General features: G+C 36.0%; 3 protein-coding genes across 6 annotated transcripts; 1 reads left to right on the top strand and 2 right to left on the bottom strand.

The window, feature by feature from the left end:
- Nucleotides 1-8,053: 8,053 nt before the first annotated feature.
- Nucleotides 8,054-18,366, bottom strand: MS3_00008266 (uncharacterized protein). 4 transcript variants are annotated; one of them, XM_051216624.1, is made up of 8 exons: nucleotides 18,251-18,366; nucleotides 18,173-18,214; nucleotides 17,178-17,226; nucleotides 17,063-17,140; nucleotides 16,201-16,454; nucleotides 15,000-15,092; nucleotides 9,696-9,869; nucleotides 8,054-8,396 (listed from the first exon to the last, which is right to left on the bottom strand). In XM_051216624.1, exons 1-8 carry the CDS (start codon nucleotides 18,260-18,262, stop codon nucleotides 8,226-8,228), a joined length of 873 nt encoding a protein of 290 aa, XP_051065211.1. In that variant the 5' UTR covers nucleotides 18,263-18,366; the 3' UTR covers nucleotides 8,054-8,225. The 4 variants fall into 4 exon arrangements, with proteins under 4 accessions (XP_051065211.1, XP_051065212.1, XP_051065213.1 ...); XM_051216621.1 differs by lacking the exon at nucleotides 18,173-18,214 and having other exon boundaries at nucleotides 18,251-18,357; XM_051216622.1 differs by lacking the exon at nucleotides 18,173-18,214 and having other exon boundaries at nucleotides 17,063-17,136; nucleotides 18,251-18,357.
- Nucleotides 18,367-27,128: 8,762 nt separating this feature from the next.
- MS3_00008265 (uncharacterized protein) lies at nucleotides 27,129-50,709 on the top strand. Its single transcript, XM_012940355.3, has 11 exons — nucleotides 27,129-27,357; nucleotides 28,917-29,127; nucleotides 30,448-30,602; nucleotides 32,253-32,371; nucleotides 34,905-35,066; nucleotides 37,942-38,176; nucleotides 38,489-38,631; nucleotides 40,980-41,111; nucleotides 43,123-43,459; nucleotides 46,193-48,106; nucleotides 49,334-50,709. Exons 2-10 carry the CDS (start codon nucleotides 29,014-29,016, stop codon nucleotides 46,521-46,523), a joined length of 1,728 nt encoding a protein of 575 aa, XP_012795809.1. The 5' UTR covers nucleotides 27,129-27,357; nucleotides 28,917-29,013; the 3' UTR covers nucleotides 46,524-48,106; nucleotides 49,334-50,709.
- A 1,207-nt stretch (nucleotides 50,710-51,916) lies between these two features.
- Nucleotides 51,917-53,627, bottom strand: MS3_00008264 (uncharacterized protein). Its single transcript, XM_051216620.1, has one exon. The coding sequence runs from the start codon at nucleotides 52,732-52,734 to the stop codon at nucleotides 52,390-52,392; it is 345 nt and encodes a 114-aa protein (XP_051065210.1). The 5' UTR covers nucleotides 52,735-53,627; the 3' UTR covers nucleotides 51,917-52,389.
- Nucleotides 53,628-55,070: the final 1,443 nt, after the last annotated feature.

Genomic DNA, 55,070 nt, shown 5'->3' with positions numbered 1-55,070 from the left:
GACTATAATCCAAAAAAAACAAAGAAAATGTCCTAGTAGATGACAGGAAGAAAACGACAACAATATTTTCAAAGGAGTCAAATCCATTTCAATTCTAATTATCTGCAATTTAAAGGAGTCTAGAGAAAGGCATGTACACGACTTCGATTCAGTGTTGACTTTACCATCCAAAATATACTGCTAGAAGAGGTTTGAGGGATGCATAACACTGAAGTAATAAGACTCAGTAAGTGGGTTGGATGTGAGACACGACCGAGAAGAATCCTGAAGTTCTGACTGGGAAATTACGAAGAAAGAGACGTTATAATGAATAACGCAAAAAATCTCTAAATTTGAATATTCTTATTCTATCACATTAGGAACCGAATCAAATAGAAAAATGTCTTTACTGACTTAAAAACTCGGGAGCGAAAAGGCAAAACAAACATTACCATTGAGGGTTTTTGGGGTAAAAAGTCTCTGAAGTCGGTGTTCCCGAGACTTGTGTGGGAAAAATAAGTGATTCTCACGACACCTTCAGTGGATGCTACACAAGCGCTGGTATTATTAGAAATGAAACGTCCGAGTAAATTTTGATGGTGGATGAATTAAGTGCCGATATAACTGTTATCACAAAAACGTGGATTTGGGCAAAAATAGACTGCTTCCCACTTATTTTAAGCTACATCTGTAATAGACGTGATAGAATTACAAATCACGTGGGAGGTGACAGAATATTGTGTTACAGTCTATCTACGCGTACAGTCGAGCACGTTAGACGCGCATGATAGTGGTACGTATGAGGTAGCTTGTTGTACAATAAAATCTAGACACGGGTTAGCGGTTATAGGAGGGATACAACGTAGTTCACCATGGTTAGAGTCGTACCACTCATGAAAGACACATAATAGCCGTACATGCCCAAAAAGATTGTTTTCGTACGTTAAATGAAGGACAAATAGTAGTGATGGTATTCCTCCATTACTATTGGGCGAAAATCCAAATATACCAGCTCAGTCAAACCTGGTCGGCAGAGTTTACTCTACGGGTATTGTAAACAATACTTATCATAACGACACTACTGACATACTAGCTATAGGGCCTGTACATTTAAATGAGGAAGCTATTCGTCAATTGATCACCAACCTTAGACCCATTTAGACCTGGGGTACTGAAAGGTGACATCCGTAATTGCTGTCATATTGCACAAACATTATTTCACGACCACTCACCACACTATTCAACATGTCCCATTCCTACAGTCAACAGCCAAGAGATTGTTCTTATGTTTAAATGTGGAAAGAGACAAATTGTGTCTAACTACTGACCTATCAATTTGACCGGCATGAAAATTAAGTTAAATGAAAAAAAATATTCGTGTTGAGTTAGTGAGTCGCATAGAATCATACGATCATGTAACTTCCGAGCAACGTAAGATTCAAAATAAGTGTTATTTCCCAACGAAGAATAAATGGACGTTAGCTGCTTACTTACTTACTTACTTACTTACGCCTGTTACTCCTCGTGAAGGAGCATAGGCCGCTCACCAGCATTCTCCATCCAACCCTGTCCTGGGCAATCCTTTCTAGCTCCGTCCAGTTGTAATTCATCGTTTTCATATCTGCTTCTATTATCCGACGCAATGTGTTCTTTGGCCTTCCTCTTTTTCGCTTCCCTTCAGGATTCCAAGTTAGGGCTTGCCTCGTGATGCAGTTTGACGATTTGTGTAATGTATGTCCTATCCATTTCCATCGTCTTTTCCTAATTTCTTCTTCAGCTGGAAGTTGGTTTGTTCTCTCCCACAGAAGGCTGTTGCTGATGGTATCCGGCCAATGGATGTTGAGTATCTTGCGTAGACAGTTATTTATAAATACTTGTACTTTCTTGATTGTGGTTGTTGTAGTTCTCCAAGTTTCAGCTCCATACAGTAGAACTGCCTTGACGTTCGTATTGAAGATTCTCACTTTGATATTGGTTGAAAGTTGTTTTGAGTTCCATATGTTCTTCAATTGTAGGAAAGCGCCCTTGCTTTGTCGATCCTCGCCTTTACGTCTGCATCGGATCCTCCATGTTCATCGATGATGCTTCCCAGGTATGTGAAGGACTCTACATCTTCCAGAGTTTCGCCATCAAGTGTGATTGGATTGCTGTTCTCCGCTTTGAATTTGAGGACCTTAGTTTTCCCTTTGTGTATGCTGAGGCCTACTGATGCAGAGACTGCTGATACACTGGCTGTCTTTATCTGCATCTGTTCGTGTGTACGTGATAGGAGGGCTAGGTCATCTGCAAAGTCCAAACCGTCTAATTGATTCTGAGCTGTCCATTGTATTCCGTGTTTTCCTTCAGATGTTGAGGTCTTCATAATCCAGTCGACCACCAGAAGAAAGAGGAAGGGAGAGAGTAAACAGCCTTGTCTGACTCCGGTCCTTACTTGGAATGCATCTGTCAGCTGTCCTCCATGCACTACTTTGCACTGTAGTCCGTCGTATGAGTTTCGGATAATATTGACAATCTTCTCAGGAACTCAGTAGTGTCGAAGAAGTCGGGCGTCTACTGCATCTTTCATCCGGTTCAGTAACAATCTGTTGAAGACTTTCCCTGGTAGTGTTATGCCTCTGTAGTTTTCACATTTGCTCAGATCTCCTTTCTTTGGAATCTTGACGAGGTGTCCTTCTTTCCAGTCCATCTGCACTTGTTCCTCCTCCCAAATCTTTTTGAATAGAAGATAACTCCGCCTGTAGCTCTTATAGGGTTGCTGCCGGTCCCAAGCCCGGGTAAAGGAGGAGAGTTGGGCATGGGGTTAGCGTCCCCATCCCGTAGAAAACTAACTCGCTAAAAAACGCTTACCAGAAAAAATAATCCAAACGTTATCTGCTAGGAGCTATTTATAGGGTGTTGTTTCTGGCATATACCTAATAGATAACTGTTAAGTAACTATAATATATACATTTATATTACCTTTATCATTATATTCCATTTTACCTAATAACTATTATTATACGATTTGCCGTTCTTAAGTTTTCCCCACTTTATTAAACACAGACCCCGACAGTTACAGCTACATTTTATCCTAGGCTTGTATGATTGCTTTTTTATTTTATGGTTTATTGAGGTCTGATTTGTTTGTATATAAACTCATACAGTGTAAGCTGAGTTTGTTTTTGCAATACTCTGGGTGGATTGGTTAAGAGTTGACCGTAAACGTTTACGTAGGCATCATAACACTATAGCTTAAGCATTCACTCACTTCCTTACTTTGTATAGGAATTGTATTTCCTGATATTTAATGTTGAAAATCTCTGTGTGTTTGAAATGGTAACCTCGATTTCAACTAAGTCTTCCAACGTTTAAAAGTGAATAACAACTCAATAAAACATTTGTTACATGTTCTAGACTCAAACAGATAGATCTGGGCGGGAAGAACTGATAAGGACTAAGAGTTGACACTAGGTTCCTCGTAGTGGTTGACGCGTCGTTGGTTTGGCACAGTGCAAAGGTTACACAGGTCATATTTTGATTGGCGATCTGTTCACACGATAATTCACAGGGCGAAACTCATAACAATAAACATCCATGCTTAACGAACTAACTTATTTCGAGAGAGAATTAAACAATATCACAAACAGTTGTCTGTCTCTTTATGTGATATTCATAGATTTTAGCGGAGCATTTTATAAGGTTTTTCATTTGGGTTATATACAGAAGCTCCCAAGCTCCGGAATAACAGGTGCTGTATAGGAATTGATACGACACTTCCTCTGCGGCCGACAACTTAGAGTGGAAGTAAGTGGAACACTATCTGCATGAGGGCCGGTCGGAAACGGCGAACCCAAGGCACCATCTCAGGTCCCCTAACATTCCTTCCCTACTCCAATGACTTATCGCGACCACTTAAGTCATCAACATTATGGTTTGTATATGTCAAAATCTGTAGAACAACAAGTGGTGAGGCTGATAGTTGTCTCCAAACTGACCTGGACGACTTAGTTATACGGTCGCAAACTTGGGACTTAGAAATTAACTCTAGGAAGAGCGTGCTCATGCACATAGAGCACAGTAATGGTTATAAATATACCATCAATGGCATCTCGCTTCTGTGTGTGCAGATACATGAAGACTTGGGGGTAGTAGTTATTCACGACTTGGAAACAACTGCGCATTGGGACGCAGCAGCCGCAAAAGGCTTTCGAAAGTTATGGTCACTGCTGCAAGCATTCAAATACCCTGAAAAGGAGACGTTTGGAATTTTATATCTCACCTATGTAAGACCACACCTAGAGAACTGTATCCCAGCAGCCAATTTATGTCATATTAAACAAAACAGCACACTGCAAAAATTAGTAAAGAACCTTTCGAAAGTTCCTAATGATGAGCACTTAAAACACACGAACCTTTCCACCTTATCATATCGTAAAACGCGGGATGAACTTATATTTGCAATGCGAATCTTTAATAACGATTTGGGTCTAATCCCTTTGCTCTGTCCAGCAGTAATCATCTCCAAAAACATAGCAAGAAGGTTTGAAACCCGTGATCAATGAGATTATAACTTACGGACGTACCAACTAGATTCACGATGACACGTTTCAAATTTTGGGGCGAAATTTATCTTAACGTATGTCTGACTAGCGTTTGGGTATTTTAGCTCATGTCGGTTAGTGGTGAGAACCGCGAATGTAGCACTTAACACTTACTATCAACTGTGAATCATAATTCTAATTCCTCACAGCGATTTATAACCCTAGGAGGTAGGTTAACATTCTCTAGATCACTTTAGCATCGCTCAAAGGTCGTCCGTAAACTATGCTCTCATCCACGTACTATCAGCCCCACCAGTGAACATTTTGAAGGAGAAGCTGGACCTCACTTGAAAAAGCTTCGAGGATTAATAAAGGACAGCCGGCCTGTCAATTTCTCTACTCGGTTTCATTTCCAATACAGAAGCTTTGAATGTCTGATTTCCTCCTAACACAGTGCTAGAAGAATAATGGTATTCTAAAAGGTGTACAGGAACTAGCTTGAAGTAAAAAATATTAAGACACACTAAAACCGTACGAGAGACATACATCACAAAAGAGGAAGTGTAGTCTTTGATCATCAAACGCGAAGATGGCAAAATAACCTCAATCTGCCTGCAAGTAGCTAACCGATCGTACTAGTGTTGTTTTCTCATGACTCTGGCTTACGTTTTTTTTACCTAAAGCGGACATTACTTCATAATTGGAAATTCTGTTGAAAACTACACGGACTCGCACAACTAAAAGAAGTGGTTGGCTCATTACTTTGAAAGTTGAACGCACATGATCACAAAAACTAGAAGCACTGTACTCATTTTATGGTATTTAGATCCACATAATCTTCAACTGCTTCCGGTTATTTAATCTCTTTCGTTTTTAGGATCGTTTATTTAACACTTGCCACACTTAGGGCTTTAATTCATCTGAATATACTCGAATTGCAGTACTCCTAACTAAAGGGATTAACTAGTCATAATTCAGTTTGTTCATCACAGTTGACCTAACTTCACTAACCAATTTTTCAGCATCATCATAATACACCATTGGATAGCAAAATACGGTATACCACTAGTCACTATCACAGACTGCTTTACAATTATCCATTATATTCCACGAATTTACCAGACTGTCAGGAGCGATTCAAATTAATTAATTAATAGATACATATCACCCGACACTGAATAGCTTGGCCAAATAATCCCACAGCCAAATAAAATGCTCACCTGTCTCAATATGATATAATGGAGTGCCATCCCAACATTTGCCCTTCATTGGATCCCCCCAACCATTAAAAATGATGTGCGCCACATATCAGATGTACAAGTTTACCACGATTATGGTTCTAGGACAGTTGGTCAGCTCTGAAAATAAAACACAAGTCAATCCAAACTTTGCAAATTAACTGTTACAGACTATGTAGCAGATTAAACCGGGATTTTTACGAGAGCATAACCGAGATGCAAGGCTAGCGAAACATTTGAGTACGTGCGGACCCATTTTTGTTCATGTCAACCCAGTGCGAAAACCACAAGTCAAACGTTGAAGTACCTTATCAGATTACCAAACGGACAACTAAACACGTCAATATTAACAATAATGGAAAGGAGACTATCTCGATACCTACATTCTTGGACGACCAAGAAAATGTCATATTAGACAAACCCAACTCCCAGTTACAACTAAAAACATCCAACGAATGTCAAACACTCCCAACTAAACCCCGATAAGTAATTACAAAACACAGATAAACATCTAATAATAAAAGTCAACCGGGTCCCGGAATCCGGGTGATATATATATGAGCAATCCAATACCCAAAAATGCCTATCAACAGCGAACAAATCATCAATTGCTTATAAATGAATGGAAAAGCGTTCATCCCCGTTCTGAATCTTAGAACGTTGAACGCGGAATAAAACAAAGCCTATCAAAACCAGACAACCAACTTATCGCTAACAGACAATGTACATGAAGTGACAAATCTGCACGAATAAATGATCGAGGCCCAGCCAACAAGGTATGTCTATTTTCAAGAGTTTGGTCATCGGTAACGGTAGACTCCCGACAGTTCAAACAGAAAGATGCCTATTTTCTCGAGCCTTTGTCCATAATGTTGAAAAGTAACATTCAACATAACCCGCGATAAAAGTTCTGCACATAAATTGTACTTCCAGAATACAGGAGGATGTCTTAACAAGTTCTGATTATCTTCGGCTGTCTTACTAAAACCATGAATCCTCATATTATGTAAACAGCAATCTTGGGAAACCATACCATTCTTTTCCAACATTTTTTTTCAAGAAACACGTCTTGGTACTTTATGTTCGCAACGAACACAAGTTTCATCATGATTTGAACCAATTAATCCCGCCGCTTTAGTAAACATGTTACAGATACTGAGTTTATCCCTAATTTAATCCTATATGAAAATGCACCAAGGAAAACATCTGTGGACCACTGGACGCCTAAGGTGCTTTTTCATGAACCACTGCAAACTTCCTATAATCTAATGTTATCAATCAAACTTACTATAGGCCCTTTGGAAAACACTTTGTATTAGAACTTCAGGAGATCAATCAAAAAATCAGTCACCAATAAGTAAAACATTTCCAGCCACTTAAAGATGGTTAATCTAAAAATAAATTTCACAAGCAAATATCATGTTCCAAATAGAGCTGGTGCACAAAATATAAATAAGGTCAATGGGAATTCTGTTTAGGTTTGATTTTCGGCCTTTATTTTACAAATTGTACCATATGCCTCGGGAATCAGTTTGAAGTCATACAAAAGCACATATTGTCGACACAAATTTTAAAGTAAGGGGAAAATATGGACATTGTTCTGCAATAGAAATCCATGCGTATAGTTATTTTTGTACAATACGTGGTATTTTATTGCTTACAAGGTGAACGACTGTCTGTAATCGCATTACTGTTTCCACCTTTACATAACCTGGGCAGTATCACTGATGAACACAATGGATCTCATACACACGTAAGGGAGCGGATCGGCAATGAAAGAGCAGCATATTTACAACTGAAAAACATCTGGAACTCAAAACATCTGTATGTCAACCAAAACCAAAGTCAGAATTTTCAATACAAATGTCAAGACAGTTCTACTGTATGGGGAGGAAACCTGGAGAACAACGAAAGCCATCATCCAGAAGATACAAGTGTTTATTAACAGTTGTCTACGCAAAATACTTCGGATCCGTTGGCCAGACACTATCAGCAACAACCTACTATGGGAGAGAACAAACCAGATCGCAGTGGAGGACGAAATCAGGAAGAAGTGCTGGAAGTAAATAGGACGCATACTGAGGAAAACACCGAACTGCGTCAAAAGGCAAACCCTTAATTGGAATCCTCAAGGCCAAGGAGGAGAGGAAGACGAAAAAACACATTACGCCATGAAATGGAGACAGACATGAGAAGAATGAACAAAAATTGGATAGAACTAGAAAGGAAGGCCCAGAACAGAGTGAGTTAGAGAGCGCTGGTCGGCAGCCGATGCTCCCCTGGGAGTAACAGGTGTTAGTAAGTTAATAAGAATCATTTAGTCACAGCGGTTTTAAAGGTTTTATTTTCATACCAAATCAAGATTTACAAGGATATTTATGTTATAAATAATCTAACGTAGAAGTGATGTTGAATAGTTTTAGCTAAAACTAAGTACAATTTATAGATGTTCATAAAAAAGTAATCAGAATAAAAGAAATTCATTCATCTAAATTAACTGAGATGGACATGATTGAGAGTTGTAAGTATGCATGATTTCAAATATATCTTCTTCTGTGCATGTAGATTTACCAAAGAACTGTTGACGTATAATTAAAGCCAGAAGTGTGTTAAATCGTAATAATATCACATCATTATACACCCATTCATTTGATCCAACCTAAAGATAAGAATATACAATTATTGCTGTTAACATTCAATGAAAGAACAATAAAAATAACTTATGCTCGAATATTTGATATAATAGAAAGGTACTAACATGAAAACTGTGAACTTTGTTGAGATCAAGCACGGAATATTTGAGCTCTACAAATACAATATAAATTAGAAAATACAGAAGTTGATAAATGAAATTTCAATCAACTTTTAATATACTACTCATGGGTGGCTAACCTAAAAACAACTCCACTAGATCTTATTGAACTCAACCAATTGGTTAAACAAAGGCATTAAATTCTAAGCTGCATCATGATGAGTATACTAATGACTAAAACATCAATTACTGGAAGCTTGATAAGCAGCCTTAAGGTTAGCATGCTCACTAAAAAGCATAAAGTTTGAAGGTATATGTATTTAGGGAACTCTGAAGTATCCCTGAAGATGAGGAATTTACGATCTAGAACAATAAAGTTTTTAGTGGTTTTTTCTTATAAGAACGAAATTATAGGATAAGTAGATAAGTAAAAAGAAGTCACAGATTTATTCACGGAAAAATTAAGTAGAAAAGTAATGATTCACCAAATACAATAGCCTGTAACATAATTATGACGGCCATGAAATCAATGTAACTGAAATGCACTAAGGATTCACAATATAAAAATATAGCTGTTCAAGATCTTTAATTTGAAGTTGGTCTTTATTAGCGGGACATAGATTGGATTAAAGCATGTTTCATGCACGATTGCATTAGTGCACGCTGATTGTTTAATTCTTATTCAATCAACGCTAGTCGATACTCGGAGGACGCTAGAATCTTCTCATATAAAAACTATAAATATATTATCACTTTTCTTGTTGTGCTTCTTACTTCCATCTACCTTTGTTATTTGGAATATAATCTCTTTCCCTGTACAACCATATTCTGATTTGGGGGAACTTGTCGAGTGAATCGGTATCCAAGAATACTAAGTGATAGGAATAGCTGGGTGGTAACAAGAGAAATTTATAATAATTTTAATCTGCCTTAATACTTCTAAAATATCCTACAAACTTTTAAGATTGTAAACTCTATTTTCAATATATTTGAGCAATAACGTTATCTTAAATCTATTATATTGAAAGACAATTACGTCAATATATGTATATCGACATGTAAAGTAGTGTATATAACAAGGTGACAACATTATGAGATCTTACTAACTGAAAGAATTGAATACTATAATAATGCATTTCTTGTTTATCACTAATTACCAACCTATTTCGCTATCCACTATATAAAACTTAAAAGTGTATAACTTACTTTGTCCAATAATACTTCAGGCAATTGTTCAACAATATCAAATGCCAAATATTGTAATTCTTTAAGAATATCCGATTTAGCAATAAACCATTTTTCATTTAAATAACGATTAATTTTACAACCAGATGCTAACAGTTTCAAAAACCGTAATCGAAAATCTTGTATTTTATCAGTCTTAAGAATAATGTAGAAAATTTATCATAACCAATATGAAAAGTACAAGTAAGTGCTAAAAATGACTAAATATCAAATTGTTAAAATTTAATAAAAACAGAACACAATGATTCAAATAAACAATAGGTGATAATCAATGGGAACAAATTCGACTGATTGTTTGATAGTTATTCGTGAACATAAGACCATTTTTGTTGTAACGGGTGTGACTGCAGGTTTTGATAAGCAGCGTTTTATTGATCGATTCGGTGACAGTGTAAAACACGTAGAGTAGGTTACTAGTATTCGATCATAGGTGTCTTCGAAACATTGCTCGTATATCATAGGACCATCGAGTAAGTAACACAGTTGTTAGGAAACGGGTACTAGGTAAGGATGGCAAATCAATTGATGAAGTAGTGAAATTTCATCAGTTGAGATGGCTTGGACACGTGTTACGTATGCCCAACGACCGACTGCCTCGACGTGCGATGTTCAGTGGTATAGGAGTAGGTTGGAAGAAAGCTAGGGGCGGCCAAACCAAAACATGGCACAAGTCCATGAAGTCACTGACAAGTGGACTGAGTCATGTTGGTAGGTGTAGACTCCCTGGTTGGGGACCACGAGATGATAGCAACCGATGGTTAGAGACCCTGAATGATATGGCTCAAAATCGTTTGCAATGGCGCAGGTGCATCCACTCTCTGTGTTCTCCCAAATTCTAATCTTCTGAATTCTTCATGTCCCTTTTTTCCTCTTTCCAAATTTCTTTCACTGGATTATACTCTTTAAATAACATCTCCAAACCCTAATCTTCCCGATTACTGCTTATACTCTTATTACCTCTACCACTACGGGATTTGAATCGACCACTGCATCTCTGTGCTAATGTGGTGTGGCAACTCGAACTGATGTACGTACGTACGTACGAAGTTCTACGTTGTTACTGACTGACTGACTGACGTACGAACAACCTAGTGCCCTGATTGGCCCTGCTTCCCTGTCTATCCCAGCCAGTTGAGTCCAAAACACAAGTTACGGCCTCTGAGTTATGAATCATTTTTTTCAGACATACTCTATTTATATACCCAACAAACAAACCACATCGTACCATAAAATAGAAAACAACATTTACACAATATTTTACAAGTGAAACAAACATCGACCAATAGGGAGTGTACATTTAAGGTCCAAGGCCACCATAGACTTAACACGATAATTATTGGTATATTTTTCCGACTATACTAACACCTCCCTTTTTCGAAAGACCCGGAGTTAATATCTCGATTTTAAGATTTTCTGCGTCCGTCCTCCCCCGCGAAATAACGTTGGGTCTTCATATACCCAAGTAACAGTTAGTCTGATTCTATTTAAAGCATATTTCGCGCATTGAGTAGAGGGTTCACTAAAACTGACTAGATGATGAGGATTAGCGACACCAGACATGAGGTCATTAGGGTTTGATTCTTATGAAACATATTTATCAGACCTCTTCAAAATTCCATCAGTGGATAATAGGTCACTAAAATAAACAGCATCTTTGAATTGAGGGCATTTGTTAAGCAAATACATGGATCTTGTTTTATTTATTTTATTTATTTGGACACATGAATATTGGTACAAGAGAGCGCCAATATATATGCGCCACACAGAACAATGAAAATTCGAAGAGGAATACAAAGAAAGAAAAAAAAGCTAAGGAGCACAGAAAAAAGAGAACAATAACGAAAAGATTGGTGTAAGGTAGTGTGCTAGTAATCAGGGAACGCAAAGGTACAATCGGAAGAAATCTTTCAGGTAAGGGAGACAGAACCACTTTTTATGAAGAAAGTAAAAGAAGGTTACAGCAGGATCGCCACTGGCTTCTATTCTGAGCCATATCTGATAACGTCTCTAGCCACTGTGTTGCACCATCTCTCAGACCCCAACCAGGGAGTCGTGAATGACAGACACAAGCCAGTCCTTTGCAGCTTTCTTTCATGCCACGACACCATGTCATACACTGACCACCTATCCGCTTTTTCCAACCAGTCCCAGAGTCGGCAAATAATGCACGACGTGGAATTCTCTGGGACGACATTCGGAGAACATGTCCAAGCCACCGAAGTCGGTGTTTCAAGATGGTGACACCAATTGAATTATCATCTCTGTACCCGAACACACGATGCCGAACCTCTGCATTACTGACATGGTGTTGCCACTGAATGTCAGCAATCCTTCGGAGACAGAGACGATCGAACACAGAAAGTCGTCTAACGTCCTCAACTCGGAGAGGCCAGGTTTCACAAGCATAGAGCAGAACTGCTCTCACCGACGCGTTGTAGATCCGACCTTTTACAGTCAGACTAACATCACGAAGGCGCCAAAGATGGCCCAGATTGGCATAGGCCGCTCTGGTTTTCACTATACGTGCATTGATCTCATCACTCACGCCACCACCAGCACTTATGCAGCTACCTAGATACACGAACTTCTCAACTACGTCTATTTGCTCACCATCCAGGGTGAGTACAGGATTAGAATTCTGCCAGTCTTGTAGAAGTACTTTGCACTTCGAAGGTGCAAAGCACATACCATACCTACGGACACTGATTGCCAACTGATTAAGTGCGGATTGCATGCCTTGGGCATTATCGCACAGTAAGACAATATCGTCCGCATACTCAAGGTCGAGAAGTCTTTCTCCTTGTTTGAAAAGTCCCGACTATCGTAACAATTTTTAATGCATGAATTGATGACGAAGTGGGAGTTAATATTCTACTACAATCTCCAAAGAACTGATCAAAGTTTTAACATTCAAATTTAGCCACAGAGCATCAAAGGTATGTGAATGAATAGGGGATGCAATCGATTAACAGTGATGCAGAATGATATGAATTTATTATATTTCGCAGTTTCTCATCAGTTACTTACAACCATATATGTATTGAAAGGTAACATTGAGGTATGTGAAACAATCGACACTGTACAAGTTGTGACAGACTGGTTGAACAAAACCGATATAATACCTTTTATCAGCCTTATTTTGAAGTTAATAACTTTGAATAGGACAAGAACATTTGAAAAAAAGTAGATTCAGTACAACACATAATGGTTTTAATACTCAATAGCCATTTGGTATTGAAATAATAATTGTAACTGTATTTGCTCTAAGCGATATCGCCGTATTTTAACACACATTCATCTAATTATCCTTTAAATAAATAAATTTGTTAATACTTCCCCGTCCATACTTTGAGTATTCGACAATTAGGCTACCACTTAACCTAACCAACATCTTTTCAGAAAACCAATTTAAATATGATGATAACACTTTCTATACATTCCAACAACAACAACAACAAAACTGTTTCAGGTTATAACGAACTCATACTTCTCTTTTTCTATTATTCCTTTCCTTCCACTTGAATTTATGATGGAATAAATTGTATGTTATGCTGGAGAAAACAAGACTGTGATATGGAAATATACTATAAGTTTATTGTTGACAATCACAAAAACTTGTATTTTCAAAGAATTGTATAAGGCTTTGCAATAACTATATGGTTTCAGCAGGTATTTTAGTTTTATTAAGTTTCCCAATTAGATTCCATACTGCAACAATTGACCGCAAAAGGATTTCTAGTCAATATAATTCATTTTACTCCTACTAAATCATAACGACCTTAAATGCTTTTAAGTGTTTAATGGCACCGTTTTCAAACTACTTTCAGACATTTGGTAACAGCATCGGCTCAATTCAGACAAAAAAGGGTTAAAACTTTGATTAAGTCGATAGAACTAACAGTTTCTATTTCTTGATTATAGAGATTTACTAAAAAATATGTTCGATCATCGCTACAACATTGGTATAATATGCAACTTGGGAAAATAACTGTGATAAGACACTGAGCGCGAATTGGCAAAGACATATTATTGACTATTTAATTTGTGATTTCCTGCCTAATAATGATTTCTACCCTGGGCTCATTGAGTGTAGACTGCTTGTAATAGTGTCGAATAAAATACTGTTTGGTCTATCCTCTAGTTATCTATACTTGATTGGAAATCGTGGCTTGCTTCGGTTTGGGCACCCGGGCAGAATCCCAGCCCTTATATTAAATCGAATGATTTATATGGCGCATATCTATTCGGTGCCTCCTTGTACCAATGTTTATGTGTTTAAATAAATAAATGAAGTCTGTTAAAACGTGATCCAGTGTGTGCATAGCATATAGAACGATTATTCAGTGTAGTGGTAGCATGACCTCAGTCACACGTCGCATTACCGTATAATGGTAGTATATCGCTGAAAACAGGAAATATTCTTAATTCCCCCATTACATCATCAGTTAGATATGTCTTCGATCATTCGATGACTTTTCACAATTGCTTACACGATTTACAAACAGCTGGCCGTTTCGAATTGTTATTTAGCTATATTTCTAGAAGCAGTCTTATTGCTAAGCAATTCGTCGTCTGAATCTGAATAAATTCGGCTAAACCATGAGCATATATCCCACGTTTTACGTTGCGGATGACTGACTGAAGCGAAGCATTTATTCCTACCTAATACATGAGTTTTCAATATATATGAAGTGCAAAATACGCTGAAGTTAATACCATTTTCAGTATCCTATAATGATAATAACTGGCTGGCTGAACCAAAGTACAAGAAGAGGTACTTCGACCTCCAACTCGGTGATCGATAGTCAAGTAGTTTAGCCACCGGGGTTAGTGTACTTGCGACAGTCATTTTTTATGTCTGGACATGTAGATGTCTCGCCGGGAAGATAAGTGATTCACTTTTTCAAATGCCTAAGGATTTTTAATCACCCTCTGGAATAGCAGTATTGAGAGCAAAAAATCCCGCGGAACACTACTTACTAGCCTCAACCAACTAAGCAAACAACGAGGAATATCGTTGCTTAACATTTAAAAACATATTCATCAGATGTTGACATAATTTTACAAGACCAGAACTAAAGCTAATCACGAGTGTAACAAAAAACTGGGATATACGGAATGGATAACTGGACTAGTTGATTTTTTCATCAGAAAATAAAAAAAAACATTGTTTTGGGAAACACGTGCGTATACACTGCCAGAAAACAAAAACTGTATACAGACAGAATAAATCAGTAGAATACTGACATATTATAACTAACTCACTGGATCTGATGCAGGAAAATACTGATTCAATTTGGTAAAACACGGTGTATAGTCACTTGTTGATGAAAACGATTCCAAGTATAAATGCATAATCTAAATTGCAGCAAGATAAAAGAATTTCTTTGTCTGATTAATTAATCCGGGAGAACAGGATTTTAGAGCAATAAAAACTTAGTGCTAAATGATTTTTCTTAGTTTTGGGGTATAGCGATGGTTTAAGTCTAATCTACACTTCAAGCATCATCCCAGAAAGTATATTTGTTCATATAAATCTTTGTAACTCAAACTTAATCATTCATAATCCAATCTCCTCCCCACCTCAGTTACTACCGTGCTTTCTTTGATACATGACGGATAAACTGTCACTACTCATACAGGAAGTACTTAGTAGATCCAGCTTTTATCACCAAAGACTAGACTGCAATAAAATAATCACACTGTTTTAAAACTATTCACATGGAACTGAAAAACGGAAAAGACGGACAACAGTTAACTTTATTTAGTGAATCCTATAGCTAACCTTAAGGATGTTTAGAACATGATAAAAAAGCACCAAGTTCTCGATGAGTCCTACCCACTCGGGACCTTAAGGATGAGTAGTGAGATTATCCTCTTCACCAACCAACAAATTGTGTTAACTAGGTTATAACGGTTTAAGTGCTATGTAATTGCTCCACAAGCTTAAAAACGATTTTACCAGTGATGTGCTCGAGCGAACTCAGCTAACAGAGCTGAAAACTTTAGTGGAGATGCTCAAAGCTAGCTAACTAGTTACCAAATCGTAAATTGGATGAAACGTCAACAAATTATTAACAAACAACAGAGTATAATTAGATTTCAAAACATAATACGATCGCCAATATTTTAAAGCAAATGAAAACATCGCACTTCAATAATTCTAACTTCATCAAATGAGTTTGCGAACATGATATAAAAATAAAACTCCAAAACATATATCTATGCTTGTCAAGCGTTCTCAAGATCGGTTGGTCGACAATTGGGTCCGGAAACTCCTAACTAATAAAAAAACACTTTAACAACATTTGTACATACATCTGTTAATCTTCTACGCCGTTGTCTATAATTATTTTAATAACGAAAATAAGAATACCTGGAATTTCGGACAAAATATGTGCCCTTATGTAGCAACAATAAAAATCCCATTGATGCACAACAACATAGCACCCAAGTAGAAACTTACAACACGTCTGGCTTCATTCAAGTACTTGTGAAGATGTGGTTTATATCGAGACGAATCATCCAATCTTGAAAATAGATCATCCCCTACAGTAATCAAAATTTCTAACTGATTTTGCCAATCACTGGATAAACTTAAATTGTTGGAAGTATTCTCAACAAAATTCCCATCTGGAGTCTTGGGAAATAACATCGCTGCACAACACCACACACAAAAAGGAGGTGGTTCGTAGGACAAATGACTGTAAAGCTGAATGACTAAAAGAAGAGAAAGAATGTGTCAAGTACACAATTTATGCCCGTTTTATAAGAACCATTGCGAAAAAAATACTCATTTGCCAAATCTTGGAATTTTAAATTATCGATGGAATTTAATCAACTGATCGCTTTTAAATTAACTTGTATTTTCAGCAAAACTTTAACTCTATGATACGATGGTCTGACTAATAAAATAATTGAGTGAATTTGACTAAACGATGACTCCAATGGTGAGTAAATGGATAGATTTGTTCAAAGAACTAAGCTCCTATTCCCAATTGAGCAAATTTTAGAAGACAGAACTACTAACCAACTGGCTAAGTGTACCTAACTGAAATAAATCTCCAGCTTATATACATAATGTTAAAACAGAATTATAAGAATACAGGATAATTATCAAAGCAATCAATTGACGGTGCGTTTGAGGTTAAAACATCTAGAGGCTGAGATTCGCTCATTGCATCACTTTTCAGTTTAGACTTACTACTAACCCTTCACTAATGTCATCACAAGCGACAGATATTTTTAAAATGTCAATTTAACCTGAATCATATGCGGAATTTATGAAACTAGGAAGGATGTAATTGCAATAAAAACTATATTTTTACCTTCTTTTGTTACTGCTGTATACCCCTTTCGAAGAACGAATATTAGAATAGTATTAAGTAGGAATTTGTCACGACTTCCTGATTAGTAGGTGTTTAGACACTGGAACTAGCTTACCATGTAGTCCAATTAACTCTTCATTTATATGAAGACCGACTGTACCACTCTGTTTTATGAAAAAGAAGGTATATAAATAATGTTTGACACTCGAAAAAATCACACTCAAAAAGACACGTACATGGTACTATCTCAGGCACAGAACTACAGTGAACTAAAGTGAAATATACGATCAAAGCAGCAAAATGATGGCTACAGAATAATACAATGTCTAGAACTTAGAGGGAAGAGTAGGCCTACACACAGTACTGCTACCGATCACAAATTATACTGCCCAGTCACTAACAACCGACTGTAAGTAAACTAAATCCCAAGCTCGAAGCCTGGATCCTCTTACAAGGATTAGACCAATAATCAATAGCTTTGGGGATTCATCCTTGTCTATTATACAGTCCAATCCCTACAACCTACTCCAAACATAAGCTAAGGGACGCGATGGTTAGCGAAGTATATCTCGTTACAATCCCAATACTCAATCACTTTCTATGTCACGTTTGACACCTGTAAACAACCACTTTTTCGATGTGTTGAGTATCGTCTGGAAGCCTTAGTGGTGACCCTAATGCCTGGATTTCAAGGTTTTCCGTCATATGAAAATTCGTAGATTTTAACAGAATCTAGGGAAATACTGTGGGAAAACCGGAATTCCAAGTTATTATGGGTAAACAACACAGACCAGGTGAAATTTTGGGCTTATGTCGCACTTCCTCTAAGTCAGGATTGGGACACGCCTGTGAAACGTTTAAGTGTTTTGAGTGATGGTTAGGAATAAACCTGGGATATGAAGATCCGACTTCATTATTTTGGGAAAAACTGTTCGTTCTGAGGAAGCTACAAAAGAAAATTCCGAAGAAATGATACAAAAACCCAAAAAAACTTCTGGGATAATTTCTTTAAAATCTAGAAATGGGGAACTAATGGGTTTAAGACGAATAGTTGGTTTGCAAGAAAGTAAAACACAACTCAATGTATACATATATCATAAGCAAACGCACATTCGTAGACCATGTTTTAGGTACGAAGAGCAAGACAAAATGCTGAAACAATAAACGGATTATTCAGTGCAGCCTTACCGATTTATTCATAAGTCATAGGGTGTAATATATGGGTTGAAACGATGTTAAAGATGAACTCAAGTGGTAAGAAATCAGGACTCAAATTCGGCAGTGCGGCCTCGAGTTACAGAGTCGAGATAAGTTAAAACAAATAGTATTTTAAAACGTATAATAATTGTTGCCGTTATTCTCCATATCCATTACACGTCAAATTTCGTTCTGTGTTTGAAAATTTTTATTTCGTTTCGTCCGTTATTTAGTTTATAATGGCATGCACATTCAGTGATTCATTATCGTTTGATACGGAAAGCAGCTTCAATCCTAGCAACACCGCTTAGTGTAATATTCTGACGCTCACTAAGCAGAGGTACATTACCGGAAATTCGGAAGCTGGCTCACATCGCACCGATTTTCAGAGGAGCTCAACGCAGGGAACCTTCAAACTACCGACCGGTGCCACTTCTCCCTATACCTTCAAAAATTATGGAGTCCCTTATACGCGACGGCACAAACGACTATTTATTATCCTCAAACTCATTTTCACCTTAACGTCATGGTTTCAGGAAGGGTCACTCTTGTATAACCAACTTGTTCACTGCGGTAGACAGATAGACAGCCATCCTCGACTGCAAGGGTAATGTTGACGCCATCTACCGTGACTTCTCAAAAGCCTTTGATAGAGTCAGCCATACATGTCTTATCAATACATTCAAACGATTGGGTATCAAAATGCTTCTAACTGAATGTCTCACCTCACATCTAAAAACAGGACATTTTAGGGTCAGTGTTAACTCCGATTTCTCTCAAGCTAAGGAATGTCCTAGCGGGGTTCCACAGGATTCTGTACTGTGACATCTTTTCTTGATTTATAAAAACGACCTTCCACAACAAATATCGTCTGACTTATTACTTTTTGCTGATGATGTGAAACTTTGTAGGGAGGTATGCAACCAAGGGGATATACTGGCACTTCAGGAAGATCTGACTCGACTTCAAATTTGGGCAGACAATAACGGACTTACCTTTAACACTTCAAAGTGTAAAGTGGTCCACCTGTGATATGTTGCAGACTACAGTTACAACTTAAGAAACTCCCCTCAAGAAGTAACCTAAGTTGAAAAAGATATAGGAGTGTTGGTACCCTACTACTTGAAGTCTTGCACTAACTGCGACAAAAATGCCTTTCGAGCAAACCTTGAAATGCATTTTTGGCCAGTATGGAGGAAGAACTTTCCACATGATCTCCAACGGTTTTATTCGTCACCATTTAGAATACGGAACCATAGTATTTCCTTATGAAGAGCGCCTTCCAATCACTAAACCTTTACCTATTAGAGTACAGGAGTCTTAGAGGTGACCTTCTAATGGCCTACAGTATCCTTAACACTTCTGGATAACGGCTTAAATGCCTACTTAAGTTTAGCCCTAACAAAAACCTAAGGTGTTACACCCAGAAAATAGAAACATAACACAGCAGAACGAACTGTAAACACAACTTCTACTCCTTAAGATTAGTCAAATGCTGGAATTCGCTGCCGGCTGAGATAATTCATGCGCCTCCCCAGGAGTCTGTTAAGAGGAAATTTGAACTATTCTTAAGGAGTATGGGCAATATTTTACTATTCTTTGCCTATTTCTTTTTCCTCTATTTTCGTAAATGTACCTAGGTTCCTGCCTGGAGGTGTTGGTGATTCACTGCTACTAGACTCGTGAGCCCGGTAAGCAAAAGCTTCTATTCCGTCTACAACCGTTTGCACCGTTTTGATTTATGCAACGACTGAAACGTAGACCACGAGTTTTTCCTTTGTTAGTGGCACTGTTTGTAACCATGTGTATGTCGGTGTAAATAAAAAAGGGCAAAATTGATTGGTTGATTAATACTCACCTTACTGTTGTTATTCAGATTAACTCTATCTCAGTTATCTATTCTTTTGCATTACAAACCACGGCTGGTGACTGGAGATTATAATAGTTTTATAACGTCTTTTTAGTGGCTGGACTTTCGGTCGGGATTATTATGCAGTAACACTATCGGACTTATTATTCACGTCACGCCATCACTAAGTGCAGAGGAACATTTGTAAGTCAAGTGGACTCATTTGTGATTGTTATCCCAGAAGGGTCTTATAAACAACATTCAGTTCATAAAAATTTTTATCATTTAACACACGATGTTGTCGTAAGTGCTATTTGTTATTTTGCTATATTCATAGACAGCCACTCCGATTTGAAATGTCCACATTCACTTGATTTTCCGAAAATTTAAAATTGTCAGTCGATTCAAGATTAGTAAGAGGATGATCGGAAGTCATACAAAAAGCACGCACGATGGTCACTAAAATAGCTTTTAAACGACTTGAATGCCGCCTTGATGTCTAACAACTCAACAAAATGAAAGGAATTCCGGACCGCAGCTCTCATATTCATCAAGCCGAAAGACAATTCTGACCTTCTTTTTAGTCTGCAGGACAACAACAATAGGAAGCTTTCAGAACAATTAACGGTTGCACTGAAGAGATTAGGATATCAGCTAAAACCGTTGAACACAACGAAAGTCAGTAACACAGTGACAAGCTAAACTGTTCCAATGCTCCACAGTTCTGGTAGCTAGAGCGAAAAGACTATATTCAGCTTGGAGAAATGTTTATTCACCGAGCAGCCGGAAGCACGGACGGACAAACATATAACTCATGAATACGTATACGGCACAAAAATGTTATTGGCGACCATCACAAAATAGTGTACCGAAAGAGGAGACGAACCAAAAGCACTTAAGGTCCTTCCAAGTGTGTAATACAAACTGAAAGTGAAAGTCGGCGCTTACGGTGCAAAAATGGGAAACTCAAACATTAAAAATCAATTTACAAAAGTAAAGCGTTTACGAAGTTTTTTTCTGTGGATCTAGCATCCCTAACAATCTTTCTCTGAATAATAATCGTAAAGAATTAACAACTCAAGTAATGTCGAGTAAAATCCCTAGTGAGTTGAAAATTTGATTTCATGTTCTCATCCCATTGTATCAGTAAGAATACTATGGAGAAGGAAATTCACTGGAATTCAGTTCTATATGATTGATGTAAAACTCCGAAATCACTCAAGACTTCGTGTAAAGTTCACTAACAGTGCTGACTTAAAGGACGATCTGCTGACCAGCCACTTGCTGAAATCACAAAATAATGTAAAGATACTGCCTGATATACCATATTCTGAGCACTGTCAGAAACATCCCTAAGGAGTCATGCGAGATATTCTTTCGCGGATATCTCGGAAAACAGGGATCCTGATTATGAAAATTCTGATATTCCGGGGTGCGAAATTCATAAAGCAGTCCTTGAAGCTCAAGAACATATTGACTGAACAAGCGGTGCGACTATCCAAGGAGGACGAGGATTCTAGACCCCGGCTAACGAAGATAACCTCCCTACTCTCCTCAATGGGGAGTGCTCCTCTCGAGTAATTTCATACTAACAGAAGCCGGGAATCAGCTGGAATCCACGTGGATCTGGACAGGCGATATGAAGCAAGGATTAAGTGCATAGGCAAATTGTAGACGATTACTCTACTTGTGGATTGTCAAGAACAGGGAAAAAACCTAGAAGGGACAGGTATTACTAAAATACAGCTTCTAAACAAAACAATTTTTAGTGGCCCGGATATAGTTCATTTTGTTATACTGTGAGAGGCAACTTCAATCTTGGGAAAACTGCCTAATGTTATATTCCCACACTCATTAAGCCGTGGCACGACGCAAGAAAACGGTAGGCTAACGCACATAACACCAGTTCTTAGGAGGCCGACGCAGTGAACTGTCAAGCTACTGGCCGGCAGCATTTCTCTCAATAAATTCGAAAGTCTTGAAGTTTCTGATTTACAATGATCTGCGCAACTACTTGTTATCCATAAACTTCTTTTCACCCCGACACCACGGCTTCGGGAAGAGATTTCGTGCCTTAAAGTAACCCTCGTGCTATTGATAGAAGAAACTGTAGTGGCATTGGACAATAGCCACACAATCCACAAAGCTGTGAACACGAGACTACTCAGAAAATAGATATTCCATATTTAACGCGGAGAAATACCTAACAATGGAGAAGGCGCCAACAATGAATTGAAGGAATTGGAGTTGATTGAGTGGCATGGCTCGGCCATGCAGGCGTGGTCTCTGCTGAATGTTACCTTATATCTTCTATTCATATTAAATATATTGTTTTTTCTCTAGCCTAACCTTGTTCTACATCATGTATTGGTAATTGATACGATACAGTGAGTTGGTGTAGTCGATGGTGTGACTTCCACGTGAGATCTTATAGATTAGGCAGTTATATCATGACAAATCTACAAATTTTGGGGTTAGGTCTATTATTAGAGCAGTACTAATATAATAGTAGACCATAATTCTACATTGGTGAGCCCAACTAAAGAAACGCAACCTATTATTGTTAATCCTTATTTCCACCTTAACCTTCTCAATCGGTTTTTATTTTTGTAAACCCAGTATTCTAATAGTCCTTTGATTAATGGTCACATATATTATCGTAATGTTATATCTATTAGTTCACATAAGTTACTAGCTCAATCGATAATAAAAGTTGATCATCTATATCAACTAATTAGCTTTGATGGTTCGTTAACAAGCTTTAATAGCATTTACCTGCTACAGCGACATAGACTTGTTTAAACATCAAGCTCTAGCAAATATAACCTGTAAATAGCGTAAATATACATTGACTAGCAATGCAATCAAGGACTAAATAGTTATCTGGACCTAATTCTTAGTTTTCCTTCACTTAACACCTCATCCTGTTTTAAACTATCCACTATCCTGTAATATCTTTTCTTCTGACCACTGCCTGCCTAATTTCATATTCTCGAGTTCCATTGCCAAATAACAAGAACGACACTTCTCCAAAAACAGACGGTGAGTTCCAGCTATAAGTTTTCTGCAATCATAAGGTCATTTTTAGATGGTTCGTTCAATGACAACCACACAATTATCTGGGTTCATTCGATTGTTCTGGATGCTTTTGGATCAATACTACTCACGAATGGCGTTATATATGTCGTCCACTGAATAATCTAATTTTCAAAAATAATCAAGGCGAGTTCAACTATTTTACTGGATGATTTTTTTTGTACTTAACATGTATATGTTTTTCAGTTGCTTTTGCCATATATTTGTAAGTGTCACTAAGCTAAATGCAGTAACTTCTTATGGAAGGTTTATAACGCATCATATTCCTGCCTGAAGTTTCACAAGCAGTCTTAACTTTAAAATTATTTCCTGGTCATGTTCATTATATTTAAATCGTCATATACGTCAACAACATGCATGTTAACCTGGCCCATACATACGTCACACTATATCTCCATGTCTTCTAAATTTAGAAATCATCTGGATCGCCTTTAACATTTATCAATAAACCCATCATAGCTGTTCTTGCTAATCGTATTTGGGTTTATGGAGTGGTTTATCATATTAGCAGCCTAAAATGCGAACATAGTTTAGATAATAAGATTAAAAATTTAGGTACTATCAACTGCACTAGTAAAATAACTAAATCCCCAGGTAGCTGTTGGCTAAACAAACGTTTAAAATCAAAACTCCGTAGCCTACTAGAATTAACACTAAACGAATATTTCTGAATTGAAATTTATAATTAAATTAGGCGTCTCGGATTCTTTAACGTTATAAATTTCTGATGATTTTGAATCACCTAAAGCAACAATACCTATTTTTCCACTGACTAATCCTTAATCAACACTATAACTAGTTAAATTTAATAGTTTCAGGATATCGTCATAAAGCATTGTTATAACTTGACAATCACGTAATGATTTATAAAATTAATGAAACTATTAACAAAATCGGTCAGCAAATTGACTTATAATTATCACTAGTGTTGTTTTTCTTTTATCTTCATTCACTACAGATGATTACAGTATGTTTCTCTATCAGCTGCTCATTCAGTAAATATCTCAAAACCTTGTCAGTCTAATTGGAGGTTTAGCGACACAATCATGCATGCAAATAATCAGTATAAGCAGTCGAGCAAATCTCCTGCAAACTGAAAACATCAATGTCGAATTTACCCCAACACTGACTAAGGTTCAAGCCATTATCATAGACATGAATTGGGAGTATACTCCCCCTGGTTACAACTTATGTTCTCCCTGTTAATCACATGAGCATCGCTCACTATTAATCATCTTGTAAAAAATTATTTAGCTAAATACATCTTGCAGCACCACATCACTTCGTAATATCACACATAGGCTTAGCTAATTTTAATAACTTATAACCACTATATCTCAATTAAGTCGTATTCCGCCTTATGATAAACTGCATACTTGCAACTAACTTGTATGCCGAATCAGCCGGCAAGTATAAATGTAAAGATATAGTCTATCGCAGATCAGAACATTGAGTCTAGAGCATGTCTCTTACGAATACACTCATGTTTAACGATTTGTTTCTAGCTATCTGTCCAAAATTCACATAATTATCACTCACGTATTTAAATATTGTTTTGATAACCATTCATGTGTATTAGTAGTATTACTAAATTCTATCACGGTCAAGTAAAAATGAGGTTGAGAAAATCTCCCCGTAACTAAATAAACCGTATCAAACTAACTGGAACACTAGTTGGAATTCTTCTCCACGGTATACTTTTGTTCCTTCAGTTAGCCTACTAATACAGATGCAATTGGAATTCAACTCATATGGACAACTTACCGGCATAATCGTTATTTGATTTCATAATTTAAACCAAAACTAATACCAATATTAACATTTCTACAATATTCATCACTTTAATATTTCTAAACACAAAATACTTACTACCTATACGTTAAGTTATTAACCAACGGCTATTAACACGCATCGTTTTATTATTATTATTGTAATCCCATTTTTTATAGCTCAAATAATCTTCACCCAAATTTTCATTTCAAGCATGTTAAGCATGAAGGCAGATATTTTAAAATTATTACATGTATTTCCCGACCAGATGCTGCCGCTTTCATTCTGATTTATCTTTCAACTTATCAATGCCCGGAGGATTCTTATTATCCTTGGTAACCTCCGGCGCGCGACGATCCCATCCAATTTGGTATCGAACCAACATCACGTTGATTCTGGTGGGAGAGTAGTGTAGTGGCATTGGACAATAGCCACACAATCCACAAAGCTGTGAACACGAGACTACTCAGAAAATAGATATTCCATATTTAACGCGGAGAAATACCTAACAATGGAGAAGGCGCCAACAATGAATTGAAGGAATTGGAGTTGATTGAGTGGCATGGCTCGGCCATGCAGGCGTGGTCTCTGCTGAATGTTACCTTATATCTTCTATTCATATTAAATATATTGTTTTTTCTCTAGCCTAACCTTGTTCTACATCATGTATTGGTAATTGATACGATACAGTGAGTTGGTGTAGTCGATGGTGTGACTCCCACGTGAGATCTTATAGATTAGGCAGTTATATCATGACAAATCTACAAATTTTGGGGTTAGGTCTATTATTAGAGCAGTACTAATATAATAGTCTAACTACCTAATCTATGAGATCTTACGTGGAAGTTCCACCATTGTCTATTCTGAGTCGTCGTATCGTACAATCACAATATAATGTTTGGTGTTTCCAAAGGACAAATTAGGTCCGGAGACGGAACAATATATCTAATATGAATAGGAAAGATAGGCTACATAACAATGACCATACCTGCAAGTTTGAGCCTTGACACCCGATTGAATTAATCGAATGTTCTGGCGTGCCTATTGTTGACTTGTTTGTGGTAATTGTTGAATATCAATCTTTTCAGTAATTATATGTTCGGCTTAAAAGTTTATATTGTTAGGAACCAATGCCACTACAGATTCGAATTCAACACTTCAGAGTGTAAAGTAGTCTGAGACATGTTACAGGCAACAAATATATCCTAGGTAACTCCCAAGTTAAAAAAATCTAGGATTGTTGGTATCCCATTGTGTGAAATCTTACGTCAAATGAAACAAAAGTAACTTTCAAGCAAACATTGCACTGGAAACGTTGAAGCGCGGTTTTGGCCAATTTGACGGTTGAACTTTTCACCTAATTTTCACACTATTCAAAGCAGGGAAATGCAGTGTTTCCCATACCACTTTACAAGGATAAGGATACATTGAAACGTATCCAACGGCGGACTAAGAAATCAGTTCGGAAACTTGAACTCAAGCTTTGTGAAGAGCGCCTCAACTCAGTGAACTTTAAGCCACAATAACATAGGCGTCTCAGAGGTGACTTATAGTGTCCTAAACACTTATGAGCATCTGCTCAAATACTTACATAAGTTCAGTCACAATATAAAATTACGGGTAATACCCAAAACGTAAAGACAAAACATCGCGAAGTGAGCTGTAGACACAAATTCAACTCTTTTAGAGTAATCGAATTCCGGAATTCGCTAGTGGCTCAGTCCGTCCAAGCACTTCTCAAGAGTTATTTAAGAGAAAAGCTGAAATGTTCTTCAGGATTTATAACAGAATCTTGCCGAAATTTGACAGTATTTGGCTCTTTGAACATTAAATATATGTAGGCTCATGCCTTGAGGCATCGTTGATCTACTGCGGCTGGATACGAACGCCCATTTAACGAAAACTCCTTTACCGTGCAGAACCATTTGAACCGTTGGACAAAACCCCATATAGTTCCCAAGGAACAAGGATGATATATCTTTAAGAACTTGGAATAGTACCCAATTTAGTTTCGGGAAACTTTATGTTCATTTGTGCTTGTTTTTGGACATGGTTACCTGTATGTATCGATGATTCACAGTTACTCGAAGTGAAAGCTCATAAAAGGAAAACTTAACCGTTCACAGTTGATTGAAACACTTGGACCGTGTTTGTCTCAAACTAATCCTCATTTTGGTTAATTTAGTACCAATGTGCATGCATTATTAGAAGTATATCTTTGTTTACATCCACCAAACCTCAAGGTACATGTTCACAGCGTTAAGTTTCGCGGCTCAAAAAACTGTAGTAAGTGTTGAGCACGCTTTAAGCTCCGTAGGGGTATTGTTTTCCAACTACAGTAACTGATGTCCGGCCAAATTACAGCCCATACGAAATAATTTCGGTGAGTTATTTTATCATTATGGACTGATTTTGTCTGCAAATTACAATCTCAGAATCACTAAAATTTGTCGAAGTCTTTATTAAACCAGCTACCAAATTTTCTTCTTCACTTAGTTTCTGTGAGCTAAGCGAGAAATACGTCCTGTCTTGATATAGTTGTACAGTTGCCGTTTAGTCAGCTTCTTGTGTTCAATAATAATTACCTGCATGACATCCCATGGGCCGTGATGAATTATTAATATTAATCACTGAAATCGCTATTCAGAGGCAATAATTCATCACGACCCATGAAATGTCGTACGGGTTCCCTGTGACTTAAAAACCTTAGTTCGGGAATATCATTTTTGCGGGGATTTTGCAAAATTCTCAACATGCCTATAGTCTAGTTACCACGGTCTTCGTCTTAATATGAAGTTTTAATTATGAACTTGGAATATACTAACAGTATAGTCGTTTCTCAAGGGCGCTAACAAAATACACAGTTTTCCGATGTAGAGATGTTCCCAGCTCACTTCTTTTCAACATTTTGCTTAATGAGTGGTCTACTCCAACCACTAAACTAACCATGGTACAATTGTTGACTACGCCACCCACTTCTTGGAGGATTAATGTCAGTGAAACTATAATTTATGGACGAACCAATCACAATTAAACAACAGTACTCTATTTTACTTTATGGTTATAAAACACGGTCTTTGAAAAGCGAAGAAGTTCATAGGTTATTGGTATTAGGTCTTATGTGGAATTGAAGCGATGATTCCGTGTTTTGATGTTAAATCTAGACTCAGATACTAGACAGATTTAGCAAGTAGGTCACTAATATTGTTAATCTTTATTGCCTACCTCGACGCACAGTATCAGGTGCTGTGGGAGTTAGTCGTAAACAGATTGCGGAAGAGACACTCGAAGGTTACACAAGTCAATGAAGTCATCATTGGTCTGTACGTTAGGCTAAGAATTCCTGTTTTGAGTGCGCTGGATTGTCGTAACTAGTTGGAATAGTGGCGATTATTATTACTATTAATGGGGACAGGTGACACGATTCAAAGTCGGTAACATTAGGATGGATACATTTACTCTTTGCATTCCCTTAAGTTATGAGGTTTGAAGTTATTTTGTACCTTTGGTTCCTATGATTCATCCTTCCTTGGATTACGTTTTCTGTCTAATCGTTTTTCTACCATTTATGCTACCACCGATTTCCGATAATTTAACCTTATGCTGCAACAGATTGGGGCGGTGCAAATATGTGATAGGTTCTGCGTTGGTTGATTGATATTGAGTGAAGCAGTTGTTATTTTTACTAATTATTAGTGCAGTTAGTAGTAATGGAATTAATGTATACCTTCGTGAGTCCCTAATAGTTTGTTACTATAACCGTACTTATCTAGCTTCTTTTGATATTAAAATATTCTGTTTCATCTCTTGGATCTCTTTTTGTGTGGAGTTAATAATTATGACAAGAACCAGTGAAAACAATCTGGTTTGACGTCGGTAAATTACTCGCAAAAACATGCTTTTGTGCTATCTATGTTAAGGTTTTCATTTTGTATTTTTCAGACTATATACCTGATCTTTCAACTGTTGTCTTCCTGGATACCGATCTCCCGTTCCGAACTCACGGTGCTCAAACGGTACATCCGAGCAATTTATACTGATGGAAGACGACATTCTGCGTCTCACAAAAAAATATATTGGAGATTCACACGTTAAAAGGTGTCAGGAGAGATCAATTAAAAGGAAAAAGAAGCTCACCGCCGTACTAGATCAGGTGAGTTTATGATCATTCAACTGCAGTTTGCTGCGCCTTCGCAAAATTTACTGCATGATGATGTTGTATGGCGAGACATTAGGATAGGCAGTGATATCAGGTAAAACGTCCTGGGCAAGAAGAGATGCTCAGTTTTTGAAGTTGTTAATTGGCATAAAAAGAGAGTGGATAATCATATTCTTTCATGTAGTCTGATATATTATAATACCTTAAATAGGATTAAATTAAATAAAAATCTAAGGATGACGCAACTGGCTATTAGTTTTATGTATCAGTAAATATGAATTTTCTAGTTTTTAGTTTTAAAGTAACAGGAATCAGTGTCAAATACCTCGGGTAATAATAATAATAACCGGCTATATATTGAACCTTTTTAATTTTATCACTTGTCACATTCTCTTTTCTCAATGCACAACTTTTATTTGTGGTAATATCTTTCAATTTTTGGTAACATCCGAATTCTTTACAATTACGAACTTTGACAACTTGAACTTATGTACTATTGTATAACGTCGTGTCTCAGTAAACTTCTTCGACCTTTTTTTATATATATTTCGGTTGATGTAGTGAGATGGTGAAATGTTTACTCTGAGCCAAACCAATTAATTGTTCGATGGACCTGAAGTCTTAGCAATCCTCGAACCTCAAGTGTCAAAGAGTAGCATCGAAGTAATTCGCTTTATTATGATTTGAATACTGATACTGTTTCGATGTTCTCAGAATGTATTTGATTTATTTTGATATAAATTCATTGACACTTGCTGCTTATTTTATGGAACAAGAGTACCACTACAACTTCACAAGCTGCAACTCCTGATCATGACCTCAGTACTTGTCTTGGGTTTCCATTGATAAAGGGTTCAATGGACCTGACGCAACTTTCCAGAAAAGCAAATTAATCGATGCAAATAATTTATTCCATCTTTATCGTTAAACTCTATATATCATTTGTTGTAAAAGATAAGGGTGTATGTATGTCAGTACTGAAGCGGTATATTATATCTAGCGAAGCGACTGCCGATTCTTCATTTACTAATCATTAACTTTCTAATGTGGTGTACTGTCTATACATGTAAATAGCTCAGCTGTTGTCTGTACTTAAAGAATGTATTTGTTACTTGTAACCTAAGATTTCCCCGTGAAAATATTGAATATTTTCACTGAGTAAACCGGATAAAATATCTGTTAAAATTTTTTGGATGAAATACAATTCATCATAGCTCATATGGTACCGCAATAATTAATTGCATAGATTCTATTATTGTAAATTTGTTTTTCATTTTTAAGAAATGTATTCTGTAATAATTTGAACTCATTCAGGGACGGCTTCCAGATGTAGGCTTTTCTGAAGCCGATATCGAATCATTACTTCTCCAAATATCATCTTTCGATTCTAATAACTGGGAGAATTCTGTGGGTGTTGGAGAACGAGAAGGACGAGTACTTGTGAACTTTATTCGTCGTCGTCATTATGGGTAAGCTGTTCAATATGTGTTTGAATATCTCTATGTAACATTTCTCAGATTCGGTGGCATGCTATGTTAACAAAGGTGAATCTTAGTAATTTGTGTTTCATGACAGTGAAGACTGTCAATAAATTAGTCAAATTAACTTAAAACTCCGACTTCAGTGAGTTCGATCGGCTTTCATTTATGTAGCTTTTTGGTTCATTTATTCAACATTCAGCTAGTGAACTATAATTCCAAATTACGTGACATATATTTCTGTTTCAGTGACAGATCAGTATATTTCTAGCTCCCTTGCGCATTTCTTATTTGAGGCCAATCAGATGGATGTGCCTGCATAACATAGTTGTTCTTCACTCTTGGATTCCATTCCAGTAACTCTCCTCAAACGCAACTCGTTATCCACTTAGGTACTGAGTCCAAATAGCCACCCATTTGTGCAGCGGGTATAAATCTTAATTTAATTTTTAATGGTTTGGATTATCCCGTTTTTGCTATTATTGTAAAATAAGACAATAGGCGGTTGGTATGTGTATTTATTGCGAAAAGTTACGAAGTATCTACATAATACATATACATAGCATCCAATTGTCCATTCTCATCTTCCGGTGTGTTCTGCAATTTAAAATTTCTTCCTTACTGGGCTTTAAGTATTCTGCCAACTCCAGGCTTTGATGCACTGAAACTTCACTCTGTCCTATAATTGTTGCAATTTCGACACCACGTTCTGTTTCATACTACTTACAAACATCCTTTTAGTAGATTCCACTACATTATGACGGAAATTTGATCAGTCTTGCATAAAATAAATGGAATGTAATAAGTGGATAATGCGTTGGCGTTTAAAGTGAGTGGTGCTTGGGTCGACTTCTGGAGTGGACGCCAGTTTTGGGATGCAAGCATATCGATCTGACGAGTTTAAATACGTACTAAAAGTACAGTTTGAGTTCCATTGTTAGTCATATTGTATCTATCCTATATATGCTTGTATCATGATGGCTATACCGAAGCAATCCGCACAGGATGCACGTGTGCAAACCAAGACTGATCAAATTTTACTCATGATATCAACAACGGGTTATTGCAAACAACCACGAATTAAATTAATGTGCTTAAATTTTAAGAGCGCTATAAAATGGGGCGATTCAACAAAAGAACATATGAAATCAATTAGATAGTATATTCAAAGACATGGGAAAAGTAGTTAACGAGTATTAAGCTGTTTAAAACCTAATCTAATAAGTGGATTCATTTGAACTGCATTAACGTATTCTGCACCATCTTGCGTTCAACTGAAAATATACCCAAAGAAACTTCCTCGTTGCTCCTGATGACCACTAAGTCAGCTTCACTCCGTATAATCTGAATGTTCGTACTGATCAAGGCGAAGTAGTATTTTGATACTTATCAGTCATATCAGCTAATGCAAATTCATGGCTTTGTTAATTAACGTTTCTTCACTACTTAGATGCTTGTATCCAACATCCATAACACTCCATAAATAACCGTGGATAATAAAGTACACATTATTTACAATTACACTATATTTTCTGACAGAATAGATTTACAAACCGTTTCGTATCTCATTCATTCCTAATAGGTGTTCACATGTTGGATTTACTTATATGGCTAATATTAAGATTATTTCTTAAAATGTAGGTTTACACACGGTATTGGACGTTCTGGTGATATAGCTGCTATTCAACCAAAAGCTTCTGGTTCAAGTCTTATTTGTCGACTAACTAATCAATTGTTACTTGATTGGTTAAGAAAATCAGGTAAATGATAAATGAAAGTTGTAAATAATTGAAAAAACATCATCGATTATACAGTTAAGCGGTAATAACATCTGAGATCTGATCTACTGTCTTAAAATTAATTATTAGTTAAGATTCATGAATTCTTATTCAATGAATTTATGTTTAATAAATGTATATGTATAATTATACCCGTTGATATCAATACATTGTTAACCATCCAGATGCATTAGTTCGAGAGAAGCGCAAGTTAACACGTTATTACACTTTCGGAGGCGCTAGGAATCCATCTTTTCACATTTGAACTCTTTGCAAAATGAGACACATACAGGCCATCATAATTCCATTGACCCTAACACTTAATCTTCATAAATAGTAATTTGATTGTTAATACATACTTCTAATTCCTTTTAGTCTTATTCATTTTAATTGTTCGTTATTGTCACCTTCACGTTTTTAATGTGTTCATCATCCTTCTCATATTCGTCAAGTGGACAATTACCTTCACAATTGATTGATCACTGGGTGGTGGTCAATCTCATGCTTGTCTAGTCCTTATTAGTGCAGATCGAATGCTATCGATCATGTTGCAATGTAGCCACCAATCAATTGTGATTACATCTCAGTCCTACAGGAGGTTAGTCACGGCTCGGATAGCTCAGTGGTAACGTCTCTGACTGTGAAGCTGGGTGACACGAGATCGAATCCGCCAGGGAGCACCAGTTCCCTCAAGATTACAGGTACACCTTGCTGACGAGTGCCAAGTAGCACGAAACCCGGGTCCAGGGTTTCCTGTTGACTACCTCCAACCAACATCTAATCTCAGGACAATTACCTTTCATACATTTAGTTTCATTTTATTATTTCTCTTCAGTTCTCAATTATCAAGCGATTTTCTTCGACGAATAATATGACTTAATCGTCCATCTATTTTTCACTAAACTATTTTAATCGTGAATGAACTAAAATACAATTATAAAGCTTGAGTAAATGATATAGTCAAAAAGCCATTGAGGCCTAAACCACATACTTCACAAGCTTAATAATATAATCTCATCTTAGATCCTCAGATTTTATTTCAAATACTTATCACGGACTGATATTAACTGGAGAATCATAGTAAACCGGACAGCATTTGAATAGCGTTTTGTCTTGATTTGGTATTTCTCAGCACCGTAAACCCATAACTTTCCCAAAAGGTGGGACCTAGAAACTTATATATCATTGAGTCAAAATCCAGTGGTTCGCACGCCAGACTTCGATCAATAGTTCCGCGATATGGCGAGACGATTATCCAATCTTGTCAGTGATATTTGACGCCTGACAGAGTTCTGGATGATCGGTTTCTAAAAGTTACAACCTAGGTGTACATTTTTTTCTATAATCACCATATCTGTATGTGCCGCGGAATACTACCAGAACACCAATGCTGAAGCAGATAACTTTCTTAAGGCGACCACTTCCCAGCTGCTCACTTTAAAAGTCCCATTCAAAAGGCACTGGAGTGGAGAAACTTCTGAAGATCCATTCTCATGTCAGCAGTGGTCAAAGTAAGTTTGTTCCCCTCAAGATCCTAAAAATTATATCCCTTACGGGTTCGGAATTAAGGTTTTTCAATTCCCTTAGGTAGGCTCTCTGTGTCCATTTGGCTGATTTAAGGGCCAAAGATCCTTTTTCCCCTCAATTTCATAACACCATTCTCACCACATAAAGGTGGTGAGTAGGATTTACTTGGCTAAGTTCGCAAACACAACAGTGTAAGAGCACTTTATGAGAGGTAGCAGGTCATTTGAGAAAGAGGAACAAAATAAGACAAAACCAATGTCCCGTTTTTGGTGGTTCTGCAGCTTGTGTTAATCAGCGATAAAAACTAGTAGGAAAATTACCCTCTTAACTACCATTACTTAATAACTTCAAGTTTTATCCTAATCAATCTTTTTCGTCTGAAATACGGAGAAGTTTTGGCGTACTGTTTATTATCGAACATTCGTTTGAGTAATAGGAATTTCAAGGAATGACCACTGTCAAATGTTACTTATCGTTATTCTGTTATTGTCGTCGTCAAATATTCTCTAATATTTAGTGCATATTCCTGTTAAGGTCCAACTATTTTCATATTATTACCAGAAGGGGGGTTTTGTGGATATTTTAGTAATTTAATAGTTGAATTTATGAGTCAATTATAACTAAACCACCATGGAAAACCTGGAAGCACTGAACGGCCATTTCTTCCTAGTATGGGACTCCTCAGCAGTGCACACTCACGATCTCACACGCTGGATTCGAATCGTAAATTTCTGTTAAAATTTCAAATTAACTTACTAATTCTCTGTGAATCATAGTACTAATAATACAATTTGATCGCTTAAAATTCATGATTAGTCAACTTAAAAATGAGCTGAATAACTATACTACTTATTAGAAGTGCGAAGCAATTACAAAATGACTGATTCTAAATCTAAATTGTTTCATTATATTACTTGATAACAAATATTTGTTTAGACTTTTTTTTCCTTTTACTTTAAAATGATAATATATTTTTGTATTATTAAAGGATCACCAAGTACATCTGCATGCTTTCTTGTTCCAATGGCTACTGGAATGTCGTTAACACTATGTTTACTGGCTATGAAAAGACGTCGTCCACGTCGAGCTAACTTTGTATTATGGTCACGTATTGATCAGAAGTCGTGTTTTAAATGTATGCTGGCTGCAGGTTAGTATAATACACTGATTAATTTTAAAGATTTGATACTTTTGTTAGTAACTGTCTATGGAATCAGCTAATCTATCTGTCGTATTTCAACAAATCATGATAGACTTTCTACTCAGTAAATCGCAAGAAAGTCATCTATCTTAACAGCAACATTTTACACATAAGTAATCGCACAGTATAACGTATTCTCATTGACCTAGTGTCTTTCGATATTGTTTTAAAAGTGTATTAAGCAAGTGTTGTTGCATTGCCTTATTGATAACCGTATGAGTGTTTGTGATGCGTCACAATATTCCTTTTTCTTTCTCTATCAGAGGTTTACTAAAAGATGTTGGTCCCCTCTGCACTGATCAGTTTTGGCTAGGTGGAAAAATTAGTCTTTTTACTCATAGAGGGTTAGACAATGAGTATGCGTTTTGCTTGAGTTTCGTTTTTCAAGTAAAGTCGCGTCAGGATTAGACTTCTTAGTAATGCATATCCATGACTTTACAGGAATCATGCTGAGAACTATTATATCTCGGTAAATTTATTATTACATTTAAACTATTGATTTGAAATACAATGGTTTACGTCTCCAATTTCAGTACATCATCCAATGCCTTACTTACGATACAATGTGAACTCTACCAATCACACTTTAGTAGCAATTATATAATATCAATCATTTTTGCCCAGTTAATACTCTATGAGATAAATATAAAGTACTATTCATTTGTATTTTTTTCTGGTTTGTAAAAAATCATTGGCTTTTGACGCAGTTGGGTTCTGTCCTCAATGTGTGTCCTATCCACTTCCAGCACTTCTTCCTCCACTGCAATCTGGTTTGTTCTCTCCCGCAATAGGTTATTGCTGATAGTGTCGGGCTAACGGATCCTAAGTGTTTTGCGTAGACAACTGTTAGTAAACACCTGAATCTTCTGGATGATGGCTTTCGTAGTTCTCCAGGTTTCCACCCCATACAGTAGAACTGTCTTGACATTTGTATTAAGAATTCTGACCTTGGTGTTGGTTGACATACAGTTGTTTTGAGTTCCAGATGTTCTTCAGTTATAGATATGCTGCTCTTGTATTGCCGATTCGCGCCTTCACATGTGCATTAGATCCACTGTGTTCATCAATGATGCTGCCCAGATATGTAAGGGTTTTTACATCCTCCAAAGTTTCTTCGTCAAGTGTGATTCGATTGGTGCAGGCTGTGTTGTAAAAAACCATATTACTTTCTTATTCTACTTCCTTCTAATTGTTTACATTTAGTTTGTAGTCATGAATTATGCATTCTATAGTCCACCCCCCCCATTGGATAATAATTGATAGAATGTGAATTCGTTAAGTTGATGTTGTACTTTTGATAAGTTTACATGTGGATATTGATTATTTCTTCAATTGGTAGTTCTTTATATAATCAGAAATGTTGTTGTTTACCAATCTTGATAAAGCACGTTAGGTTTGAATGATAATGCAAATGCGTTAGTATATTTACAAACGGTAATCCCTGATTGATTTAATCTAACTTCTATCCTATCGTTGAGTAAAATCATATCGGATTTATATTAAGGGCTAGGAAGTTTCAGCGTGATAAAGTCTATTATCATTTACTAATTTCAGTACTATTTCGAAAATATTCTCAGTGGGGAAGTTATTCAGAAATACCAAAAAAATAAGGAATCCTGTCTTATCTCATCGATGGAATAGAACGTCACAAATACATCGATTTTCTCATTCGAGATTAAATAAACTATAGTTCGATACTTAGAAAAGTCGAAAGATCAATTTCGTTCTTGTTAAACTCAAAGACACATTAAACGGCAAGTACCATAGGTTTATTCAGTACATGGGATACATTCTTCAGTATCCTTATGCAATGAGATTTCTCCTTCGGTCTCTGCTTTTGATAATTTTTTTTCTCGGAAGTTTTTCTTGTAAAACACATACACACCTTTCCACCTATTAGAGACCAAGTATGGTAGATAGGAATGCAATCTGTTCTCTTGGGCTATTATAAATGGTCAATAAATGAAAAGTTACGTCAATATTTCTCCTTAGGTATTTTTACATCATTGTTCAAACAACATGATTCGAACACGCAGCCTTCTGATCTGGAGTCAGACGCGCTACCGTTGCGCCACGAGCTCATCTTGCTGTGCTAATGAGGTATGGCAACCTGGATCGATGCACATATGTGCCTGGTCCTACGTTGTAGCTGACTGACTGTTCAAACAACATAAAACCAGCTGATGAACAAACCTGAGATTAGGCTTAGATTAAAAACTGACAATGGTGAATCGTTCCTAAAGTCGCGAACTTTCGTCATTTGATTGAGTTTGTCCACGATTGTCGTCTGACTGTGATCATCTTTCGCCGTTTGATGGTAAAATTCATTTGTCTTCGATGTTACAAAAGATTTTTTTTACTGTTTGTTAAACATGGTATTGAACAAGGTTCTATAATAATTCTTAAATTAAAGTCTATGTTACTTTAGTATACAAATGCAAGGTGTTGACGTCAACACTAAAGTATAAACAGATTAATTTTATTACAGTATTATTTCTCACAGTTTAGTTTAGTTACTGTGTATACTCTTTACGCTTAACCAATTGAACTGGATAGACAACTAAGAATTACCTGGAAGTCTTAATCACCAAAAGGGGGTAATAAAAGTACTTACAATTCATGCATATTTATAGCGTAGCTATATTGATTTAGATAGGTCCATTTTGTTAGTAATTCATTGAATCATCATCTCATCACATATTCAGCTGACTTATCATCCCTTATTGAAACATCAGGTGGTTTTTCTAGTTTTAATCGATACATTATACTGTAGTCTTTGAATTATATGTATTCTTCTTCTTATCTTTTTTTTCTTTCTCTTCAGGATTAATACCTATCCCTATTGAATTAGTCACAGATACTTCAAATGATCAACTTTGCTCAAATCTTGATGCTTTAGAGATAGCATTAAAAAATCCTGCTAAATATTTGTTAGATCACTGGCCAGATGCAGCACAAGCTTATAATGTAGATGATAAATCGATAGAAAATTCTACATCTGATGATATTGTGTGCATTTTTACAACTACAAATTGTTTTGCACCTAGAGTTCCAGATAAGTAAGTTTGTTAATATCAAAAGGGGTTTTGTGAATATTTATAGTAATTTCAATAGTTTAGATCATAAGTCAATTGAAGCTAAACCACTATGGAAAACCTGAAAGCACTGGACGATCGTTTCGTCCCTAGTGTGAGACTCCTTAACAGTGCGCATCCATGATCCTACCTCACAGGATTCGAATGAACTAAGAATTATTGTTGAATTAAATAAAATAGTCGAATAGATAATCATCTTTATTAAATTATCTTCAGTATTTTAAGTTTTTGTTTCTTATCTCAAAAAGTGTTGTGTACCTCATGTTTACATTGTAGACTACATGCAATTACTAAATTGTGCATTAAATATGGTGTATCACATTTAATCAATAATGCTTATGGTGTACAATCACCTAGATGTATGCGAATGATTGAATCAGCTGGAAAATTAATCATTGAACATAATTTAAACACATCAAGTAAGTTTGGTGGATTGTTTCATTCATAAATAAATCAAATATATAATTGTTTGATTGACGAAAAGGTAGACGAAGTGAGCCATTCATATAAACGACATTAAATACACATAAAATTCCTTGTTTCCATGTTATCCTTCATCTATTTATATGGATCATACAATTATTAAAACAAAAAAAATTACTAAGCAAAGATGGATCGTGGCTAGCAGTGGAATCTAGTTTGACGCGCGTTTCGTTTTATTTAGGACTCGTCACCTAGATGTACCTGCATCCCAGAGTTGATTTTCACACTGCGACTCGAAACCAGTACCGTTCGCTTCAAATGTCATTACGTTATCCACTTAGCTATTGAGTCCTGTTAGCCACATGTGCAATCGGGTGAAGTTTAAATTCACTTGGTGTTGTTTTACTCTAACCTTACCATTGTTGTATTAGGACTGCGATTGATCAATCTGTTGGCATATGTGCATATTATGTGTATTGACTCGATATTGCCTTAACTCACAAGCATTATAAGCAAAGTTGAATAGTGGCTAGCAATGGAATCCAGTTTGACCGGCATTTCGTCGTATTTAGGACTAATTAGCTGGATGTACCTTCATCTCAGAATTGATGTTCACTCTGGGACTCGTATCCACTACTGTTTGCTTAAGACGCTATCGCGTTATCCACTTAGCTACTGAGTCCTGAACATCAATAGGACGATTCAAGTAAACAATATCAAGTGAATTTTTAAAAAATTACTAGTTTTCAGTATTTTCAAAACCATATTCACATGGTCTGCACTATTTTTCCCTTTTAAATATTTATTATCAGTTGTAGCTATATAGTCCAATTGTATCAGTTAACTGAGTTTTACATGTTCAATCATATATATATAAATCTGTTTCATGATAATGGGTATTACTTATATTGATTCTGTTAAATTGTATTTTGTACAATACACCTTAATATTTGTAATATTGGGGGAACTCGAGTGTATCCCCCCCGACTATTAATAGTGTATTTCTCATAGTCAATATGTTATTGAAGTGTATTAGGTCGAGAGATTCTGACTTCTAGGTCATATATACTAATACTATATGTATGTAGCATAAAATCGTTAATTTTTTTAAGTGAAAATAGCTGTTTCAAACGGTAACATTGATGAACATCTATCATAAAAAATGTCAATGTCTTCCTGACTGTAATTGCCACGTTGTTATAGTGATCAAGTTTGTCGATTGTAATTGTTCCTAGTTTAGCTATTTCGGTTTCAGGGATCTTTTTCTTGAATTCCAGACAAACAGATTATAAAAAGACACAACTGAAAGCAACGAAGCTCTCGTCAATAAGTATATCACTATGTAATAGTAATAATAATAGTATGTTATCCAGTCAGTCAATTAGCAACAACAATGTAGAACTTCGTACATACGTACATCACTTGAAGTTACCATACCACATTAGCACAGAGATACAATTGTCTATTCAAATCCCATAGTGGTAAATGTAGTAAAAGTATAGGCAGTATTCGAAAAGATAAGTTAGCTTACCCATCGGTGCGGTTTTCCATCTGATAGAAGGTAGGATTACAATTCATCGTGGAAATAGATGTAGCCTATGAGCCAGCAAAACTGTTTCAGTCAATATTATACAAGCCAAAGGATACAGCAACGAGCAATCAAGACAAATAAGCAAAACTATGAAGAGTATCATATTTGAAAAAGTATCCTCTTTCACCCTCAATGTCTACATGAGAACCAGTCAGCTGTTAAGCGCCATGACATAACGTAAATTGATGTAGGTGGTTGTATCAATGCATTTGGTCAACTTTGTACATGCGTTCGATTGGATAAACGTTGAAATATTAGACAGAAGAAATACAAAGAAGGCTAGGAATTTTTTTAAAGACCTGGCACTCAGTCAATAGGCATATTGAAATCAACCCGATCTATCAGCCATTAAAACACGTATTAGCAACTAGAAGGTCAGAGATCACGTCAGCGAAGGAAGCAATCAAAACAAACATTCCAACTACAGCCACATAATTACAGACAAAGATCAACTGAATTCCAGGTCAATAAAACAAGCTATTAGTCTGTTGTAGGGAAATTCTAATTACAGTCCTCTTTTGAGGTTTATACTGTTGATGTTGTCCAGTGGGATAATCAGAGTTTCATGATTAAGTCATCCAACTCACTTAATACAACACCTTTGAATTGAGTTTTTTTTGTATTAGTTTTATTAGTTGTTAAGAGTTAATCATTTCATCATTGTTGACTAAATGGGTTGAGTTTAGCACATTAGTCATTATCCTTACATTTAGTCTTCAGTAACAAATCACTTTTATATTGATTATTTCTTAGATTCATGTAATCAACCAATTGATTTGTTATATGTACAAAGTACTGATAAAAATTTAATGGTGCCAGTTGGTGGAGCTGTAATTGCTGGATTTTCTACTGATTTAGTTGATTTTGTCGCCAAACTTTATCCCGGTAAGATAATAATAGTCTTTACTAATTCTTCTTTTGTCTTTATTATTTATTTTTTTAAAACACATAAACATTGGTGCAAGAAGGCGTCAAGTAGATATGCGCCACATAAATCATTCGATTTGTGTGAGGGCTGGGATACTGCCCGTGTTCCCAAACCGAAGCAAGTGGTTTTTTTTAGGAAGCCATACCCGGAGCCTTCGACCTAACGATCTGATCCACAAGGCAGTGGAGCAACAACAGGAGATGCAGTCATATGGTAGTTGGTGACCAACAATAGGTTCATACGCTATTTGTTCGTTCAGGATATTGAAGCCCATGTGCACCATTAGATTTAAATCAGGGTTTTCCAACTTACCTAGGCGAACCTTCTGTGTCCACCAACCCGGTTAAATCACCGTACATTCGCTTTTTATCCTCTCAATTTCGTAAACAACACCCTCGTCAAGAGAAGGCAATGTATCACAATTGATTGATCACTGGGTGGCGATCAATGTCATGCGTGTCTAGTCCTTATTAGTGCAGATCGAATGCTACCGATCATGTTGCAATGTGGCCACCAGTCTAGGTGACTCGACACTGCGGGCACTATATATTGAGATTAGATGGTGGTTGGAGGTAGTCGACAGGTAGTGTATTTTCAATTTTATTGTATCAGTTTCCTAAATTGTTTGGGCCTTTGAAATAATATCAACATACGAGTCAAAATGTTCATCTTGTTCACTGATACTTCTGATGATAGCCCATTAAAAAGTTCTTTTTAACTTAGTAGAAGTTTATTGGTTCACGTCTTATCAAATTATTGAAAATATTTCTATTTCATCCATTGTTATTCAACATAGGTCGAACAGGACTAATCCTTATTTTTACCTGAATCATTACTTGAGTTACTGAAGTTACTGAATCTACATTTCACTATAATTTAAATTGTCGATTATACAGTTTCATTTCTGTCATGAATTTTCTTATTACGACTTAGTTACTCTTCTTATTTAGTAGTCTTGGATACTATTTCACTTGATGAGTCCCCAAATCAAAACATGTTTAAAAAGGAACTCAATTCTATTACAGATGAACAAAGTTGAATTTTAGTACAAATCACAATGTTAAAAACGCTAGTATGTTCATCAACTTCACTTAAGAAGATTCTAGGGTCTTCCTCAAGTATCCTCTAACGCTGATTGGTTAAGAAATAGTTGATCAATGTACCCTAAAGCAATCCTGCACAAGGCATACCTTAATCTAATCCATATTCCGCTAACAATTTCTGTAGATAGTTAGTTAATACATAAATAACTTCAGTTATAACCAATAAATCGTGTTTAGGACACAAGTCGTCCGTTATGTGAGTTCAATGAGGAAAGATTCATAAGATGAAAAGTATAGAAAAGATGAGAGAATACTGGTAGAATAATGGTAGTAAGAAATTAAACAAACGAAGATCAATGCAAAAAGATGAACAAATGTAATATAATGATTAGAAGTATAGTATGTAACACCTTTATTCAAGAGTTAGAGAATAATTGAAACTGTGCTACTGTAATCAGTTTACACCATGTTGTTACTAGATGTTTGTTCATGAATCCATAACAGAAAATCTATACCTTCTGATATATGTTAGAATAAAAACTAGTGATTTCATTAACAAATACTATTTCTTGACTCTTTAAGAGTTGTCAGTCTTCGCTCAACTGACTAGCACATCATAGCACATAATGTTAGATAAGTATTCATGACATCTATTACAATCCCTTTTTTCTGTCAATAATTCACAGCTTCATTAATCAATCTCTAAACCCAACTTGCTAATTTACACCCAGCGTTAATATAATTTACATAATACGTGAATAGTACTTGGTACTACTACTTACTCTTGTTACCCCTCGTGAAAGAGCACTGTCCACCTACCAGCACTCTCCATTCAACCTTGTTTTTTTACAATCCTTTTCAGCTGTTTCCAGTTGTTATTCATCCTTTTCATATCTGCCTCTATTTTTTAACATTATGTATATAGGTCGAGCTTCAGGATCACCAACATTGGATGCTTTTGCTACATTACTTTATCTTGGTAATAAAGGTTGGAATGATTTAATTCAACGTCAATCTATATGTTTCAAACGATTACATAATGGATTAAAACAATTAAGTGAAAAATTCAATTTAAAATTATTAGATACTTCATCCAATCCTATTTCATTAGCATTAAGCTTAGAAAATCTTCTTCCTAAAACAATTACTATACAGAAATTCGGGAAAAATAACATGATAGAAGATAATCAGAAACGAGAGATATTTCATCAACTAACACAAATTGGTGCTAATCTATTCACACAAGGATGTTCAGGTGTAAGGTAAGTAAATGTCATGATTAGATTGGCTTGTAAACGATGAATATGAACTTTATTGGTTGTTTGTTTGGTTTTTTGAATTAGCTAATGCTTCAAATTTTATTCTCATAGCTATGTCATATTGGTAGATGCAGACTATTTGGTTGGAGTTAGTGTAACTATCTTAATCAATGGTTGGAGTTTCTGGATGACATGGCTCTAAATCGTTCACAATGATGTCAGTGTATACACTTTCTGTCTTCCCTTAAACTATAAGATGAAAATCGCTCTATATCTTTCTTTCTACGAACTAATTCTTTCTTCCTATACTCTATCTTTGTATGCAATCTGTCTTTTATATATATTACTACCATTAAAACGACTACTTCTATGAAAGCTGGTGTTCATCTTGCTGTACTAATCAGGTGTGGCTACTTGGATCGATGCATATATGTACCTGGTCCTACGTTGTAGTTGACTGAGGGTCATACATTGTCACTCATTATAAAAACATGAGATTTGTTTTAGATTAGATAAGAAGTGTTTCATTGTTATAATGTGAGATAATTAGAAATACTTATTCATAGTATCTGACGTTCCAAATTCTCATATCATGTGATGTTCGTGGTTACAGTCTCTCTCTCTCTCTCTCTCACACACACACACATTCTCTCAAAAAGAAACTTGAATATCAATGAATGAGTCAGATCATTTCATCATATTTTATTCTTTATCATAGAAATAACACGTTTCATTACTCGTATTCAATATGTCATGCTTTAGATACCTTTTAATTGTTGCTCTTTTATCAAGTTCATCTTTATTCTACATGTCACCATGTTGTAAAGTAAATAGATACATTATACTCAGATATATAATTTAAAAAAAACAAAGATGCAACTCATTTACTAAGTACTGATGGTTATTGTATTAGGCTTCATTTTATGAATTCAGGCTTGTCATACTGTCCAACTTAGTTATGTCACTAGATTATGAAGTCTACCAATTATGAGTTCAGTTTACTCTTATCAGACTGATGACTTATCTAACTAATAACACAAATGATCATCAGTAACTACCATAAATTACTATAAAGCCTATTGGTCTATCCAGATCCTTAATGATCAAACAGAACACAATCAACGCTTCAACATCTATCGTCATACGATGTAACACAAGAAGAATTCAGTAGTTTAGAAAAAGTATGGTATTTAACAAAAATAGAATTTTATTAGAATAATCTTGTGTATTTAGCAGCAAAGTATGATGTAGAAGTAATGTACTTAGGATTATCGTTGCAGGAGAAAGATGAAAATGAATCAAAAATAAATAACTTAAAACCATCTGTCACTGAGAAAAGTTTTACATAAGCCTAGTTATTGCTTGCTTTGATTACCATTACTTTTTAGTGTTACGGTAGGCTGGAAGTAAGCTAGAGAGCGAAGGAGAGCCGAACTAATACATGAAATTAGTCTATGAAATTATTGATTGTTGTTGTTGTTCTTAGGTGCGCATATTACCTGATTGAGGCTAATATTTACAAACCATAAATGACATGGTTCAAGATCCATCAGAGTGACTTGGATGCATTGATTGTTTTATCTTGTGGTTTTCAAGTTAAATACTTTAATTCCATGAATCCACTCCTTCTTTTTTAAACGATATTTTCATGATTTGGTTTCTTCTATTATCATTGAAATTATTGTTATTTAAACTTCTTTGTATATTTTATTTCAACACATAGATAATGGTACAAAGAGGCACCAAATACATATGCGCCACACAAATCTCATTAGATATGTGTGAGGGCTGTGATACTGCCCGGGTGCCCAAACCGAAGCAGGTGGTTTTCTTAGGGGGCCACACCCCGAGCCTTCGACCTAAAGGTCTGATCCACAAGGCAGTGGAGCATCGTAAAGAGATGCAGTCCCATGGAAGCCGGTGACCAACAATCGGTTCATACGCCATTTGTTCCCTCAGGATACTGGAGCCCATGTGCACCATTGGTTTGTGATCCGGTTAAAGCGCCGGACATTCGCTTTTTATCCTCTCATTTTCGTAAACAACATCCCCGCCACGAGAAGGCAGTGAGTAGGACTTCCCTGGCAGAGGCTATATACGCGTGGCCGTGTGAGAGCCTTTCGAGAGGGAGAGCGGACTCTCCCCGCTCTCGGCCGTACCAGGGCATTTGTATATAATCAATTTCATATAACTGTACTGTAAGGTTTTTTTGTTGCGAGGAATGCACATTCATAACAATCTACTGATTTCCTATTCCGAAGAAATTATTTTATATTGAACTCATAATGTCCCACTTTTAAGACTTCTCAATATTTCTTCTATCTTATAGTTTATCTTATTTTTCTAATATATACCATTAACAACTTTAACTGACACTCATATATATTTGATTGCGATCATGAACCGATTGATGTTAGACCACTATCGAAAACCTAGAAGCGGTGGACGGCCATTTCGTCCTATTGTGAAACTTCTCAGCAGTGCGCATCCACGATCATGCTCGTGGGATTCGAACCCAGGTCCTTCGGTTTCCTGTGCGAACACTTAACCTCTAGACCACTGAGCCGGTCGGCATTCAACGGTATGAATGTCCAAATTCAACCAATCCATGAAATTACATGACCATCTTTCATACCTGTCTTAACCCAACACGGATTAACTCCACTAGTCACAGCTTCTCACTAAGTAAGTACTAAATATCATGTTACTTCATTTTGTTTTTATATTCATTTCTAGAGTTGTTCTACCGGCATCTATGCAAAATTCTATCAAATTAGATGTTTATAAATTTGATGGATTTAATTCACATAGTTCCACATCTATTAGACCATATATTAATGCAGCTTCATCAATTGGTCAAAATGAATATGAAATTGACATATTTATTAAAAAACTTGATAAAATTTTACAATATTTTCAATATTACATCATAAATAATTATAATATTGACTTAATGAATACTGTTACTACTATGACTACAATAAAGGATGATGATGATGATGAGATTGATCAAGATAATGATGTTTTGTCCAAAGAATCATTCAAATTGAATTCCCGCTTCATCTAATTTGAATTCAATATTCAATTGTGTAAATACCACATATATGTACATCGTGTTTTTTGTTTTTTCGCGCCCTTTTTTTGTTGTTTGTTTGAAAATGGTATCTGTTACTTTTGTTATTTCTATTAGTTACCTTTGTAATTTCTTGTTTAGAGATTTATTGATTTTCTATTTTGTTATTTTTGTTGTTGTTGTTGATGTTTTTCTTTTTTTTTCGTTTCTTTCTCCTTCTTCTTACTTCTGCATTTGTTTTAATCTAAAGTAAAGAAGTAAGGGGGTATTCATGAAATGATTAACATTGTTTATTCTATTCATATATATATATAACAAATTGTATTCATCTTCATTATTTAATGACTAATGCCTGTTACTCCTAATGGAGTATAAGCCACTGACCATCATTGTCTAACCCAATCTGTCCTGGGTCGAGGCGGAGTTATTCATCTTCATTAGTATATATATATATGTACATCTTAATTATAAATCTAAATGAAATTGGTATTTATTTAATGAGCTCATACTATTTGATGGGTGGAATATGATTTATTCCCTTTAAATAGTTTAACATTAATCATAGAAGGATGAATGATTTCATAACTGTGATGTTGTCTAATTCAATATAGACAATTGTATAAGTAGTTTAATAGTAGTATTGTTATTATTATTATTATTATCATTTAAATGGGTGTGTTATTCATTATGAAAATACAGAGAGATTAGTTCATTCTATCTCATGTTCCTTCGTAAGTGATATTTGTGCTAACTTTAATCTTGATGGTGAATATTCAAGTGACTAGATAAGAACAATAGAGAATTGTAAGAAGACTACTATTTTCTATGTTACAAAAGTGTTCATAGATCAATGTGAAATTTAGTTTGAAAATTTCTTTTATACTTTTAACTGGTATGAATAAATACAGTTCGACATACAACAAAATTTGCTCAAACTATTGTAACCAATTGGTTGGAAACTCTAGTTGACATGGCTCATAATTGATCACTATGGTGTAGGTGTATACACTCTTTATCTCCCCTTGAATCGTGAGATTAACAATGATTTATACCTTTCTTTCAACGAACTAATTCTTTATTTCTATACTATATCTTTATATACAATCTTTCTTTTATACATTAATACCATTGAAGTAACTACTATGAATTTGGTGTTGAACTTGTTGTGTTATTGAGGTATGGCAACTTTGATCGATGTATATATGTGCGTGGTCCTACGTTGTAGCTGACTGACTGAATGATACTTTCAATACGAAAATATGACTTTAAACAGTGTTATGATAAGAACCGGTATGAGTTATCTCAGTATTCATTTGCTCAACGATAGTCGACATTAATTTGATCAACCAACATTCTTTATTGAATTGAATATACTGGATACTTACATACTGACTGTTCATTGGAAACTCTACATATTACATTCATCTTGTTGTGCTAATGAGGTGCAGCAAATTGGATCGATGCATATATGTGCCTGGTCCTACGTTGTATCTGGATGGATAATCAAAATATAAGTTTTACACCTAACGGAATTTGAAAATGTTTTTACAACAACGCGAAATAATATGTTGTGACGTGTAAGTCGATTTATGTCTGTCATATTGATATTACTTTTTAAACTTATCATTTGAATTACCGAGTTGTTGTTTTCTAGGATATCGATGGCACCTCAAACTGACAATGGCTTCAAAAGTTGATGTTACTTTCTGTTTTGACAACACTTCTTATCGAACGTTGCAAATTATGATTGTCTGTAGCTGTTCTGTTGTAACATTACCTACTAACTACAAGTAATTTGATGTGTGATTAGAATGGGTAATATGTGATAGGACATCGAACATAGACAAACAAACAATCAGTTCAATGTTCAGTTTCCTTTCTATCTATCTTTAGTTCCTGATCAGATCTCATTGATTGTGAACTGTCTGTAGTTTTGTTATTTAAAATATTGTCTAGCTTATAGTCTGGTAACCTATTTTGGTCATTTATTTGATCTAACCTGATCAAGTTTATGTATATTGTATCGTCCGAGTATCTAGTTACAGCAGAATCTTAGGTTATATTATAGTAGTATGATGTAACAAATAGTAATCTTATATTCCTAAGCTAGCCACTATCCATCATTGCTTAAAAAGCTCATGACTCAAGGCTATATCGAGGCAATCCGCACAGCATGCACACATACCAACAACAGACTGATTAATTGCAGTCCTAAATAAAAATGGGAAGATACAAGTAAAACAACACCAAGTAAATTTAAACTTCACTTCATTGCACAACCAGGTGGCTATCAGGAATCGGTAGCTAAGTAGATAGTGTGATGGGATTTGAAGCGGACGGTATTGGGTTCGAGTCCCAGAGTGAACATCAACTCTGAGATGCAGGTACATCTAGGTGACGAGTCCTAAATAAAACGAAACGCGCGTCAAACTAGATTCCACTGCTAGCCACTATCCATCTTTGCTTAAAATAATAATCTTATTCCCCCGTTATATTCTAATTCCTATGAAATGTCTAACAAATAGTAAATATAGATATTTAATCAATAAATTATACTGTTAAAAGTACATTCTTCATAATCTTCAAATTATTGAAATATTCGCGCTTCTATTGAATTTAAACAATTTAGAATTACAAATTCCAGGCAATACACGTGATTACTCTATGATAATCACAACCTCCTTTTTTGGTCTTTCATCTCACCCCCGAAATATAAACAAACATATTTTTTTTATAATAAGCACTTTATTATTTTTTTCCTACAAATTTTATGTGTTTATTCAATTATTATTTACATTAAATAGGTTTGTACAGATTCAATAGATTATTGGTCACTATGGATACAAGAATTTGATTCCTGTAATTGGGAGGTTACATAATAAATCTGGAATAGTTAAGGATTGATAAAACATAATGGTCTAAATAATCATACATCATTGAATGATTGTATCTTCATAAATTAGGAATCAGTATTTTTATATTTTCGAAGTATATCTAGTGTAAATATGACCGTAGAATTATTGACATCAGTAGCTCATAATGTCGATGTAGAAACGCAAACGCACTTGATGAAAGCTATATAATATATTCAAAGATTGTACCCATCAACTTCTCTGTAAATTCAACGATTCAGCATTTTAATCAAATTCATATAAAGGTTTTAAATGGTATTAATTCTACTGTAAACACATATTCAGTGTACTTTAACTGTTTGTTTAATGTTTTAGAAAGTAGTATATCCTGTTGTTTTATTGAAGAAATGAAAAAAATTTCGGCAAACGTTTTCAGCCATAGTGAGTCCTCTCGATTCTATACCGTTGAGCGTCGGCGAATAATTAGAGATGCTAAACAAAAATGTCAATAGTTCAGATTAAGGAAACACAATCCCTATAGAACTAGATTTCACGGGTAGATCATTCATTTTGGATAAATTGGGAAATCTGACTGACAAGAATCCGAAGGTTGTGTTTTAGGATGATCTTGAACATGATAGGGCTCTAGCTAATAACCTGGTGGATTAGGGAGATAACACTGAGCCCAAATTAAACTAACTGTCAAGTTTAACGTTAACCCAATCTGAAATACTGATTGACGATCGTTAAGTTACTGACATTAAGTAATCAAGGACAATGATAACTAACGCGCATCAATTAGTTAACTCCATACAACAAGCACACATATGAGATTGATCATATTGTGTGTACGTTACCTCTCCTCAAGGTATTTTCGCAAATAAACCATATTGTTGGCAAGCTGTTATCTGCCCTCAAAGTATAAAAACTGTCGAGATAGGAAATTCCCGGAAAGAAAACGCTTATACGCATTTGACAATGATGACAACCATGTTACTTTGACTTAACACATCATTTTCTGGAGCCAATCAGCAAAGCAATTGCGATGGTCCAGGTCTCGATTATTCACGAAACACACATCCAATGACTAGACAACTTAGAAGTCAAGCGCTAATACACCCGTCACTGTACGTCGAACATCAACGCTTTTAAAAATCTTGAAATTCTTGATGTACTCAGTTATATTTGGACGCTTGTTGCAGTTACAATTTTCCTTCAGTCTACTCATTGTCGACTGCGTCAACCCATTACTACAAGAACCAGAATTTTTAGTAGTTAATATGATTATTGGTATGTAGGTGTTATGAAGTAGAAACCACTTCAGAAAGGCAATTACGCATGTTTCAATAATGTTTACGTAATATTTGCCGTATTTGAACGGGTTTTGTAGAATTTAGAAGAATATTAAGCTGAATTTAAAGAAGAAAATAAAAGATGTCAATAAATTACTATGTTTGCAACTTGGCTTGTAGCACTTCCCAAATTAATCTCGGTCCTAAAGCCAGGTAAATGAAGAAAGTTTGGGCATAGTGTCGGCAACCACATCCCATAGAGAACAACCTTTCTAAAAGTCCGCCGACCAAAATAAACAATTTCAACCGTTTAAAATCTGTCCTCCGAGTGAAAATATCTTCATTCAGAAGATTTGTGATACCACATGGTGAAAGACTAGATTGTCCGGAAGTCATAAGGACCACGCCATTTATAACAACCAGAGGGATAATTAACATAGGTTTATTTAGTGTCCGGACAATTTCGGAGACCGGGGGTATCAGTCAAATAGCTACGGAAATAACGAGATACAACATGGAAGTACTCGGAATCAGCAAAAGCCATCGGGCTCAAACTGGAAAGAAAAGATTAGCTTTAGCGAGGCGCTGCTGCATTCCATTCACTAAGATGAAAGTGATTCGCAAACTCAAGGAGTTGCTCTGATGCCTTCCAAAGAAGCACGTAATTCAGTTACAAAAATAGACACTCGTGGATCCAGGATAATAATATAATCTTTCAAAAGGATGGAGAAAAGAATCATGATGAACGTTATTCATTGTTGTGTATCCATCTATGATAGCAACAACGACAATAAACATCATTTCTACAAGAGGCTTGTAATGAATAGAATGGTTTGAATTGTCGCACTAACGAGGAGTTCCCGAAATAGTGCAATTTGAGAAAAGTATAGATGAACACAAATGAACGTATTGTATTTAAATTCTTAATCACCGGGGAATGACTTACGAAAAACTCATTAGTTCGTACAAATACCACAGGCTACAATCGATTATAGCGAAGTGCTCAGGAAACGGCTTGACGATCCCGTTGCGAGACCTGAACTCCAAAGTCGGAGTGAAAACACCGGGTAGGAATATATGGAACGACATGGACTGACGAAAAGAAATGGGATGGTGAGAGATTTGAGAAATTTCTGTGCATTCAACAAATTGAATAAAAGTGACACAATATTTCACGAACAAACACACTAAATGAATATCTCCGAATCACAGTAAACAGATGAAAATTAATCATATTTGTTACGGGAGAACTGAAGACTTTTGACGGATTAAAACCTTTTATTGTACATTAATAATTTACTGTGCTTTTGGATGTAATTGTTTTACTTAACTTTTGAACTTGTTTGTTTATATCATTATTTCGGACATTTTGGTTTGTCTTTGGTTTGGTATTTTAGTGCTCTTTTTGTCTTTGGTTTGGTTTTTGGGAGTTTTGCTCCGGGAACCTACAAAATTGAAGGTTTGTTTTGTAATTGTTATAATTATTGTTATTAGAACGACATTTGGTCGATTACTTGTGAATTACGAATAAACTTGGTATCTGAATTGGGACTTGGTTCTGTTGTTAATTTGGGTTCGTAATTTGCGAGTAGATCGATAGTCCGTACTTCAATAACTGGAACGAGCAAAACTTGGACGTAACATAAAGTTCTTCAATTATTGGTTCCGTGTTCATACCTTGGATTTTCTGGATATTTTGGGTCCAAATTCCTGGTCTTATTGGTCGATTTCGTTTGGATTAATTCGGATTTGTTTTGGTAATTGATTATTTGGAACAACAAATACGATGGAAACACGGAGCAAAAGGCTGAAGGAAAATGACGAAATGGATGGTAAAACTTCCAATGCTGTTTGTGGTATGTCTGATGTTATTGATGATAAATGTGATGATGTTAGTCTTAATAGTATGTCCTCTAGCCAGCTAAGTACTTCTAGACTAAAGTTAGATAAAGCATTACTGAGGAAAAGGAATTTAGAGAAGAGACTTGAATTAGAACGGCAACTTAAGATGTTAGATCTACAAGAAGAGGTTGATATCGCTGAACTAGAATGCAAGGCCATCGAGGACGATGAACGATTACCCGTAGATAAATGTGGGATAAATGCTAAAGTGGAAAATTATTTGGATTGTGATACTGGGTGTAATAATCACTCAGGGGAGGTATGTAACATCTCAAATGTCGATTGGGTTGTGGAGCTGAAGGACACGTTACATACAATGGTTAGTAACATGGCTTTACCTAAGATCGATATGATGTACTTTGATGGGCAGCCGGGTCAGTATTACCGTTTCATTAGTCAGTTTAATAGCATCATAGAGAGTAAACTGTCAGATAAGGGCCAATTGTTGTCGTATTTGTTATATTATTGCAAGGGAAAAGCCAGAACAGCAATTGAATCTTGCGTTTCTTTGCCCAGTGATTTGGGCTATGATAGGGCTAAACGAATTTTGTATGATTTATTTGGTAAAGAACATCTTGTTGCACGAGAACTAATTATTGAGTTATTAAACCATAAACCTGTCGGAGGATCGGCTGACGTATTAACTGACTTTGCGATTAAGTTGCGTAATGTATGTATAACGTTGAACCAAATGGGATATATGTCTGACGTTAATTCTACGGCTAATTTGGAGGTAATAGTTTCTTGCCTACCTCTAGAATTGCAGAATAAGTGGGTGGAAGTCGCCGATAAAATCATGATGCATGGGAAGGAGCCCAGCTTTGAAGAATTTGTGGTCTTTGTAGAAGAGAGGGCCAGAATTGCCCGAACCCGTTATGGTAGATTAGTACAGTGTAACTCAAGGTTCGGTAAAAGGAATTTTGAAGGCCAAGCTGATAGGAGATCACGCTTTCATGCAATTAGACGAGACCCAAATAGCTCAGTCAAGGTGTCACGTTGTGAAATCTGCGTAGGTGATCATGAGGCGACAGATTGTCCAAGGTTAGCAAAAATGAATGTAAGAGAAAGGAGGCAAGAGGTAAGAAAACGTGGTCTATGTTACTTATGTTTGAAGAAAGGTCACATAGCTATGACATGCAACTCAGGCATCAAGTGCGACGTTGAGAATTGCAAGGTTAGACATAATTCATTATTGCATATTGATAGTGTTGATAACCATGTGGTGAACCTAGCTAAGGATTGGAACTCTTCAAGGGTTTGTCTGGGGATCGTTCCAGTCAGACTATACGGTCCCAAAGGATGTTTAGAAACATATGCACTTCTAGATAGTGGTTCGGACACTTCTCTTGTATGTGAAGAATTAATTAATCAGTTGGGTATCAAAGGTAAAGAGACTTCGATAAGGGTGGCGACTGTGAACGGAACTACCAATTGTGATTGTTTGGAGGTAAATTTAGAGGTATTTTCATTAGATGAACAGGGTTCTATAAGGATCAACAAGGTTTACACGACCAAGAAACTTCCAATCGATCATGCAACACCTTTAACCAAACTCCAACTGAAACGGTGGAATCATCTAAAAGACATAACCCTTCCGAGGTTGCAAAGTAATTTTGTAGGAATATTGATTGGGTGTGATGCTCCGGATGCACATAGGGTGCTGGAACAACGTCTGGGGGACAGGAAGCATCCGTTTGCTGTGCGTACTCATCTTGGTTGGATGATTATAGGTCCTAAGGGAGTATCAAGGTCTCTACATCAAGTTCATTGGTGTCATTGTTCCACTGATGATATTTTGCGAGATTTAGAAAGACTATATAATCATGAGTTCGAGGATGCAGATACGTTTCGTAATGGATATTCTGTCGAAGATAAAAAAGCTCTAGAAATACTTAACAGTTCGTTTAGATTGGAGGGTGGTCATTTCCAAGTTGGTCTACCATGGAAGTATGATAAGCCAAGACTACCGAATAATTTGGAACTGGCTGAACGCAGATTAGAATGCCTAAGGAAGAGGTTTATGAAAGATAACAGTCTTTTGGAGAAATATCAAGTTGTGATGAATAAACATTTAAGTAAGGGCTACATCATTGAAGCTAGTGAAGAGGGATTTGACTGTGATGCTGTTTGTTGGTATATTCCTCATCATCCTGTTATCAACCCTAAAAAGCCTGGAAAATTGAGAATTGTTTTTGACTGTGCGGCTGTCTATCAAGGTTGTTCTCTTAATGACCAGCTTTTGAGAGGACCGAATACTGTAAATAGTTTAATTGGTGTACTTCTACGATTCAGATTAGGTAACGTAGCATTAGCTGCTGATATCGAAGAGATGTTTCTTCAAGTAAAGATTCCGAGACAAGACAGGGGAGCCTTTCGTCTATTGTGGTGGGAAGACGGTGATATACAACGAACGGCTAAGGAGTATTGTTTAACAGTTCATCCGTTTGGAGCCTTGTCCTCCCCTTTTTGCGCTAATTTCGCTCTTAAGAAGACGG

Source organism: Schistosoma haematobium, chromosome 6, assembly GCF_000699445.3.
Source record: "Schistosoma haematobium chromosome 6, whole genome shotgun sequence".
NCBI classification, from domain to species: Eukaryota; Metazoa; Platyhelminthes; class Trematoda; order Strigeidida; family Schistosomatidae; genus Schistosoma; species Schistosoma haematobium.
This window is presented reverse-complemented; position numbering and strand designations above follow the sequence as displayed.

What these genes read in the sequence shown, in the direction of transcription:
- MS3_00008265 (XM_012940355.3), top strand. Translation starts at nt 29,014, where the DNA reads ATGGAAGACGACATTCTGCGTCTCACAAAAAAATATATTGGAGATTCA. An exon ending in ATTCGTCGTCGTCATTATGG is followed by an intron (nt 30,603 to 32,252) that starts GTAAGCTGTTCA and finishes CTTAAAATGTAG; the next exon opens with GTTTACACACGGTATTGGAC. An exon ending in CAAGGATGTTCAGGTGTAAG is followed by an intron (nt 43,460 to 46,192) that starts GTAAGTAAATGT and finishes ATTCATTTCTAG; the next exon opens with AGTTGTTCTACCGGCATCTA.
- MS3_00008266 (XM_051216624.1), bottom strand. An exon ending in AGAGTTAATTGGACTACATG is followed by an intron (nt 17,141 to 17,177) that starts GTAAGCTAGTTC and finishes CCTACTAATCAG; the next exon opens with GAAGTCGTGACAAATTCCTA. An exon ending in TACAGCAGTAACAAAAGAAG is followed by an intron (nt 16,455 to 17,062) that starts GTAAAAATATAG and finishes CTCTTCTTTTAG; the next exon opens with TCATTCAGCTTTACAGTCAT.
- MS3_00008264 (XM_051216620.1), bottom strand. Translation starts at nt 52,734, where the DNA reads ATGGCCTTGCATTCTAGTTCAGCGATATCAACCTCTTCTTGTAGATCT.